General features: G+C 31.7%; 1 protein-coding gene across 2 annotated transcripts; it reads left to right on the top strand.

Annotated features, from left to right (window-relative positions):
* The first annotated feature begins 18,920 nt into the window (after positions 1-18,920).
* LOC128992514 (protein eva-1 homolog C-like) lies at positions 18,921-40,300 on the top strand. 2 transcript variants are annotated; one of them, XM_054416126.1, is made up of 9 exons: positions 18,921-19,048; positions 25,056-25,261; positions 30,945-30,983; positions 31,740-31,869; positions 32,956-33,105; positions 34,956-35,099; positions 36,142-36,363; positions 38,620-38,825; positions 39,669-40,300. In XM_054416126.1, the coding sequence occupies exons 1-9, from the start codon at positions 18,982-18,984 to the stop codon at positions 39,738-39,740; spliced, it is 1,236 nt and encodes a 411-aa protein (XP_054272101.1). In that variant the 5' UTR covers positions 18,921-18,981; the 3' UTR covers positions 39,741-40,300. The 2 variants fall into 2 exon arrangements, with proteins under 2 accessions (XP_054272101.1, XP_054272102.1); XM_054416127.1 differs by lacking the exon at positions 30,945-30,983 and having other exon boundaries at positions 18,922-19,048; positions 39,669-40,298.
* The last annotated feature ends 31,789 nt before the right edge of the window (positions 40,301-72,089 follow it).

The following is a 72,089-nucleotide window of genomic DNA, read 5'->3' as shown; positions in this document are numbered from 1 at the left end:
GGGAGAGAGAGAAGAGACACATAACTTGTCAAAGCTTGACACCGAGCCAGTCGGAACCATGGGCTTTGTAGTATTGCGTTAGTGACAGAAGGTGTATGTAAAGAAAATACACAACTAAGACAATGGGTCCGAGGTATGTCGAGTCATAAGTGAGACTCCAATGTTTTGATGTAAGGATTATGAGTTAAAATTTTTTCAATAGATTTTTGTTGAAAATAATATGTTTTCTCAAATTTAAATTAGAAGTATTAGAGGTAAACAAATTTTTTAGGACTTTTTAAAGCTTTTTTCAAAGTTACCATCGTAAGATGTTATAAAACAGCACCATTGAAACCAGGATTATCGAAAATTAATAATTTAAGTAGTCTTATAAAAAAAAAAGTTTAAACAAACGTTAAAAGTGATTTCTGCAAGTTATCTGTGTGCTTTCACAGTTATTTGTTGGGTTTAATTAGTTTGGTAAAACAGGCGTCAAAATTTCTTTTATAATTTTTTTTATTGTTTAGTTTTGTAGACCTGTTTTTTTTGTTTCTATAGATACCAAAAACAATATAAAAATAATAATCCATCTATGTTTTATAAGAGTTTTTCTGAAACTTTACAAGCTCTGTTTTGTCGATATTCATAACTCGTGTAAAATACGTGTTATTAGTTTTTTGCCATTTTCCGAAAGCTGAGATTTTTAACACTTCGGTACACTTTTTGACCATATTTATGAAACAATTCGAATTTTTTTTTACTTGTTCCTTGTAATATTTTCTATAATTATAGGAACCAGTTTTTGTGTTGTTCAAAAAGTCATTTTTATATGACCTTTTATGTGTAGTAAAAAATGTAAAAAAATCAATAAACAACAATAATCCATAAAAATGTTATTATTCAACCAAATTAACTTTTGGTTCCTATTATTGCTATTTACTATGCTGGAAAAAGCCCAGAAAAAATCAGTTACATATGTTAATAATTGTAAAAGTTATGTGTACCTAAAATATATGAATTTAACATGGGCGAGATAGGGACGCCCGTCTTACCTCAACTCAATACCAATATTCAATGTATTATTTTGCCAAATTACTGTTAAAAAATGACGGTATTCGAAATAACAAGTTTGAAATTTATTTGGGAAAGAATCTGCAGTAGAATGTGTCCTCCTTTTGTTTATAAGAGCTTGGCTAGGCGGCTTGCCAACATACTATTTCTAACCTTGTTTACCTAGACAGCTGTTTTCCAATTGCTTCCAACCACAAAAACTCACTCGAACTTCGTTTTATTTTGGAAATTCAACCCTGTAGTAGCAAAAATGGTTGCCTTGTCATACTGTATGAAATACTCTGTTTACGTAAAGTTAGATTTACCAAATGTGTAATGTTATTAAATAATGTTTTGCAGACATAAATTATGTAACAATTCATTAAACTGGTACAATTGTAAAATGCAGAATATTATACAACCATATGAATGAGGGAAATGAGTTCTAAACGGTGTTTATAAATATTATGTCAGAATCAAAAGGAATTATCAATATAAAATGATGATAACATCAAAAACAAACTAACTTGATATATATATAAAAAAACTTAATATTGTCCTTTCTATTGTAGTGATTATAATCAGGGGTTACGTTTCGAAGGTAATAACAGTCATTGTGTATTCTTTTGATTCTTGTTATGATTTCAATGTTGTATAACCGGGTTTAAATAGCATGAAGCATATTGTATTTGTTGTAAAAAAGTCACTAACTGTTCTGATGATAAAATGTCTTATTAAATACAACACCCGTGTAAATATTCTGTATATTAAAGTATTTAACATGTTTGGTATTAAATTGTTTGGATAAAATTAAAATAAAATTAATAACACAATAATTGTATACGTTAGAAAAATATAATGTCTGTACATACGGTTTTTTGGAGTTATAAACAAACGTAAAATTCCACTTGAAGAGATTGGAAAATTAAAGGAACTCTCGGGTAATTCAAAATCCGTGGTTTCCCAAGCGAGATGCTCAATCTGAGAAGTGGCTTCTTCCTGCAGCTCCCGAGAGATCAGATTCTATTTGATACATAAAGTATAAGCTCAAGTTCGTCACTGAAATATCTTATGATTCCTATACTTCTTGCTTATGTAATATTAAACATACCTTACACGTAAAAATGTTTAAAGCATTTATTTAAAAAGTTGAAATGTTTGATACCTAATCAGAAAAGTATGTTAGATAAATGTGCTTTTTATCTTGTTAAATGGTAAAAAAATATAGACAGATTTGTAACGCAGTAAGTGTAATAAAAACACAGGAAATAGGTGTGGTTTTTATAACTTAAGTTTTTAAACAAAAAAATCATCTACCATTACGTCATATAAATTCGATTACGTTAAACAGTAGAATTCAAAAAAACTGTATTAATACTACAGAATTGAATTTTAATGTCCATATCATACTAAAGAAAGAAATATATTCACATTTAAAAGATTGTATAGAGCTGTATGCATCTTCAAAAGTTTAGTGAACATAAGCATCTCGATATCACTAAAAACAACTGTTCTTTATATTACTATATTAAATACTAAACATGATTTGTTTTAGGCAGTGCGATAAATAATATAGAAATATGCTAATAATTAGTTTTTCAAATGAACAACATAAACGTTACAATAATTAGTTAAAACATGTTTTAACAGAGATATTTTCACTCTCAACGTACAGGTAACTACTAAATAACAAAGCATTTTTAGCTTTTCTATCATAAGGTATTTGCATTTTACGTGTGCATACTTGGTTTTAAGACAGTTAAAAAACTTCATCAGAAAAGCCATTATTTGTGAATTGTCTGAGCAGGAGAGTTGTATTTAACTATAATACTAATTGTTTACAATGTTATGAAGCCAAAACAATTACCAGTATGATGAAGTGTGCGGTAATAGAATTCTGACGCAACCAATTAAGACCCTCATACTCTGTGTTGAAACAATTATATCCTATGCTATAATAAAACCACAATTAAACCCATTAGGTATAATTGGCTTTGCAGATATTGAGGTCTCTTTTCTCTATTAGATATAATTCTAAAACATATTATTTTAAGTGAACTAAAATTAAAAATAAAGTAAAAATATGTACAAATTATTATAAATAAGACTTAGTGGGAAATATTTTAGTAATATGTATGTGTTCTGGATTGTCTAACTAGGTTTGTTTAACCATTATTTGTCTTGAAACGCAACACTGGGGCTATCAAAGTGAATTATAATAATTTAGTTTGAAACAGGCCAATCTCACCTAGACATTATTATTTTCTAGTATTTTTTCTTTTTTAGAAAAAATATTACATGATAAGCTGTGAATATATAATATAGTTTTATGCAGCAAATGTTTCATATAGTAAACATATAAATAGTATTAATATTTGAAGGTAGCTACCATTATATAAGAAATGTTATCATTTACGTTTATTACAAAGTATGAGTATTTCTTGGTATTTGTAATTTATTTTTTGTGAATGAGTTAATACTTACCTTAGATACTTACTTACCGTCGTTTCAGGTTAAGGAAATTGTGGTTTAATTCACTTAAGTCGCATCGAGTAGAAGATTCAAAGGTATCCCTAGTGATGTAGTCCTCCCAAAAGGTTGACTCGTCAACCTTAATATTATACAATCTGACACAGATGTTTTGCCAGAGCAGTTTTTATTTACTAATAAATAGTCCTAGTATGATGAAATACGAAGGTTTATATGCAATCAGAGAAAATATGTTTATCAGGTTGGAAATTTAAATATAGCCAATTTAAATTTTATACAATGTCATATATTTTATCATTAGGACCAAGAGCGTTTTTAGATCAAGATTACGAACAAGCTAATGCCGTGATGAGAAAATCAGCCCGTAATTAACTAGAAAATGGCAAAATCTGCACTCACTTGTTCAACAAAATGAGCAGTCGAATTTGAAATTAATAAAAATTATTAATTGTGCCTTGACGTTTTTCACAACGAATTCCCCATGCGAACTTTTTTTCCAAGATAGTCAGTGTTTTTCGCCTTTTCTTTCTTGTTGTCTGGTGAAGCAGTAACAATAAATCTAGATCAGCATCTGAATCTTACTCAGAATTCAAATTAAAACATTTTACAACATACTCTTACAAGAAACTGTACTACCCACATATGGAAACTGTATGACACTGCTTTTCCAAAATAATTTAAAAAGAAAACTGTATTTTTAGTTTGAATATGCCATAAAGGTACATGGTTTACTATTATGTCTTCACATACCTTTTGGGAGCATTATCATATTATTTGGGTATTAAAATAAAGTTAAAGCACCAACCAATACTAATGACTGCTATAAAAGTATGTTTTGCTATGTTGCCTTCGGGAGTTAAACCTAATTGGACAGTTTGGACTAAGACCAAAATTTCAGCTGCACTGTCCCTACTCGTTATACTCACTGTACGTCTGGGGCTTCTTGCTTTTTTTTAAAAGATTATAAAAAATTAAAGTTTTTTCGAAAGCAATATGCGTTCTATATTAAAGGTATTCTAATATTTTATGAAATATGTTTTATTAAGGGATTTAGAATAATATACCTCGTATGATAAAATAACAACAATGAAGGTGGGTTGTTTTGTTTAATAGCAAAGCCTTTTGTGGCTAAACTATTTTAATAATATGTGTGTGTGTTTGGCTGCTGTAAAATAAAGTTTTTGATACTATTGAATGGAAGAAAAAAAATATGTGTAACTGAAGAGTTATTTATATATTAGAACGATAAGGGGAACACCAAATTTTGTTTAACATATCTATAACACAAAGTTTCCTTCCTAAATGTCTTTTTTATACTAAATATTTATAATCGAAGCATTATGTTGGAAATTGCTATTTGGTAATTGGTAATTACAGTATTGGGCGAGTCGGTTGCTAAGGTGGTTGGGCCCAAGGCAGCGATGTCCTGTATATAAATTCTATTCCCTAAATTGGCCCAAATACTGTATGTAAGAAAAAATTTGTTATTAAAATTGCTATATTAAAGTCTGCATTGAAATTTGGTGATTTACACATGCTTCGTCACGGAATGATAACGTCATAAAGCATGACTTTTTGTGCCCTTGTAAATACAAACAAGAAAATTATAAAAAAACTATTGAATTTAAAATCAATTATTCGAAAAAATGTGAAATTAACTATAAAATATATTTATTATTTTAAACAAAACCAATTATTGAAAATTACTTTATGTAGCTTCCTTAAGAATTCAAATGTTTCAAGCTAATGCTTTTACAAGGGATGAAATGATGCTGGTTGGTTTTGTGCGGAAACATTTACCTCAATTTTACAATAACTGAGTTTCTGAGCTATTTTTACTTTACCACCTGATAGAAAATGCACTGTATCCCTTGTGTAATTTTGGAATTTCTAAGTGCATTTGTGTACGTTGGCCTTTATTTGGAAATCAGAGGCCTAATTGATTGGTTGTTACTCGAATATAGCTCCAGGCTCATTTAAATGTACATACTTTTTGACAAAAGTTTTCAGACATTTTTTTTACTAACAAATGTCAATCAATTAGTTTGACGACTGGATTAAACAAATAAATGTTGGTTTCTCTTAAAATTTGACATAGCCAACTAAAATGTTAGTATTAGTATTTCTGGACCTAGTCCAAAGAAAAATGACATATGGGTTTGGAAAAATGTTTGTATATTCAAGTCATGTATTTTGTTGCACCGATTCGTCCAGTTGTGACGTTATTTCAGACGTTACTACCCTGACGTGAATTTTGAACAGTAACTGTGAAAAGGAAGTAAACACATAATATGATTTTCTCGCCAGTTTTCGTACATTGTTATAAATATTTTATGTAAGTTAAGTTAACCAATCAGGAAATAAATCTATGTTATTACTTATTAGACATATTATATTTCAGTAAGATCAAATGCCTAAACAGTGCTTGTAAATGTATAATTTGTTATCGACCATAGTAAATAAATCAATTATTACAGATATCAACAAGTTGGGACATTTTTTTAATGTTTTAATCGTGAAAAGTCCTCTTATTTTTTGGTAAAAAAAAATCTGTACAAAGTATTTTTTACGTTGCATACACTTTAAAGATCAAAGGATAACTTTTCATCATCATAGTCTATCGTGGATTAAAATCGCATGTTTATTTATTTATTTATTTATTGACGGACAAACCATTACATACAGAATACAATTGTTGTGATACAACTATTGAGTTGATGAGTGATGACTAATAACAAAAGTGCAAACAGTAATAACAATAACAAAATGAATAACAATGAAGTAACAATAAGGACGAAGATAACAATAAAGAGCAACGAGGACAACAAAACATAAAAAGGATTTAACAAATTTGTTAAGAGATTGACTTGTCTTATACCAGATTACCAGATTTCCAGATGTTACCAGATTAGTGACCTCTGCAGTAGAAAAGGAAGAATAGACAAAATTATAAATACATACATTATTGTCATTACTTTTAGAAATATTATAGAGCCATTTATTTCACACAAAATTTTTCTATTACAATATTAAAACTGAATAATAATATAACACGTGACACTTACATGAGTGAGCCAGAAAAAGTATGTGAGGAACTCAACAAGCATTTTACTAGTATAGGGAATAATTTGCCTAGCATAGTAAATAATAATGTGATATCACATGACAAACACGAAGGTCATTCATTTTTTCTTGCCCCCGTCACAGAAAGTGAAATAAAAAGTATAATAAACTCAATGAAATGTAAAACGTCGGCAGGAGTTGATGAAATTTCTCCTAAAATGTTAAAGACTAGCTAGACCGCTATGCCACCTACTTAACCATTCCTTTGTCGAGGGGGTATTTCCATCAGCCCTGAAAGTAGCAGTGGTTATACCAGTTCATAAGAAAGGAGATGAAACACTCTGTGATAACTATCGGCCCATCAGTCTGCTTTCTACAATATCTAAAATGTTTGAAAAAGCTGTTTTGAATAGACTATATGACTTCCTTGAAATCCATAAACTACTTGTCCCTAATCAACACGGATTTTTAAAAAATAAGTCAACTACAAGTGCTATCCTTAGCTTAATAAATAGAATAGTGAAAGACTTGGACAACAGGCAGTATGTAACAGGGATATTTTTTGACCTAAGCAAGGCATTTGATATGGTAAACCATGATTTACTTTTGACAAGGATGTGCAACTTGGGAATCAGAGGAGTGGCACTTGATTGGTTTGCTTCCTATTTGACGGAAAGAAAACAGTTTGTTTCCAAACGCAACGTTGATGGGGTTGGTTATCTGAAAAGGAATGCTTCGCCTACAGCTCTGATCAAGAGAGGAGTGCCCCAAGGGTCCGTATTGGGTCCCACGTTGTTCCTTATCTTCATTAACAGCCTACCTAAAAGTGTCAGCTTATCTAAGACTTGCCTATTTGCCGATGACACGTCCCTCACTCTCTCCAGTGCATCTATGGAATCCTTGGAACTAAAGGCATTTTTAGAGTCAAATAGTCTTCTGCAATGGTGTTATGAAATTCAGCTGATTTTAAATGCAGAGAAAACTCAAATGTTGAACTTTCGCATGTCAAATAGGTCATCGTCAGCAAACAACTGTGGTCTTAACATTCTTCTGGAAGACAAAGTTGTGACCTCGTCCCAAAATGTTAAGTTTCTTGGTTTGATATTGGACGAAAATCTTAACTTTCGCCATCACATTGAAAGTGTAACCAGTAAAGTCTCCACTGGGGTTTTTGTTCTTCGAACTCTGAAACAAAAGGCTGGTATTGAGGTACTTCTGTCAGCGTACTATGGCATTGTATTTCCAGATCTATCATATGCTGTATCTGTCTGGGGAAGTGAAAACCAAAGGACTCTGCTATTGTTTCGTCTCCAAAAGAAGGCTATAAGAGTAATCTTCTCCCTCTCAAAAAAACAATCTTGCAGGGAAATCTTTAGGCAGTATAAAATTTTACCATTTCCTTCTTTGTACATTTTGGAGACGCTGTCGTTTGTAAAAAAGAATCTTGAAATGTTTGATGTTGCTTCTTGTCACCAGTATTCTCTTCGAAACACTAACAACATTCCTATCCCCAAACACTCCACTTCATTCTTCCAACATCATTTTCAGTACAACGCTACAAAGCTGTACAATAGCCTTCCTCTGGGGTTGAAGACCGAGCAGGATCACCAGACTTTCAAACGAGTGAAGAGACTGCTCTTGAATGGGGTTTACTACAGCGTCCGGGATTTTTTGGCTGGTAGTCATAACCGCTTGTAAATAGTTATAAAAATGTACTACATAAGAAGTTTTGTATTTTAGTAAGAAGTTTTGTATTTTAGTTTATTTTGAAATGGCTAACGCTGATTGTATTTGGTTAATTTGGCTAAATAAATGACTTATTGACTTATTATTGACATATAAGCTTAATATTTCCCGTTCTTATCGTGAAGAATTTTTTATTATTTTTTAAACTTAACAATCAATAACTTGGAAATTACTTTAAGAAAATTAAGACACTTTTTGGAGGGTAAAGTTGGTTACCAAATACAAACCTTATTATAATTCTACCATTATGTACCAATACAGTAAGGTACTATAAGTGCTTAACGTATTTTACTAAAAAACAAATAAACTTTTGTTTTTTATTATTTTGTTTCCAAAATAGTCTAGAGCATATACCTTGCTACAGAATATTGCTACCGACCACTAACAAGTAGTTAGGAAGTAATAACAGTCGATCATAATTACCAAGCAGACATGCATGGACCTAATGGAGTTTGTCGGTTACCAATAAGGATGTTCCTTTGTCGTATTAATGACATGTATGCAATCAACTATATATTCAATGGTTAGCTTACTCAATTATTTCCAAACAAACATGTTAGCTCATTTGAGAGCGTAATGATGTATGTTGTTTAGAGTTTGAGATGTAACTGTTTTTGAGTTTTCATTTAGGGTTTTCTTGTACACATTTAGTTATTTGTTTAAGCCTTTTAGATACATGCAGATTTTTTGTAATTGAATGTATTTCACAAAATATATAATATTTGGGTTGACATTACCTTATTTTACAAACCTACGTAAATACGTAAAAGGTAAAATACGTAAAAGGAAGAATTTAAACCAGACGTATCATGAACATAACCATTTTTTCTGTAAGTATATCGTAGTCTTTACTGTGCCATCTAAATGACCTTTGTATCTATTTGATTTTTTTGTTTATGCCTTATTTGTTATGTACTGTAATTAATCTTTTACTTGTGTTTTTGCAGCATGTATTCAACTTTATTGAAGTATCCTAATGCATGTGCATGTCTAATGGAAAAAACATATTGATTCTGATTCTTTTGCCTTTAAAAAATAGTAACATTGACCTTTTAATCGGATATTTTTTTAAAGGTATGTAAGGCAAGATAATTTCTTGAGAATCTTTAAAAGGTGAAAGATTTACTTGTTTTGAAGGGAATCCCAAGTTTACAAATAACTGTATTTTACAGAATTTTAAGGAACGAAATGTGACGAATGCTTGCAAAGAATTGTAAATTTGGTATTGTATAGTATGTATACAAGGAAAAATTAAAAAAAAATATAAATAAGCGCATTAATGAATAAGTAAATTTTGACTCCAGTTGTACTTAATAGAAACGTATTAGCCGGTTCTCCGGTAGCCAATAATAAAAGGGACACCATTGAGATCCTCGCCATTCGCCTAGTGGGTCTGATGATGATTGGAGTGTTCAATCGAAATCGATCACCACTTATCATCTCTTATAAGTATTTGCCGTCTTGAAAGCCAACAGTATAAGTGTAAACATATCAGTACACGTGTTATTAGACGTATATATATCTTTTTTGGTAACCATTCTTTGTACAACCTTATACCTTACTAAACTATTTGGCTCATTACACAATTATAATATTACTAATGTCAAATTCAATTAATGGAATACATGCCATCGAAAACTTTGCCTATTGAAATCAGTTAGGGTCAAAGATAATTTCAAAACCATTTCTATTAAACTGTATTCTATTTTTTTATTTTACATTCAACAGTAAATCAAGAACCCAACAATAAAGATTTTTTAAAGCCACTATGACTTTTGTATTAATTCTGGTACCCGAAGTTTAACTCCCTCACGTAAGTTAATTGACTTGTTCGCCTGACACCCAGCTGATGAAGCTTGAGTAATGCAATATCAATCAGAAACCAATCAGCCGAGACATAAAGTTGAGTTCACTAACTAGAAACTACATCATGTCGTGATAGTAACTGTGAAATGACAATAATTAAAGCTAAAATCATCTAAGCATTCAATTATAACTATGTAACATTAATATTAAACAAGGTAATTAACAAAGTAATACACTTTACACTTTTAATTACACTTTTAATTATTTCTACAACAGTTAATTACAAGAGATATTTTCTGTAAAATTCAAATGAACTTACCTATGAAAGTTAACACAGCTGACAATTTTCTTTGTATTCGTTAGAGAATTGTTTTGACCATCACCACGGAACCTCGCTGCCAACGTAGCCAAGTGCAACCAGATGTTCATGAGCACCAAAACTAGCGGTTATCAAGTCGCAAGTGCCATTTGAATCTGTTCCAGATAGAACTGTCCAACAAATTGAACCTGTTTGTAATTTTAAGAAATAAAAATCTTAATACAATGTTTAACTGCATCAGGCTTGGTTTACTAAATAATATAGAACGAGCGACGTTCCAATTGTTTCGTATTTGTGTTTAAATTTTGTGTTTAAAATTTTAATTAAAATTCATTAGGTATGCCTGAACTAGAAACCCGAGTGCATAGCCTACGACAAGAAATAGCTTGAAGCAGTAATATTTTCGTTAACTAAGAAACATTATTGTACTTTCGTATTATATAAAAAATACATTTCTTTCAGAAAAAAAGTTTCTTTGTTAGAGAATTGTCAATAGAACTAAAATCCACAGACAGAGTCAAATAGGACACAAAATCTCCATTATATGACCCCTATAATACAGTGATTAGGTTTATGATTTGATCGATTGACTGTTCCAATAAAACAAACAACTGTCTACCTTTAAAATATATTACAGAATACAAATCGAAATAAGGATATACTATAGAAGTCGTTAGCTAAACTATTAGCATTGAATATACATGTGTACACTCAATACTTTTAGTTTTAAATCCTCGGACACATCAAATAAAATCGCTGTCTTTAAAATCATATTTTTTACTTAAATAAAAAAAAACCTACTCAAGTAACGTTTTTTCGCGCTCGAAAAACGTACGTATAGTTTAGACACCTACTTGCAGTATCTCTCTTGACACGTTCTAGTCATCAAGAATGAATACATCTTGGAAGTTCAAAGGTCACGTGACAGAATCTGGTCTCTGACGTCACCGTTGGGGACGAGTTATACTGTGAAGACGTGTCTAGAATAAGAACAGTTTGGTTTATCTCCCTTAAGTTAAAGTACAAAGTACACCAACTACGTGTTGTACTTTGTAATGGAAACACTATACAAATTTAAAACCATAGCCATATTTTACACTATATAAAAAAGTGTATGGAATCACATACATTGTAAAACAGATATGTGAGGATATTTTAATGATGGAAATGAGCTCTAAAGATTTTAAATATTTGTTTGTACACTTAAATAAACACGACATTGGCATAGTGTTTATTGTTTTAAAACTTAATAAAATTTGAATATTTGTTTTTTCGGTTGCAAAAGAAGAACGGTAGTTGAAGTTCAAACGAGCAATATTTTGAATTAAAACTTCAATAATACGGAACCAATTTCGAGAACTGAATTAATTTCCAGATGACTATCGGCAGTCAATAGTCAATTCCGAATATTTAAATTGTCTTTTATTCCTTTCCCTCTGATAATTAACATTTTGCCATCAACAGGATTATTACGAGTTATCCGAATTTACCAGAAATTATAGAATAACAAACTTATAATGACTTATTCAGTTCTTAATGTTATATTATGTAATCTTATATTATTATGCTTTACTGTACAAATTATATCGCACACAATACAAAATATACACCAGGAATCAATACAGATATTTTTTTTGGCATTGTTTTGTTACTGTTAACATAAGTTTTAAAGACATTTATTGTGTAATTTTTATATGTATAGGATGTATACACAAACACACACGGTGAAAGAAATACCGGGATGGATAAATATTTTAAAATAAAAGTAGCCTAGTAAAGTTAGAGCTTCAAAGTCAGCTACTGGGCACTGAAATAATTTTTACATATTATTCACTAGATTTCATTAGCCAAACGTTTTTTTACAATCCGTGAAGAACTACATGAAAACTTTCCCACGCTGTCTAAACATCAGGAAAATATGTCTTATTAGATCAGAAAAATATATCGATTCCTGCAAAGTCTGTCTACCAATATCTCCAATGACACTTCTGCTTTATAGCTTTAAATTTAAGAAATAGAGAATGTTGATTGGGTTATCCCCATCAACATTCTCTATTTTTTTAACACGCCAACTTCAACTGTCTTTGCACGTGCTGGTTTTGATCTTATTTTCTTTCCAGCAATATATTTTTTTTACTACTCACAAGTAAACGTTTTTTTTCTATCCTTAAACTAAAAACTATAGCATATTTAAACGTATTAAAATAAAAATGAACTTGTGGATAGTAAGTTATTGTCAAACATACACATTACTGGTATTTTCTGACACTTTAAAACTCTATGAAAGTAAAAGAAATAAGGAAAGTAAACAAGAACATAAGGCATTGACGTAGTGTTTGGCCAAGTGCCGATGATGACGCCTACACCACAAACTTGGGTAGTTTGCTGTCTGGGTCGACATAAAACAAGTACTTATGAATGTTTTCATATTGTAATATAACTTTAGGTTTGTTTTCCCTCAGACCTTTCTTCGTTGTATGATTACTTAGTAGCGTTTTTTGGGTATACCGTTTTCCTTATATTACCTTTGTACATAGTAGCATTATATTGACTAATTATGAACTTAGTTTCCAGTCTTTCTTACGGCAATTTACATAATGTTATCTATATTTGTTTTATTTAAACGTGTAATCCATGTTAATTTCTTTACTTATTCTCATGAAACGTAACAAGTGGAACCTTTGGTAGTATAACATCATTTTAAATGGCCACACATAATCCGTCACATTACCAGATAATCTGTTGAGGATTGTCAAAAGATGTATATATTCGACTCAAAGTGTTGAACGAGGATTTACTTTCAGGTTTCAGCGGTTTTCTAAAGTAAATCTGTGTGCCTGTATATATATCAAAATCACAATAGTTTTTTGTGTAAATACTACAGTATGTGTTTTCAAACATAACAAATTATTCAATTAACTAACTTAATTATTTAATTATAAAACCCCTACTTCCCATTTTCCACACTGATGGGTGAAATAATTTACCCTAAATTGCTCTCAATTCTTACGAAAAGTAAAAGCAAGACAAATATTCTACTGAGGGAATTGGCGAATTTATCGCCAAGCTGAAAAGGTAATTCGTAACTCGTGGCTTTAGGATGGAACTCTCAATCTGGTAGTGGCTCCTTTGTTATACCACTTGGCGGATAGCGTTGAATATTTCACTTGGATTTGTTTGTACGTTTCCTCCCATGCATCTTCTGGCGTACTTTACTTTACATGAATATCAATCTAAGACGGTTATTAAAAATACAACGTAGGGCTGGAGAGGGTTTATTTTGAGTGGAAGTTGAGATCAAACATGAAAGAAAAATTATTGTTATAGAATAATTTGTATAGAACCATGGAATTCAGAAAACCTATATCTGGGCCACTTTTATTCGTAAGTGTTTATGGGCACTTTAAGTCTCTAAAATCATAGTCCCATTTATAGCATAAAAAATCATGAATACAATTTTAAGATTTAAGATGATTATAAAAAATATATATGTTTTTAATTTTCATACTAGCCAACTCCCTTTCCCTAGTTAAAATGAATTAGGCGCACTTAAAATAATCTTCCGGTTCCACTTGAATGTTGAAGGGAGAAGTAAATGATAGAACTCCTTAAAATTGTCTACTACATACATGAAATTTTAATCAAACAGTTTCATAACTTAAAATAACTTTTAACTTAACATAACTATTCACATCTCTTACCCACCTAATATTGAAATTACCTACGTAATCTATATTGTAAAGCATTTAATAAAAATGTCACTAGAAAATGTTAAATACAATTTCATTATGGATGTAAAGTGACAAAAAGTAAGTATTGCAAAGCAAGATATCTGCAACTGTCAATACAAGATAGATTGAACTGAGGACACAACAATGATTAGTATTGCCCTCACGAATTGCTCCAATTTAGCTCTGTGTCGCATTGAAGTCCGGATGTCCGCCTCTTTATAAATTAGCCATATTGATCTTGGAGTATCTTATAAAGTCTTGGTGTATCTTGAAACTCTAGGAGGAGTCTATAATAAAAATTAAAGTCTTCGGGTTTTATTTGTGTTCTAATAGAACCCTAAAGTAAGGCTTAAATAACTGTCTCCCTCGGTTCACAAACTGAGTTTTATTCCAAATAAGAAAGACGTTTCTGAGTTAAGGGATTGTACGATTTAAATTAAAAGTTTTAAGGTGTTATCGAACCATCGCATAAAGCCGTTGACATTTGCAACCACTTACCGAGTTATCTGACATTAAATATAACTTTAACAGTTGTTACGTTTCATTTTAAACTGTCAAGACAGTTTTTAATGAAACCTATGTGATCAACAAGAATATGATTTTGAATGATTCTGACACGGGTTGGAACTCATAATTATAAAAGAGAACAATAGTTTCAAGGTATCAAGTGTCATGCTTTTATTGGTGATTTTAAAGCAGGGTGATATAACTGGAGTGACACTTTATCTTAAAAGTGTCCCCCTAGTTTTGAAACGTATCTTACAAAATGTAGTAACTACTAATATAATCTGTAAGTAATTATTAACATATGGATACCGTATGTGTATAAATAAATACCTTTTCCTACAGTTACCTAACAATGTACATGTTCTCTCACTGATTTGAGAAAGCAAAATGGCCAATTCGTTCATCAGTGATACAATGTTAACATTGTCTCACTCTAATTACTTTGTCTCACTCCAGATTTGCAACGTGAAGGCACGAAATAGTAAGCGCGGAACTTGCACGCAACGTCGTATGCGCGCGAAATACGTTGGCAGCACTGGCTGTAAATCAGCTGGTCAGCTGTTCTACTGTTGTATTTGTCACTTCACATTAAATGTTATATTTAAAAGTTCACTTCTGTGTAAAAATAGGTTATGTTTCTTCACCAATTTATTTGTTTTATGGTAACTGTAGGAAAAGTATAATGTGCAACTCGAGTTCAAAGTACAATTGCCTCACTCGAGAAACCATTCCTCACTCGCCTACGGCTCGTGAGTAAGGATTTCTCTCGAGTGAGTCAATTGCTCACTTTTCTCACTAGTTGCACAAATAACTGTAGTACGAATGTTTTTGATTTCGTTACAAAAATAGTATCCAATAATTGGACTACTTAGAGTGTAAAAATGTTTGGTATAAATAGTTTTTTACTTTCAGGCTAATTTATGCTTAGTTTAGATTTGCGAGTTTCCACAAGAATATAATGTTACAATAAAGAAACGTGTTGAAGTTTCTAAAATAACTTGCGATATAGTTAACGCTGAGGTCGTCAGAAAGCAAAGAAGAGGTGTTAAAAGAGCGACTTTGTCAGAGTGGCGTGGTCAGAACGCCTACACTGGCGCCACCATCTGTCACACTGAGATACAGCATGCATATCGCAGCTTTGAACACTTTTGGCGGGAAACACCGAGATAATTGGTCTCATTTCGCACATCATATGTCAGTATTATTATTATTATTATTATTTTTTTTTTTTTCAAAAATGTTCTATAATTATGAACATAAGTAGGGCCTACCTTCTTAACAGGTATTTTATTGTAGACGCTATTTTGTGAATATAATGACAAACAACAGATTGATGTATCATTACATATACTGTAAACATTATTTTACAAGATATAGATGTCGGAGTTGGTTTCCAAAGATTTCTGTTACCAATAGCACTAAGGAAAATACGCCAATATAATATTCTATCGGTATAGTTTGTAATTAGACCTCAACATTTTCATGATGTCTGTTTTGACTAGTTGTGCCTATTCCTAGTATCGACCCTTTTGGAAATGGTTGCATTATAAGTGAGTACAAGCTAAAAACTTATTGATAAATGGAACTAAATGGAAGGTGTGTTTTATTGAATGCGTATTATTGTAATAACATAGTTGGGCCTACGTTTGCGTAGTGGTACAAAGGATGCACTATCAACAATAGACTGTTTAAAGTTGGATATATCTAAACCCAATATAATTTTTGACCCTGCCATTTAACATTCAATAACTTATGAAACGAGCATTAATGCGTTGAGTAGTTGTGATTTATTGTACTAATTTTCAAAGTAATAATAAAGCACCTTAAAGAGTTACGACTACACGAAGGAAGAAATACGTTATGAATTACATAAGTAATGTGCATTCACGATTACATTTACAGATTTGGCATATGCGGGTTTACTTTTGTTAGTGTTTCCAGAACAGTTTACACATTTTTATGCACAGCAGAACGAAAAAGAGATGGATATATTTTAGGGAATAAGCATCCAATCCAGAGTTTGGTTGAAAAATCTACCTCATTCTTTTAAGTGGTTAAACTAAAGAGCCACTTTCCCGATTGGGTATCTCTAGAGAAACAAAGTTATGAATTCGAGTAAGATGAATGTTACATTTCAGCATTCGTTTGTATACAAATCGGAATGTTAAAACATTTCTGTACAGATATTTTACTAATTTAAGTTTAATTTTTTTACATTTTTAATTTTGTTTATTTTGTTTTATAACGATAATTTGTATATATTATGCGTTTATACGCCATGGGTATATGAAACGTTTTTTGTAAAGGGACGTTTTAAGCCCTGGGCTGCTACCATCCAACGTTGACCTTCTGGTAAATGATAGGCCTAAAGGTCAGATTCAACCTGCTTGGAATCAACCTAGAAACCTTCATATCAAAGATGAAATCACTCGGTCTATCCAGACAATTTATTTCTGTCCTTCCATATTTCTGATAAATACAATTGATGAAGACTATTCTCTATATGTTTACAACAATAGTCGTTTTATAACTATTGGCCGAAGTGGCTTTTTGCTGCACACAGGAGAAATTTTTACGCATGAGCCGTATGAGTGTGGAAAGAACTACAAAATAATCATTACATTCTTTAGGTGTAAGAATTTAAGCCCATGAAAATAAACCAGTGCCAATCGTCGCTAGTGAACAATGAGATATAAATAAGAGTAAGCGACAGGGCACCAGCTGTGTTCTACGACCAGATGTTCATCCGATTTCGCTGTATCGACAGTCCATTGCAGTTACTGTCGTCGATATTTTAAGAGTAGTTTACTGACTTGGTTTATTATTTATTTTTATGTTTGTAATAATAAAAACTATTTCGTGTTTTGTGTTGATATAATATATTATTGTGTTTAAATTCATCTACTATGGTCGTGTGCTTTACAAACACGTCAAACGAGTAAAATATACTGTCAGGCAAACGGGTTTTTCATGTTTTATTTATAATTCTAGAATCGATTCTAGAATCATTCTAAATACATTGGGGTCCCATCCTGGAGAAGATGTGTATAAACGTTTCGTATTTGGTTGCAATACCAGTTTGTATGTTAAATAGTTGTAGAATGCATTGTATTTGTTAATTTTATTCATGAGATACACAATTTGTATCTAACTTAATAAAAATTCTGATTTTCTGGTACTTCTAACCTACAACTCGACTATATACGTATCATAATAACTTCTACAGTTATCTTTATGAAGACGTTTTATGAATATTAGCCTATGATTATGACGATTTTCTAAAACATTTTAGATATATTTTACCTAGTTGTGATTTAAATTTGAATTATGTTTTGAGCCTACAAAGTATCATTGTATCATTCGTGTGACATATTGTTTAGTGATTAGTTTGTTTTATTTTATGTTCATTTAGTTTAATAGCTAGAAAAAGTATTATCTCTTACTGACCACCTCTAAAAAAAAAAATAATGAAGCAATAGGTTTGCAGTTAAAATCTCCATTATCCTTAATTTCCACCTAAACCACCTTCTAACCTTAACCTTTAAAAGACAACTTCAGGAATCGTAACTGTAAAGTGTAGTCCTTACAGTAGCATTATTTAGAAAATTTACCAGCACAACCTCAAATACACCCGTGTGACAAAAACATATAATACATAATAAAACTAAATTTAACTAATTTCACTCAACGGTCCAATAACTTCTGAGAAATCCTTATCCGTCACCGCACGATTACACGCTCCCGTTGCCAACTTATCTATTTATATTCGCTGAAAACAAAACTGAACCGTCACGCATTCTCGAGATATTGTAAACGAGAAGACTACAATAGCTGTTGTAGATGATGGTGATAGTTGGCAGCAAGCATGACCCCGGAGTCAGAGGCCGCTACTACGAGTACGCACACATTCTTGGCACCAGTGAAGATGTCGGTGGTGGGGGAAGGGGTTGCCAGAAGTAGACGGTGGCTGTGAAGAGTCTGTTGTGTCGTTGGAGTCTGAGACAGCCAGTACGGTATGCTCTTCCGGTAGCCGGTCGTAGCTTCCGGTACGTCCGGTCGACGAGATCAAGCTTCCGGTAAATGTAAACTGAATTGATCGATCCTGTAAATTCGGTAGACGAGAATAATTTAAATTTGCTTGAAAAGACACTTATCTTAATTTATTACGGTATTTGAAAGCTGAATAGATGTTCTTAGTAATGGGTCGGTATATTCAGTAAGGGTAGCTAAGACTAGGACTAAGACTTAGACTAGGACTAAGGGTAGGACGTTAGTCACTGTTAAGTGGTAATGGCTCCGGTTGTGCTTGTGCTAGTTTTACAAATCACTGGAATATTTTGTGACGACAACTTTTTTGGTGAGTATGACTGATTGCATTTTTGGAGTGTCAATTATACTATTTACTATCTCAATACAAATCAATTAGGGATGTATTCTGTAAACAGTGTTTAATTAACTGAGGACTAATGTACCTGTAAAAATGTTTTTGGTTAGTTACGTAGTCAATTCTTTGGTTTTTAGTGTTCTTAAAAGTTTGTGAACTAGTGTATTATTTTCTTTTTGCGAATACAAAAATAAATTAATCCAGTGCTAAATTTAACTAATGATGTACGAAATACAAATGGCATAACTAATTCAAACTTTTGACTTTATATCCTACTTCTCGTATACGTTGTTATGCGTAATGAATAACATATTTGATTGATATTTGATAATTATAGGGCAATGTTGTTCTGCATATTTTTGCATCATAGTTTTAGTGTGCAGATAGAGTTAATAAATGTGTAGATTATTTGTATACAAGTATGCATTATCAAAAAATGAAAAAGTCGTTCCAATATAGTGTGCAAAGTTCAAGGGGTTATTTAGGTTATTTAAGGCTTTTAAATGAATCCTTCTATCACTCGCCTGGTTCAAAGCAATGTAAAATCCAATTAAAAGAGTCAATTACAAAACAAAAAGAAACACATTTCACAGTAACTCTACATCAACTCCTGTGATGGTTAATGTTCTGTTTGTAATTCGATATTTGTTTACCTTTAAAAACAAGTGTTATTATTTTGTTCTATCCAATTGAGTCATTTGTCCTTAATTAAACCGTGAAGGAATAATACATTCCATTGTTATGTTATTCCGCAGTATAAGAATGTAGGTGGAATCTCATGATATATTTTGCTTGAGAATGAGAAATGTCAATAGGCAACAATGAAAAAATTATAATTAAGATAAATATTGACCAGCCATTAACCGATTGTCTGTAGTAATGTTTAAAATACGGGTGTCACAGCAAATCTGCCTAATAAGCAGATTTTCATCCCACTCGCACCATTCCATGGTCCGATCATATTGGTTCGCAAACTCATTCAAGTTTATCCCGCCCTACATCTTCAAGCAAAATTTCATCGAAATCGGACAAGAATTATTCAAGTTTTTGCGTTCACGGACGTATAAATCCATAAATATAAATTTAATCTAATATTGTTTTTGGCCTCTAGGGCCATCGAGATGAAAAAGTATATTGGTCTCGGGTCTAAGTTTTACCATGCCAATTACAGTAAAAGCTAATTCTCTATAGAGAAATTCGCTAATACAAATGTTACGAACAAATGTGAGACTATCTTCGTTTATTTCTTGATTGTTCGAAATAATGCAATGTATATTCATGTCTATGAGCTACTTTAATTAACTACCCTAGAAGATTTGTAAAGAAGGCATTACCATTCATCCATACGATTTTACAGCCCCCTTTAAACATACAAAGAAAATAATACATTATAAAATGTCAAGCTTTAGTAGGAACAATACTTGTATGTGGCAACATTTAACATAAAAATATTTTAAGAGTCTTCAGATAAATATAAATTTTCCTATAAATTCGTACTGATCATCAAAATTCACAAACTAAATAACCTAATAAATTAACCCACCAAGATCTGATGATTTATTTACGGATGAAGGAAGCCAAATCTTCCTCATGACCAAGTCCGTCAACAGAATTATTAAATGAGATTTCTCTGACGAATAATCCCTCCGAAAGCAGTTTAGAGGATCACAGCACAAAGAAAATATTAAATGCGGGCTTTGAGCAGGTCAGGCCAGCGTTTGAGCGAAGCCTTACGCATCACCGCACAAACAGCAGGGCGTATAATCTGCTACATGTAATATGTATGTGATTACATTCGACTTGGTTAGTAGCTGATTCAGCTCAATAAATATGAGAAGAGTAAATATACGTTTTAATTTAAACGAACATATGACATGTGACTTTTCACAGGTTTTGCACGTGTGTTTACTGTAAAAAAAACTGGTGACTGAAAGAGTTTCAAATTACGTGAAAGTGAATTTTCTGACCTGCAACAGTTTTGTCAGTTAATAAAAAACTTCCATGTTTCATAAAATCCATCACAATAATTAGTTCGTTTTGACGTATTATTAATATTTGACATGTATTATTGTATTATTTGACATAACATTAAATGTACGAGTGTACATTAAATGTTTTAACAAAATATACTTCTTTGTTTTTAAATGTAGACGAAACAAATTGTTTTAATATAAAGGTTAAAAATATATATTTATGTTTTAGTATACGCATACAAATTGTCTGAGAGTTTGTTTTATGCGTAATTCAAATTACAGTATTTACAGTGCCTTCCTTTTTGGTCGGTCGTGCTTTTGCATACTATTCCCAATGAAAACCGATGTACACATTTTTCTTGTACTAACGATGTAAATACTAATTATTGCTGCCTCATTACACGTATTTTCGATACAGTATAATTAGCTTATATTGTTAATTGCTACCAATAATAATGGAAAGAAAGATACTTCTTAATAGCCTTAAATTCGTAGTATAAAGATTTTTTGTAATTGAACTCGTGGTTTTAGCCATTACACTTTTAAACAACTACCTGCTTGAAAATAATTGAAATTGCAGCTCATGAACAATTCCAAATCATCCTCTTCAAAATCATAGATTCGGCTTTGCTTTCCTCAATTGGTAAACAATTGATTTTTATTTTAAAACAAAATCAACCTTTATAGCCTAAGCTTACTTAAATTAAAAGGATTTTGAGAGTATATGATGAAGTTAGTACAACTTGTGCCCTCCTCCCGTTAGGGATCAAGCCTAAACCTGACGGAATGCTATATAGTTATCAAATCCTTATCTTGAATCCAAAATAAATTTACTCAGTTACAAATTAACATTTTAAACCGACATTATTTTAGTAACATATAACGTAATACAACAAATGCGCGGATAAACACAAACTTTAATGAGAGTGTTCAACATACACACACAAATAAAGTGATAAACTATGTGAGAGTGATTACACTAAGGGACAATGGCAAGTATTTGGACCCTTTAACATTTATCTGCACAATTTAGAAAAACAGCAAAGTCTGTTTACTTAAGCTAGCCTCCCTTGGCTCTAGTTTGTACCACATTGTCTTTGCTTGCTCATCCACAAAGCTGGTTTGGTTGCTTTATACACCAAAGTAATCTTCTCTTTCGACGGTTCTGCAATTTTCCTGACAGAGCTTTTGTTGGAACTTTATTTTCCTTTTCTCGTGACTCTGTGTTTAAACAAAAGAGCTTGGTTAATTTAAAGTGTATTAGAACAAACTTACGACCCATATTAGCAAAATGATTTTTTCTACCCAAAACGATTTTTGTTTAAAAGGTCAGACTTCACCTTACGGTTTGTGTTACATGTACTATTATTATTTTTTATTTTATTTTATTTATTTATTTGACGGTAACAACCATTTACAATAATATGCTAATATGCTAAAAATTCTAACCAAACAATACATATGAAAAATTTTATGGCTAACACATATTTTTACAATAGATAATAGTATGTATGTATGTTATAGTACATGCTTAACTACACAAAAGATTGAATTTGCTTGATGGCTACAATTAGAAAATTTAACAAAGTGATGATTGCAAAATACATATAACAAGACAGACAAAATAATCGAGAATTGACAACCTAATAACACAGCCAAAGTGATACATGCAATAATGTTGAACAAAACAAAAGAGAAAAACATTGATAAAGCGACTGACATTTACTAAATACATGTCTCCAGTGACTAGGATTTCCACAACAGCTCATTTACAGTGACTTTGAAACTTATGACTAGAATTGAAGAAGTCAACTTGTGGTGCAACTACATTCCCTAGTCTTTGGATGCGGACCATAGTGGAGTTTTGCGCATAGTTTGTACTGGACTCATGTAACTTAAAAGATGCGACTATCCTTCATAATTATTATAAAGCAAAATGCCTTATATTAACCTTCCAGATTGAAGACTCTTCCAAAACAAGACGATTAAAAGAGGAAATTTACACGTGCCAGGATTAAATTCTATACACTTTCCGATAGCTTTAGCTAATAAAAGACACAGAGAACTTATACTTATAAGTTATAACTATAAGCTTTGACTATAAGTCATAAGTTTTAACTTATACTTTTAAGCAAGCAATTTAAAAGAAACATATTCTTCATATGAGTATAGTTAGAGATATTGTACTGTGCCTTTCAATTCAAATTTAAAAAAAGGAACAAACCAGCAAAGACAATAAATTTCGATCGATGTATTTTCGTAGTTAATAAAAAAAAAATAAACACCTAGTTAAAAAAAAAAGTTCTTTAAGTATGGAGAAGTTTTATTTATGAAAAGTGATCTACTCTTGAAATGAAGTCTCCCTCTTGATACTAAATTAGTTCGTTAATTATGCTGTATAACCTAAAATACTGGATATATCATATTTTAATAATATCATCATGGTAAATCATACATCTACTAAATTAGAATAAGTAAATTCGTTACAAAGTCACTCAGTTAACTATATTTCCATCCACTCATATATAAAAAACGACTATGTTTACTTAGTAAATAAGAAGAGCCATATAGCAGACAGCTGTTATTATTTATGAGCGTTCTAACGTTACAAAGCCCGACTATATTTATATGACTTTTGTGACGCGGATGAAAATAAAGCTGGAGACAATCATGTGATAAGTTGGAAGTGGCTAAAGATAGTTCCCCATTCCCCTCCCCCGCCACCACAACAACCACCACCTGCCCACAGTGTCCCTGCTGGAGAATGTTTAGGGACACGTGCCGACTAATAATGCTAGATTGAAGGATAAAACACTTATTGGACTTTTTCACAAACCTTTCAAAAACTAAGGTCATATATTCGTAGCCTGATGTGTTAATGCGTATCTTGAGGTTACGTCTTCAGATATAATAAAAGTAAAGTGACTTTAGGAAACATCTTCAGTATTTGCGGTTGATTTGTCTTTATTTGACATTTCAGTGATTTATTTTAATTACGAGGAATTAAGGAAAAGAACATCACATAAAGTACTTATTTCATCTAGTATAAAATTTTATATCTAGAAAATTACCTAAAGGCTTACATAAGTCTATACATTAAAGATTATATTTTTAAGTCAAGATGCTATGTTGATAATCATTAATCAAAGGACATCCAAGTAACATACACACGATTTTATACACATTATGGCAAAAAAGATAAACGGGGTTAATAAGGTGTTCTTGAGAAGTAAAAGAACAAACGACAGATAACGAGTTAAATCCTCCAGAGGATACAACATTAATTGGATGTTTTCATAAAACATTGCTGGCAGTCTTAAGATAGATACGTTGCACTGAGTTTTAGGACAATTAAAATACATAAATATAGTAATGTATAGAAATCAATCTCTGATTATCACCTTAAACAAATGCGTCTTCATTTATGAGTTCCTTGACCCAATGTCGGTAAAAAATGAGATGGTAATGATTCCGAAGGATGAATGTAGTTTTATCTGCATGAAATTTATCGCAGAAGGATTATTAAAACGGAGTTCGTAGAGTAGGAGTGGGTAACAAGGGGTTGGATAGTGACGCGGTGAAAATTTGTCTGCATATTAAAGAAAGTCCCCTATAATCTTATTGATTACTTAGCACAAACCTGGATTACATGAAAATAAAAAACTAAGTACCAGTTTTGGGGGTGAGACTTAAGGTTTTCATTTTCGTGTACTAAAATCAATACAAAAACCATTCAATCAGAATCATTACGAAGGGACCGAAAAGTCAAATTAACTTAATTGGAAAACTGTGTATAATTTGATATACTATAATGGTGTACTATATAGATGAATGTGATAATACTTTTCAAGCATGTGTTTTTGTAATCAATTTTTTAAACACTATGATATTTAGTGTGTATTTTGTAAAACAGTTTTAGTCGTTAACAATGAAATATTAGTTCTACTAATACTTACTTAAATCATTGGAACTTAACTTGCTCACAACAGTGTCTACTTTTGTTGCAGCGCTTTTGTCCGGTACACTGAAGACGTTTCAGAAGGCAGCTTGTGATGATCAGCAAGTCTCCCTGCGGTGTCCGCCAGGTACTTGTATCTCAGTGCTGGTGGCGCAGTACGGCAACTCTGCCAAGGATCTGCAGGATCTGTGTCCAGACGCACTGGGAGCTCATGTCCGCAACAACCTCACTTGTCCGTTCCCTACTGAACTACAGGTAGGACTTTATAGTTATCATAAAACTAACAATTAGAACACATAGTTAATTAGTGAGAATAGTGCTCGTCTAGTAGCCGGGCGTGTACAAAATTTACTCCCTAAAATTCTCATATAGGTAGTTAATATATTTTCCCGCGAGTACTTCAAAACAATTCCCTACAGATATTTCCTACTGATAATCTTATGTGAGTAAGTAATAATAAGCTTAAAAATAGGATTGGAGTTAACTTAACTTTGGAGTTTGCATAATTGACACCAAAGTTGATGAATCCTATATGTAATACACAAATGTCCCATCCTACCGTGTTTTTATGGTCCTTTGTACAATTACAATTGTTATTTTAACATCACAATGTAAAATATTCAATGTAAAATAAATAACACCTATTCTGCCAAGATTCACGTTACCAAAAACAACCATTATTATTTCCACAATTCCTGCTGCGTGGACACCCTGGGAAAGCTAGTAGTATAACCATGAGAAAAGGTAAACGTTTTTTTTTTCAGAAACTAAATCTAGCTTTTCTTGACAATCTTGGGTTTTTATTGAACAATGCTAAGACAATTTTCATCATAGTCATTAAACCAGTAGGTGTGTAAGGCTTTCACCACATTCTCAACAAAATTTAGTGTTCCCTCATCTTTATCTTACTTTACGCACTGATGTTTCAAAAACGTCTATCAAATCGATTCTATAACCTTGTTTCAGTTTTTTATGTAAAACGTTTGAAGATGAAAAAGCAAAATAGGCACTCCATCCATTTAAACCAGCTCTTATAACTGTCTACAGTTTTTGCAAAAAAACATTATTTTTCTCAGTTATTCTTTCATAGTTCAATTACTTCTTAGCCATCACAGATGCTGATAGTTAACTGTCTGTTCTCCTATATGTGTGGATTAATTAAAAAGGCGATTTATAGGAAACAATTTTAACTAAAAACATAGCTCAACTATGGTTTTTTCATTCTCAAAAAGCGCTGGCTAGCACCTTAATGTAAGAATATGACTTATTATCTGTATTCAAAGGAAACCCGACTGATAGAAAGCAGTACTTCACTAAACTCGACTAAATGAGTTGAAACCCCCCCCCCCTTGCACCCTTTCTAGTGTAAATTTGAGGTATTTGATATGACGTAGACCGTAACATCAATTTGGGTTATACGCATCAAAACTCATGATTCGCCGTCATAATGCTTCAGTATATTTGCATGATTTTCAACTAAACTGATTTAATATTTTATCACAATGATTGTACTCTTAATTCAATAAATTTAACAATCCTTACCTTCGTTAGTTTGAGTTTACTCGATTTTATATAACCTAAACGGATCAAGAAAAATAAGTACCTTTTTTCTTTATACGTTTCAACGCTAACCGATTATATTAATTAAAGGTAGCAGTTTGCATTGTCTGTCCTCTTAAAGACTTATGTTTATTTTAGTTAAAACATTATTTTCCTGTGTGTCCATGTTGGCTCTGTTAAAAATATTGTACTTAGTTTTAATTTAGATCCAGTTTAATCTAATAATATTTTGTGCTAAAAGTATTGATCAATAATTAAAACATAACTCTTATAGATAATAAAAATACAAATTCTTAATAAGTGACAAAGCTAATAAAAAAAAGAAGATTATGAAGGAATTGGCCTTAAAACTGAAGTGTTAAAATATAGTAAATCTGCTAGGTAAGATTGGTCAGATCTAAAGGACAAAGACGTGGGTTATCTTCTGTTTGAAACGCTTTCAATCTTTCCCTCCTCCACTTCATGTGAGAGCTCTCCAAAAGTCTCAGTGAAGAATGAAGTACTGTATACAACTAACTTAAATCCAGATTTAGAAGAGACAAGATCTCTAAAACATGATATTTTTAATAGAAATAGTTGAACAAATTCAAACAAAGTTACCATCAATCATTTCTTTGCATTGATACATGCATATATCTATTTATAAGTAGGGTGTCAAATGGAATATTAATTTAAAAAAATCTAAGCCTGCCATAGTTGAAAAGAAGAACACAATTAGATTCTTTAGATTCGCCCATATTAACCCGTTTATCTTAACATAGCTTTAATAATATGGTAAACTTAACTTTTTCCTTTTCTAGTTGCAAAATATAAGAATAATCTTTAAACCTTGAATTGAGGTTTTACTTCAATTGAAGATTTATAGATGAATTAATAAATAGATTATGAGTGAATGGGGATTTATTATTGGACAAATACAGAATATTTTGTAAACTACTCCCTACTGGTTTTGAAAAAGGAATGTCTAAATATACTTCGTTTTTAAAAGCTATTTATTATTTGCAATACATTGTTTACCCACACATTTGCAACAATTGTGCCAAGACAGTCGAATGCAACAAAGATTTTTGACAACTTTCAATCGTTTTCAACAATGTATTGTTAACAGAGATATTAATGTGATGAGGGCTGGATAATCGTAATATTAGGTAAACTAATTAACAAATAATTATATCGTATTATTTAAAATAATACGAATTTCACGAGTAACTAATGAGCAATAGAAATAAAACACCCGTTCCAACATTTGATACATTGACAAAAACTTTCCTAGTGCTTTAAAATCTATAAGCGTTTGAAACAAACCTCAAAACGCATTCCAACGTTCCGAGTAATCCGGATTTTCAAACGAGAAATCTCTCAGTGTCTTCAAACCCCGGCGGACAAAAAGTAATTTGTGAAACGGTCTGAAACCGACATAGACGCGTTTCCCCAAATACCTGCGTCGCGTCGCGGCGTCTGTCCCGTGATCAAACGAGACTCTAGTTGTGGTTAAATTAGGGAAATTAGCTGTCGGAATCTCTGTCTGAAGGGAGAAATTAGTTTGAGATTTACTTTACGGTAAAGTCCTAGTTCTGGATCATTTATATACGATGTTTCTTCACCTTACTGATGTTTGCTGGATATCTTTTGAAGAGCTCGTCTAGACGAATTTAAACAAAGAAGCTGCAAACGTATCACTCTTAAAACTAAATAAGGAGTTTACAAATTCCCTCTTTTCAGTAACTGTGTCTTTCTAATATAATTCGTATAATATGTATTGTAAATTTTTATGTACGTTGGTATTTTGAACGTTTTGCATCGTATAATTCATTTGTATTTTTATTTTTATGTTCTTTCAATTTTGTCAAAATCTTGTGGGAAATAGTTTATAATAAGAATTTTTTATAAACTTATATTGAAAAATCTGCAAAATTGTATATTAAATTTGGTTTTAAACATTCGAAAATACAACCGGAAACTGTTAAAACCCAAGAAGGAATAATAATAAAAATATATATCAGTAAAAATCATAAGTTAGACATTTCGAATTTCGAAAAATGTGTAAAATAAATCAGTTAAAAGTCTACTTGGTTCTGATTGACCAACTATAACATAACTACCCTTTTTAAACATTTTTCTCGTAAAATCCCTTTTGTTTTTCACATTTAGATGAAATGTCAGCACAGTCAAACAAAAACCAGTTCTGAAGTAATAATTAATTTATCAGACTTTGAGTGGCCCACAATAATGGAGATGAAGTTCCGGAATCCCACATCATTAATCTCTGAGCCAACGACAACCGTTGTATTATTGGTAATTGTGGAACTCTGCGAAGTCTCATTTATTTCTCAGATTCTAGAGGATCTGTTTTTGATTAACTATACTTTAATTGTTTGATGGAATATTATTTAGCCATATTTACTTTTCAGAAAAAAATAAAAAATATGATTTAACTTCAAACTACACTCATTAGAGATCATTATCAATGCCTTAAGTTTTACATTGTTTGTACTATTAAAATAGACTTAACGTCATGCGTAAGAATATTTTTTGAAGACAACAGAGCTTAAGTAGTTTAAATTACAATTTAACACCTAAATTTTTTTAAATGCATACTTTTGTATTTATCATATTTATTTTAGTTATGTGAAATTTGAATGATAAAGCCCCGTACACTCCGTATGTTGTTTTTTTTAATAGTTAATCGTAAAAATAATTACGAATAAATACTCGTACATGGATAAAATATTTATCATATATTCTTTTACAGTGTTTACCTTGATGTCACAAAAATACATTGTTATTCTGCTACACGAAGAAATCATAGTTTTTTGTTATCGCTGAATGAGGTAGGCACACATCAGAACCTTTTGAAACTATAATATAATGCACAATTAGTGTAGAGTTTATAAAGAGGCATTTTGTACCTTTATTGATGACTAAGCAAAAAAAATAAAAAAATGTAAAGATCATTACATTATTAATAGTTTACACTTTCTTTGACTACGTAATAATGATTATGTAACAAGACGAAACTACATTCCAACTTTTATAACAAAAATGAAACATGCTTTTTCATATACAGGGTGAGTTTTAATTGTCCCCCCCCCCCAACTTTTTTCTACATTTTTTCAAATATCAATCCCAGACCACTTCCAAACATTGTTGGGTAGTAAGTACTTCATTTTGACAAGGTGGTCATTTCCGGCCGCCATCTTGGATCCGCCATATTGGATGCAAAATTTTTTTTTCAAATGTAAAGGTGGGATTGTGACCCATTATTTCGAACTACATTTTTACCCTGATTATAATGCCGCAAACCGTTTAAGTAAATCTTGATTCATTCTAAAGTTACGAGGGCTTTTTAAAACTTTATTTTTAGCCCATTTTAACATTGTGCATTTACAAACTAAGACCATAATCCCAAAATAGTGCTAGATAATGATAAGTATACACTACCAGTAATTGTCCACCTATTTTCACTTGGTTATGACTGATGTATTTTTTTTCGGCCGCCATCTTGGATCCGCCATTTTGAAATGTGATAAATTATTTTAAATATGAAGGGGGTGTTGTGACCCATCATTTTGAACTACTTTTTTAAGCTAAACTCAATGCCGCAATCCATTTTTTGTTATCAAGTTTTATTTATGAAATATTGAAATTTTTTTGATAAAAATGTCAATATTTCAAAATCAAAAAATGAAAATGAAAAACGGATTATGGAATTAAGTTTAGCTTAAAAAAGTAGTTCAAAATATTGGGTCACAACACCCCCTTCATATTTAAAATAATTTATCACATTTCAAAATGGCGGATCCAAGATGGCGGCCGAAAAAAATACATCAGTCATAACCAAGTGAAAATAGGTGGACAATTACTGGTAGTGTATACTTATCATTATCTAGCACTATTTTGGGATTATGGTCTTAGTTTGTAAATGCACAATGTTAAAATGGGCTAAAAATAAAGTTTTAAAAAGCCCTCGTAACTTTAGAATGAATCAAGATTTTTTTAAACGGTTTGCGACATTGTAATCAGGGTAAAAATGTAGTTCGAAATAATGGGTCACAACCCCACCTTTACATTTGAAAAAAAAATTTTGCATCCAATATGGCGGATCCAAGATGGCGGCCGGAAATGACCACCTTGTCAAAATGAAGTACTTACTACCCAACAATGTTTGGAAGTCGTCTGGGATTGATATTTGAAAAAATGTAGAAAAAAGTTGGGGGGGGGGACAATTAAAACTCACCCTGTAGATACACAGTAGTAGATGTATTAAAATAAATCTTTTCCGTATAAAATAAACATTCGATAACAGCTCTCGATGTAAACCTATCGAAAGGAAATTGACAAATGGATGTAAGTTGTTGATTTTGACATGTTTTCGCAGACGAAGTGGGAAGCTACGCCGGAGGGAACTTGGGGCAAAGTGAGTCAATCGCTCCCCTTATATCCACCACTTGCCTGCCTTACTGCAGCCCTCTCTATTATTTACCTTTACCTCATGTTTACGATCATGTATTATTTATTTCATTTTGACAGTTTGTATTTTATACTTTTACCATTAGAACCACTTGTAGTACATTTTTAGGCTTAGTCGTTGGCACGATACTTCATGTTTTATTTATGTATGTGTGTAATATTGTAAACATATTTTGCATGGGTAATTGCACATATAATTGTATTTATATCTTATTTACAGATTTATTTTAGAATGCACATTATAGTATTACTGTAACAATGTGAATATGTAATCCACAAGCAAGTGTGAGGATAAAAGATTTTCAAGAATATGTATTTTATATTATAAAACACTCTCTAATAAAAACATGAACATGACAAAATTTAAATGAAAATATAAAAATAAGTACAATTTATGGATCGGATGGTAAAACAAACATTAAAACTAGTCTTCCAAAACCTATGCATTGTAGTAATTTTATTATAAATGCTTATAAATGTATAAACAAAAATGATGTATTTAATAAAACCCATAACCTTTTGTTATTTAATGTTTTTTTCTCAATGCCTTTTATTTACAAGGCTTTTAAATAATGCCATCAACCTTGGGAATTCCTTATGTCAACTCAACCACAATGTTATACTGATTTCGTCAGTTTTTATGAACATATTATGTAGTTTCCTAGTTCTACACATTGAGTAGCTGCTAACTGAGGGAAGGTAGTATTCACTGTTGCAGACGGTGATGGAGGCTTGTCATAAGAAACGACAGTGCAAGTTTCTCGCCACTCCTCGCTTAGACCCGTGCCCGGGCTTCCGAAAATACATCGAAGTCGCCTACAAGTGCCGTCCATGTAAGTGTGTTATAAGAATGTTATTTTTTTTACCACTATCAACCAGGGTACCAAAATAAGTCATGGGGAACTTTACAAAATGTATATTACTAAGTATAGTAATTCTAACATAACGTTATAGTTTATTATAACATAAAGTACCACTTCTAATAAACTAAGTAGCAAGTCAATAAACTTTGCTCTTCTGATGCCAAACTCTAGAATTACTGTGAAGTTACATCTTTGTGATACTGATTGCATAATAGCTTGAGTTACTTCAAGTTTCATATTTGTGGTTCTGTGAACAAGACTTAAAAAAAAAACTCTCAGCACTGTAAGATAACCTCTTTGTTTTCCTTCTTATCTTAATATATGGATAACCCCTATTATATGTTCCGTAGTCAGGTTTTGCTTTCAAGAAGACTACCAAAGCACCACTATGTTTTTCCTCTATCATGATCCATAAATAAGTTTATGGGACAGTTTCGAAACACATTAATATATGTGTTAAAACCTTAATCGGTTCAAATTACCTTTTTGATTTATTCCCTCTCTTACTCTATGGAAACCACAGTCGAGTTCCGCAATTCAGTTTCCCACCAGAAATCATCCATACCTACTCTCCAGAAACTTCAAAACTCTGTGATGTTACCACTTCATTTTATGTCACTTGTTCTTATACTCTGTGGAGATGTCTACTAATGAGTTTCACAAAAACCGTAGGTTGCCTGTGAAAATCTAAATTTACCTCTCTCTTTCCTTTCCTCTCATACTCTTTGGAGATCCACTACATGTATACGAGTTCTGCAGCAATCTAGCCCGTGAAGAAGAGACACTTTTGTTCTAAGCCCCTAAAATAACCGTCTTTTTTCTTCATAACTAGGCCTGTGGAGTTTTGACATGATGAATCACAAGAAGTATTGAAAGAGGGAACGGCCCGAACCAATATGTGTTGTTGATGTTCAGGGAATCGAAACCGTCCATCCCATACCCAAGTCCGTAGCTTTAACCACTAAGCAAGCAACACAACCCATATATTGTTACCCCTTTGTGATCCAGATTTATACTCTGTGGATTTCCTACCTTATTCTATGAATACTGTTACAGATGAGTTCCGCAGCAAGGTAGCATGCCAGGATGATACGCTCCAGCTTTCCTGCAACCCTCACTCTCGAGTCGCTGTCTACTCCGCCAGTTTCGGGCGAACAGAGTACGAGAGTGTAAGATGCCCTCAGCCACAGGGCGTCAGGGAAGAGAGTAAGTATACTAGTAGGGAATTAAACGTAAGGTTTGGCACTGAATCAAAAGGGTATAGGTATTTTTTGTTTCTGCTCCTCTTAGGCATATCGATGTTTTTTCTAAGAAACGGCCATTGACCTAAGTATTACCTTGGACTGCAAGTGTAGCAGTTAAAGATAATCAACGATACACTCTTAGGGTGATAATATAGATACTATATATGAAACCTTTTACACTATACTTATCAACTTACGTTATAATCACGTGTGTTTAGTGGTCTTATATTGATAAAACTTAAGCTTTGTATTATAATTTGAAAATGTTTAACTATTATTGTAACTGTTTACAAAACAATAGGCTAATATAATAGGCGATCTTATATTTCATGTCTATCTCAAACAGTCTTATCCGTCGTCATGAGATTTAATATAAATCCGACATAAGAAAAAGTGTTTAGTCGTTTTTATAATTTTTTTTAATACACTATTTACCTGACAATCGTAGGAGTAACAAGAAAACGGTAAAGTAATAGCCTTACTAAATAATGTAAGTAATGCTAGTATTATGATAAATACAATCACATAATCGATGAAAAACACATTTGCATTAAATTGAATGAGACGAGAAATATCAGAAGTGCTTGGCTAAGAGGTGATCTTTACCTTTAGTACCCTAGTTCCTACTTGGCAGCAAATTGGCTAAAGTAGTTGTCGGCTGAGTTGATTTCCCCCACGTATTTGCTCCTTCAATGTGATGCTGAGTACGGAACGGTGCTTGTTCAATCGATGTTGCTGTCTGAGGAAATTTGCTCTCATGCATTCAATCTTCTAATAGAACCAATGTGACCTAAATGTATCTCATTTAAAGTAATGATGGAATACTATTGAAAACTTAGATGTTTATTAGTATGGGGAAACTTGGATATTTAGTTAATTCAGTGCATCGGTACTTAAGTATGCTTTTTGAAAAAAAAGTTGTTTGGATGGTACGCTGTGACATTTAATGTGCACTTAACTGGTTTTGTACTATGAGAATTTGAAAGTTTCTAAATTTTTCATGAAGTAAAGATTGTTTTACTATAAACTAAAAGTTTTTATTTGCATTTTAACTTAAACTATACAGACTGTTTTTCGAAGAGGTTTAGATGTCATATTAGGAGTGTTTAAATTACAATGCAGTAAGTATACTGCATCAGGTAACAACTCAAGCATATAGTTTGTATAAGAATCAAATCGGTAAAATGTTTCAATATACAATTTGTTTGTAAAAAAAGTTATGAGGCTGAACAATATGGTATTTAAATTACCTATTTGATAAATTATGCAAGGTTTCAAAACTTTCGGTTCATAAATGGTCAAGTGATATTAAACTAAACGTCTTAACCTCTTCTTGAGGAACCTAATATCATTGCGCGTTATTGTAGAAATAAATAATTGGACACTATTAGCATGTGATCCTAAAATTGTGAAAACAAAACAAAAACATCCCAGATATATTAATTATGCACTAACCATTCAATTACAATTAAAGTTATCTTCTTTTTTTCTTCAGCATTAAGAAAAAGTAACAGCTGGTGGTTAATCACTTTCAATACCTTCGGTAAAAGCCTCCTAAATGGTAAAAACCATTGATTGTAATAAACTATAAATTAGAGTTGTGCAATACATCTTTGACAAAGATTTTCCACCAATCATTGGATGTTTTTAAAATCAAAAAAATATATTGAAACTAAACTTGGTATTCATTAATTGCTTAAAGGCCACTGATAAAAATATATACAATATATTACTTCCTATGAATAATGTACTCCTAATTTGTACATGTTATTCCAATAGAACAATTTACACATTAATTTCAACATGTTGCAGCATGTTTGGCGACATATGCCACAGAGACAGTGATGCAAATCTGCCACGGTAAGAGGCAATGCAGTATCAAGGCAGATGCTTTGACATTCGGCAGTCCATGTCATCACCAGTCTAAAACCTACCTCAAAATAGTGTACACTTGTGGTCAGTATAATAGACATTAAATAGTATAATTTTATTGGCTGTTTCTTAAAATTTAATTTTTGTTCCCTGGGAACGATGTATTATGAAACAATGTCATAGCACCAATGTGATTTTGTTGTATTATTGCAGATCTAAATTGATTAAATAATCAGTTTGCCCGTAAATTCTTGGAATACAACCACTGGATTTTAAAACTTTTATAATACCTTCTAAGGTTAATTTGAAATAATGTTTTCGCCACAATACTGCGAAATAACCTGTTTTCGTTACATCTTCATCACCTGCGAATATTCATCATTACATTGTTTACTACGGCAAAAGAATGTTTACTATGCGAAAGTAATGTTTACTATCTTTTTTTGGATTTTGCCGACGTAAACAAACAAAGATTTGTCATTGTTTTGTCAACTGTTCCAATTTCCAATTACCAAAACTGTACAACCGAAGTAAGTATTAACTTAGAATTTAAGAAATAATAAAAAAATGTTGCGAGTTTTGGCATGTTCCTAATCGTAATGAAGAAATATCCAATGCATGTTTTTATGAAGAAAATATTCATCTTTGTAGTGTAGCGAAAAGTAACGTTCAAAACACGAGTGAAAGTGGGTCTATAAATATTCTTGACCATTTAAAGTGCTCGATAAACCTCGCACTTCAAACATGGTCTCAAATATGTAATGACTCTTTTCTACTCTTGCTGTAAAATATACTAACATAATAATGTAAGTTTTTATATTAGACCCTTACTTGATTGAGCAATTATGTTACTACTGAACAATTAATTTAAAAACGTAATACTGCTTAATTAGACCATAAAACCGATTTTCTAGTTTTTATGGTAAAAACATTCCACATTGCTTATAACACTGACAATGTGTTATAAGCACATTGTTTTTTTCTTTTGTTTCTTGTATAGAATGACTTTTAATGCCCTCTTACTAAGAAAAAATAATATGCATAAGTGAGAGAAAGTATTTTAAGCACTAAATCCCTAAAATAATGGTTACAAATGTTATATACTAATCAATATTTCTGGTCCTAGTGCCCAAAACGGTGCTAAGGGAACAGTTCGAAGACACCGTGGTGGAAGAGGACGAGGGAGTAGAGCCTGACTACGATGTCGACTACGATTCTGTAGACAACGCCTTGAGGGAGAACCACGTGTACTCCGAGTCGCCAAGACTGGCGGTGGCTGGAGGACATACTAACGGCTCCGCCCCAGTGGCTACCCAGGAGTCTACCGCCAAAGAAGAGGATTTCAAAGGTAGTTTGCGTCCTGCGTCCCGGTGTAGAGCATATATACGATGATTGGGGTACGTTCCAACAGGTTATACGTACCAGAAAGAACCAGGATTGCTCCTTGTTACTGAAGCACCTGGTTTATACGGCCAAGAACGACAGATAATATACAAATTAAAATCTCACTGTACGGAACTTAATACTAACGGTAAGTAGCACTATCCTTTAGTATATCTTCAAAGAGATAAATGGTTACAAGATATTGTAAATTTCATCACATGTACCAAAAAATACGCATACACACAACACAGTATTTCACGTGCACATACAAGAGTGAGTTTCATGTTCAAGGTGAAGCCGAGGACGAAAATAATTTAAAGAAAATATATTTTGGTACAAGTTATGATCAGTAATTTTCATTACGACGAAAGCGCCTATTTCTATTTATATTTAAATTATCAAACAATAATAACAGCTTGAAAAAAATTATAATAATAATGGGAAAGTGTACTTGTGCAAGTGTATAAGTGCAAGTGGACGTATATGAAACATATTAGAGCATGAAAACTAAATTTAGAAAAAAGGAAATTTAGCTAATTGTTTTTCTTTTGCTGTAAATTTGTAGTTTTTTAAATAAATTTTTAGTTTTATGTAAACTTTCGGGGATGATAAATGATTTATGTAAGTATTGCCACAAAAACATTTTTCCTCAGTTGATTTGGTTGTAGCTGTAAGACGTTTTCAAAACTTTTTGGCTTATTTCACTTCACGACGGAGGTTAGAAAATTAAGGAGTATTTCAGCTTTTGATTGCAATATGGTTTGTAAATTATATAATAAAGTATAGTCGTTGGCAAAACATGTCAGAGGTTGTTAGAATATTCAAAATATAAAGTCGTTTAAAAAAAAGGTAACCGGAATGCATCGTCCTGTTTATGGATATTGAATTCTATTAAAGGTAATCGATATATTTATTTTATGGAAAAAAATATTTAAAAAAATAAATCAAAAAACAAACAACTTTACCAAAATAACCAATTGCATCGTATGGTAATAAATACACGGTTACAATCAATATCAATTACAATCCATTTTGTGGTTTATACAGTTAAGGTACATATCCATGCAATTTATTACAAATGAATGAGAACAGTAAAAACCGACAGTATGGTACATTATGAGCACCTGCACACGATGATTTTGTACCGGAGTCATTACCTAGTGTGTAAACTACAGTTCAAGTGAGACACATCGCCCTCATGTATGTTTCATGTAGCTCTCTCCCTCAAATATACCACGTTATGTTCGCCCCAGCTGGTACATGGCACTATGTGTCATGTCTCGTATGTGGGATGTGGTAGATATGCGGGTTATGTCGTAATGTAGCGAGTATTCAAACACCCTGCCCACATGTGTTTACCAGGTTTAAATGTAATTTATGACTGAATTTTATTTGTATCATGACTGAAATGATAACGATTTAATAAGTTTAAGGTTCCGACATTTAATTAGTCAATTTTATCACGTGTTTGGGGTTTTTACTTATTAATTAATAAAAAATGTAATAGTAAGCGAAAAATATACGATAACATTACGACAAAAACGTTAGAGTTTTTGGTGATGTTTTCTTAATATATAAGGACAATATAAAGGCTATATATGAGCTAAACTAAATTCCTATAATTAATATTAAGTAAATGTTACCATAAATAGTACGATTGTAGCCTATGCTTTTTTATGAAAAAGGGAGAACTTAGGACGGATTTAGATTTTCTAAAAAGAATACAGTATAAGTATGATTGAGCCCCATTTACGCGTAATACTATAATTTTATAGAGGTTTAATAGTTATTATAATCTCATTTAAATCCTCTTGTGGCAGTGCGATCCTAATACGACTCGATTCGTGTGTACTCAAACAAGTACTTAATTACACTCAATATCATCCAGAATAAGTCCTTTACAGATATACAGCAACAACAAAATCTTGATATTTGATAAATTTTCCAAATTGCTAATCTTTATGAAGTTTTGATGAACAACTAAACTCATACCTGCTATTTATGACTGTTAATATTGTACTGTAACTCAATACCTTGTATTCATAACATATACCAAAAGGTGATTCAGGCGTATGGAAAATGTTAAATATGTTAAAATAAATGATAGATACATGTATTGTACATCCAACTAAACTTGCAACCCGCCAAAGTATAAACCATCCAACCATCATAAACCTACACAATAATGTACGTACTCTTAAAATAGTTTTTCAACCATCAGAGACCCGAGATCGTATCGTGCTGAGCCTGGTGTTCGCCATCGTCAGCGGCATGGTCCTGATGGCGGCGCTGGTCGCTGCAAGGTGTCTCTGGATGAGGCGAAGACCCGGAGACAAGCAGCTGACCAAGGTATACTCCGAGGAGGCTGATCAGGAGATCGACCTCACAGCGACTTCGGCTGTCACTGTGCTGCCCAGCCCTCAAGAGGTATGCATCTCATAACTTATACACGATAGGTACGATTACATCTGAAACATTGCAAGTATGAAAATAGCTCATGTTTAGCACATGCCACAGTGATATCAACTCTTTTATATAAAGTAGGTAATAGGAAATATATAGTTGTATAACTATTAGAAAAAGAGGACCAATACTTGCAGGAATGTTGTACCAGATGTATTACTACATTTGTGGTATTCTGTGCAAGGGCAGCCGACTGAGATTTAGTCTTGAGACTGACACAAACTCTGTGTCCTTGTAAATATATTCAAGGATTTTTTGGACACGATACAACATTTTATGTTGAATTGCCTCAAGAAATATCCGTTACAATTTAATCAAAATGGTGAAGGAGCATAATCAAATTAGGGTAGAGTAGCGAAAAGGCAGTTTATATTATCTGATAGCTTGTTACAATAAATTTATTGTCGTTCACTAAATTATCCCCTCTTACATTTTATATTTTGTATACTTGCAATTATAATAATTTTAGATATTTTGCAAACTATTTTTAACAGATTGTGATGCAACTAAATCAACTAAATGCTAGTTTTGTTCAAAACTTTATAGTAAATTGGCATTTTGTAAGACAATTATTTAAATCAGATCTCGTTACTGTGATATGTCATCATCTTGTCACATAAAATAATTCGTTTGAAAATCATAAAAAATAGCATCTAAGTCCAAAATCAATCCCAATCCCGATTAAGACTTTAAATTAATTTAACAATTAGCACGATAACTTGTACACTCTTCTTGGTAAAGTATGACCGCGTTTATTCCCTGTGCTACTAATATTACCTTATTCATAACCTATTCGATTGTTTACAGGTGATAAGATACAAGGAGGAAACGCCACTTAGCATGGGGACGAACTCCGCCACCGACTACTACTATGGATGACCCGCAAGTGTGCCAGCTCCCCCCACCACAACTAGCACCCTGGCGGGGGTGGGGGTAGTCAGTACCTTCTGCTTCTAGCACAGGCCGACGGTCGGGGACTCTGAGGAACTCTTCGAGTTATAGTCTCCGGCCATGCTCATCAAGTGTTGGGACATTAGTGGCAAGGATACATTTGTAGGCTTTTACTAAAACGTCCAAAACTTTGGAATCTGTCCAAGAACATTGTTAGGGCTGACAGTTTCTTAAAGAAACTTCTTGTGAAAAGACTGAGTTTATTACTTGACGTCCTTTGTGGAAATTGTACATATTTTTTGACAACTTGGTAATTTCTTAACTCGGTTAGAGGGCATTTAGTCTTGTATATTTAACATGTTTAAGATCAATATTAATATATTTAGTACCAAATATTACCGGGACACCAGCGAACTGTTTATTTTTGGAAACAAAAACTCCTAAGCAGTTTCGGTAAAATGTGTTAATAAACTTATAACTATTTGTTTTCAAGTTAATATGTAGTAAATATGCATGTATTTTTTATTCTTTTATTTAACTTTATTTGTAAACTTTACCTTATACATAATCCATGGTGAAATAAAATTTAACTATCAAATTGGTTAAACAACAATTCGGTTAGCTTTACAGTTTTCTTAACCAATTTCCTATCTTTTCTCTATTCAGAATTTTGAAAATATAAAAATCCTTGTTAAAAAACAAAGTTTATAACAATACTATAAGTCATAGCATTGTAATCTTGATATATATAACTTTATATTGTTCAAAACTACAGAGGAATAATAAATTTGTATTTTATTTAAAAAAAGTTCATCTTACTGTGTCCCTCATAACTTTTGTAGATTAAGGTGACGTATTTATAATTTATAGTTCCTATAGTTTTGTTTTGTTTGTGAATGCTTTAACTAAAATAAAATTAGTTATCTTTATCAATTTTACTTACATTTCATAATTACATCACTTGCGCATATTCTAGTTTGCGCTGTAAGCCCACATGATACAATGTATGTATTTTCTCACCTTATATACTTACACTTTTTAGTCTGTGCAGTGCTTAACTGATAAGGTATCAATGACAATATAAAGCGAGCCTTAAATAACAACAACGATTCTATTTGTGCAAGTCTTAAATATAAAAAATCGTCATACCATTTTATATATGTATCACTATTTTATCGGAAACATGATCTCATTAGGGCTTCTAAAGTACTTGATTTTTTCCCAAATCTGCAATAGTTAACTATTACTTTTTGCTCTAAGCCCCTAAAGAGTAATTCATAAATCTTGTTAATGTCTTCTTAAGCTGAGGCTAAACTTTCCTCATTCATCATTTAAATTTCCCTGCAATATCCCCCAAAGAAACCACTTGGCATACACTTAATTTGGAGCCGTGGTTAAAACTAATCTAACTTTTTGAAACCCTTATTACCATTACTTCAATGTTATAAAAGACATATAACATACTTATAAAGCTCACACAGTATACAGATTTGCTTGCTGTTTAAAAGTACCTGTTTTGAAAAACTTGAAAATAAAATGAAAATCCTTCATTTATTTCAACAGGAAAAAGTTAAGGCCCCGTGGCTTATTCTTACACTTAACCTGCAAAAACTCCAGTAGCAAACATACATAATGTATTTTTGAAATCTCTGAGAAGAATCAATTTATACATAACACAAGTTTATTAATTGTAAACTTCATGTCGTTATTACAACCAGTATATATTTAAGCATAAATTGACCTTTGCTTTTCAAACCGGACGGTATTTTTATAAAAAGAATAGAATCACAAAGACGTCAGGAAAATGTAGACTGCAATAACACTTCTGACAGTTGGCAGGCTCTAAAGTGCTGCAAATATTGCCAAGTAGGGTGGTTTAGGAGGAAATGGCTTATGCATAGTATAGTGTTCCAAATTTGTAGCCCATGTGTGAGACAATTTTAAAAGTGGCCGTAATCCAACGCTTAAAGGAATGGATACAGTCATTTACTTGGCTTTTATGAGTTCATAAGTTTATGAAAATATCAAGATAGCAGATAAAAAGCAGGTAGGTTTTTGTAAATATTTGAATCAAATGTAATTGGATTTTAAAATTCATTGTTGTAGCCCTGGAACTGTACTGTATAAAATATCTGGTTTTACATTACCTTTATCAGTTTCAAAAGTAACCATCGTCAACGTGTTACATGTTTCGGCAAACTGCTATTGTCAAACACTTTATCATAGTAATATGTAGATCCGCTTGAATAGCTTCGTTCTCATAACACACTACACAACAAGCAAAATTTACACACGACACGTACGACATAAAAATAAATACTTTTATTTTAATAGGCCTATCACGAATGTACAACATTGCCGGTACACGAGCAGGAACAGACTGTCGGTGGAGGGTTCAAGTCAGGGCTATCAAAATTAATTATCTTCGTTATCTGTTGTGGTCAGCTGATCCAATTTGTTTCCTTGTTGCAGTAGCGTGTTAAAATTATATTTGACTTAAACTGGAGTTTGTCATTCAGGATATGGTTGTTGGAATCCAGATTTTGTTATTGATTGATACATATTTCAAACTCAAAACCCAAATCTCGGCCTAACAGCATAATATTCATAAGTATCAACTATCTTTGAAAAGTTACGAAAATGTTCATTACTTATTGTTAAAGTTCAATGTACGTTTTCAAACCTGCGCAGAATTTACACTGGAGCTCAAACTGACTTTGCCAGGCCTTTTTCTATTAACAACGAAAAACTAATTTCTGGTGTATAAAGATTACAGAAAAGCTGTTTGATTGTGGAAAAATCATTTACTTAGATTAGTTACAATTGCTTTTTGGTGAGTCGATGGCTCAGTCGGTAGCCGCACGGACTATATATGGCCCAAGGCAGCAATGTCGTGGGCTCGGATCATGGTCAATGCCGCAAACATTTTATCAGTACAGTTTGTGTAACTTATGTACTGTACCGGCTCACCCCTTGATTTGCTGAATACGATCCACACACGGGCAGTTAGTCTATGTGGACGGCCAAACGCAAGGCTAAAAGAGGCCGCCAACCTCTTAAAGAAATAAATAAAATATTCTATTGTTTAATGAGCTGAGACAATCTATTAGTACATAATGGTCAATTTATAAGTGTTCATACAACGTTGAATAAACACTATGTGGTATTACTTTACACACCGTGTCCGCATACTAACACAAGAACAATGTCGTACATTGTTGTAATTGAGTAGATTAATGAAGACGTCACATCCAAGGGTAACACCTGAGGACGACATGTCCCTGTAGCAAATGTCCTGCTTATTAGGTTTTGCTTGTTTTGTGTTTAAGGACAAAGAGTAAAAAGTTTACTGTTTTGCTTGGCTAAGCAAAAGAGTAAAAAAATAACTACTGAGGATGGAAAATTTATAAATAGTTATAAAACGCTAATTTTGAAGCCACGCCTAAGTCTTGATTGTAGCTTAAAGAGTTCTATTGATTAGATTTTTTAATGCTTAGTATGATTGATGTTATATATTAGTCTTAAAGGAGTTTTGAAAGTTGATAAAACTTTCAAATACTGATTATAAAGACATTTACCATATTATCATCAGGTTTTACAATTTCATTTAAAATGTTACAAAAAATGTCAATGTATTTTAGATTTATTTTTGAAACTGTGTACACTAATATTTTACTTAAATTATAAAATATATGAGACTACATTTTCTTTAAAAAAATGCTCTGAAGCAAAAATGTATTATTTTTTACCAGACTTACTACTTGCGACAGTATAAATGTGCTCCAAGCTACAAAGAGTTTGAATAGTTCACTAACATTAAACAACAGCCTGCTGGAGACGGAAACTTCATTCGTTACAAACTCGATTAGACTTACAATGCTCCAAGAAACCGTAGCGTAAGCTTAAACTAAACAGTTTAAGGTCTAGACGACTTCATTTTCACACTGCATTAGTGTCGCCGTTAGCTCTCCATTTCTAACACATATATTATTGAAAAATGTATGTAATGTTTGATGTCATTTTAGTTAAAATAATTTTTAGCCTAAGAGATTTTTTTTTATTTTAGTTTTCAAAGCAATTTTTTTTAAGACCTACTAAGTTTCATAATACATATTAATTTGTATTCTGTTTGTAATATTTTTATTACTCTTACTTATTACAAGAAAACTATCCTCCATAATTGTTGTTATCTTGCACAACCAAGTCACAATAAAATTAAGACCCAAGCCATACATGCTGAAATGTTTTGTCGAGCATAGAGTCTTTTATACATTCTAACATAGATAAAAAAAATTAGCTTGAGCTAGCTAAAACATATAAAATTTTTCTTTTAATAAATTATACCTCTTTATTAACTGCCATGACTTGAAAAATGATGTTTATCTTGGTTTAAAAACTAAAACACTTTAAACGTATTCTAAATGCAGCTAACATTTTTATTTTAAGGTTTCCTAAAATAACTCCTGTTCTGCTAGCTAACATAATTTATCTACTCATTAAATATAATATTCTAATTACTGCAATAGTTTTTTATTCAAACTGTTACACATTGTATAAACATACATCTATGTAACCTCATGTTTTAGTTTTATAATGAACTACAAGGTACAGTATAGTAAATCAAAATATAGTCAATTACTTTAATACGGTAATGTAAATCACTCAATAAGCGTATTTTAACATTATCAAGGCACTTACTCCCGCAATGAAAGTACAATGCAGAGGTGACATGGTGATAGGAGATTAGTAAACAAAGGATATCCTGTGATTAGAGGTGGAAATTGAGTTTACAACTACACACGACTTATGAAGAGTTTATGGCTGATTTGGTAATAAGGGGATTATAAAGGCTATAGGTAGAAGGGAATAGTTAAAACACAGTTGTTGCTTGCAAGGAAAATTATGGAAAATAATAAAGAACTGTTCTCTAACCTTAGATTGAGTTTTACACTACTCCAGTCTAGGCCTAAACTAATGCTTCCGGCTTTACCATTTGTACGAAGATGATTCCTTGAAACATCAAGTAGGTTTTTGGTAAGTGTTTGGTAAATATCCATGAACCTATACATGGGAAAGGCAAAATCTTTTACAGTAATTATATTCCTATGTAACTTAGTAAAAGTATTTGCAATGTTATAAATATTTATATTAACCTAAGACCTATAAATATAACTATTCTTTTCTTTAACTATTATGTATACCAAAGTAGCATTATAAAGTGTTTGGTCTAAAGAATTCGTTTTCAAATAATTGAAGTAAACATTCTGTAGATTTTTTTGTAAATTGAAATGTATGCATAATCTTAAATTTAAATTTATAAGGCATTTGGAGATGAGTAATATTGTTAATCCCCTACAGTTAAATGCTTTATTTTACGAATCAAACCGAGGTTAAATGACAAAAATGAAAATGGGGTAAATATTTTTCTTAAGCCTCTCCTACATAAAAAGATAATAAATAACTGCATTGCGGCACATTTCCCCTTATATTTTTCCATAGTAAAGACCCAAAACCCTCTAAAATATGCGGTGCAAAGGAATTTGTTCATCAGAATAGGCATTTATCGACTTTCTCCGAGGTCGCTTTCGATCTTCTATCTACCACATTCGAATACATTTAGAGCCATTATGTTTAATCATCCTTCTGGAAAATAAAGAACACTATACATTAATGCTATTCAAACTTATTGGACAATATTTTTTTAACCTATACCTACATTAATTTGTTGCATTTTAAACTTTTTTCGATTTTAACAAAGACAGAATCTACGAATGAGAAACCAAGAAAATTAACCTTAAGTTTTCTTTACACGTTTTTAGCATTAAAAAAACCTTATAACCCAAATGGGTTCCTAAACAAGTTTCGGAAAAGTGATTTTCTTTTAACCGTTGTACATAATATAACAAAGCTTTGCCTTTAATAGTTGTAACTAAGAACGTAATTTTGAAGGAAATCTAATTTCTGAGATATTTATGGAAGTCCGAAAGACATTTTAAATAAAAGCACAAGTCGAGAATACATAAAAATAATATTATAAATAATAACATTTATCTAAATGCTGCCAACCCGACCTTAAAAGGCTTATCCTTTAAAAAACAATTACAGTTAAACTGTAATAAATAAAACCTGCCCATTTTGTAAAACAAGTTTAGTTATTTAGCTATTTTAATCAGGCACCAAATTGATGGTTTGCAGTATCGTTTATTCTCAATAGAGATCTATTATTTTTCATGCATTGCTTTACTTGTGCTTTTGAGAATATTATAGATGGATATAAAGAGATCGCAACAAAATATAATAAATTACAAGCCATAACTTCAATACGTTTATCCATAAATTAATATCAGTGGCGAGCTAATGCCTCAGCCATAATCGCTTTTTCAAATTTGACACTAACACAGTAAAATGTCCTACTACATTGAAAATTATTTATTCAGTTCCTTTTTTTACTCCTAGACCACGATTGGTCAAAAATTATATGAGAAAACGAAACTCTTGTCATAAGAGGAATATGAACTGTCTTACTTTATTATGGAAACAATTTTATAATGTAAGAATCAATTGTTAATGAATCTTTCACAGACATTGAGATATTTTTAAAACTAATTTAAAATTACCTATTACGTTTATGTATGTATCGGCTAATCACGTAAGAGTAAAAAGATACCCCCACCGCAGCAAACCTGCAGACTAAGCGAATTTCCATTTGCCCTATTGGATTTACACTAAAATGTCTCCTTAAAAATATCACATTCCTTATTTAAATAGAATCAGTTTAACACATACTTAGGTTTACTGAACAGGGAGGGTAAAAGTGTTTTTTTTTAATGTAAAATGTTAATAGTTAGTAAGAAATAAAAACATTTTCCAAATTTGGGCAAAATATGTTAATAAACAAGCAAACTACAACAGTTTACTTATTCTCCATAAGAATAACATGGGAATTTTAAATTTAAATTTTTTTGGAATTTTCTCCGTAACCTTTAGGTGCATTATAACGCTTCAATATACTAAATTATTTGTTTTTTAAGCTCTACAAATTAGTTTGGAAAGAAATTGCAAAATTTTTTGTATTTTTAGAGTCAAAAATGGGAAAACCCAATTTTTACCCCATAAATCCCCGTTCCCATGATCCGATCATGCTGGTTCGCGAACTGGTTCGAATAAACATAGGTTTACACGTTTGTACCAAACTTCATCAAAATTGGATCATTTTTGCTCAAGTTATCGCGCTAACGGACACATATATGAATACCTATATATATATATATATATATTTATATATTTATATATGAATTTTATCGGATAGTGTTTTTGGCCTCTAGGGACCTCAAAACGAAAAAAAAATCGGTCCCAGGTCCAGGTCTTACAATGAGTACTACGGTAATAGCTTATTCCCTATATGGGAAATTCGCTAAAACATCATTGAAGACGGTAATAGTATCATATAATTTTGACGATGTTTATGTCAATTAAATCTTAATAAACGTTTAGTCCTACACCTAAGTAATCCCGAAACACTAATCAGTCTCGTAATAAGATTGTAATCCATGTAAATGAAAGCTCAAAGAATAAGCTTTGAACCTGCTTAAAACCGTTTATAAATCCGACTTAATTATTGTCCAAGGAAAAGGTTAATACCTACACATGTTTGTATGTTAGCTTAACACTTTTAAAGAAGTTCGAAATTCGTATAAAACGTTTCTGCATCAGTGTAAAATTTAATGTTGCAAATTATATAATGTAATTAAGGTAAAGTTTTGTATTTTCGAAATATTATTGGTTGCATTGATCGTTAGCAGTCAAGATTCATTATTAGGCGTCCACCGAAATTTCAAAAAGCTGAATAGGCCTATTAAATAAAAAAATATATTGTATTAGATAAGTCAATTCACGCATTACTTTAAGTAATTCATACTAGTAATAACATATTTTGATATACTTGTGTATAAAACCTTACGTTTAGGTTTACAGACGAGTTGTATTTTTCTAGAGTATCCCAAACTTAATTCGTAAAAGTTCAATATGACTGACTGATGTGTATGTAGCTGCAAACGAGCATATATCGCAATCCAAGTGTAACAAACAACCCGTATGTAGCTGGTCATTTGTGTTTTAAAATTTTATTCACGCCACTTCGGCCAAAGTGTGTTACTCAAATAATTACATCAATACAAACTTGAAATTTTACTAATTCAAACTGTTTAATGTCAAAAACTATGTATAAATGAAATGGTGGCTCTATCATTACACTTTCACCTTCTTCGTTTCAAATTCAAGGAATCGTGGTTCGGCAAACAAATAAACATTTCAAAAATTAGGTTGAATTTATAAAATTTAACCGTTAAAAATACATATATGATCACAATATGAATATGTTTACAATCTCGAAAAATAAACCTTTTAAAACTAGTTGTATGTTGTATATTTGTGTATGTGCCCGTTCAAAGTGTTAAAAATAATTTCGTTTATTTCAATGTGTATTATGTCGGAGAACATAAGGCTGTGAACGCAAAAATAGGTATAATGAAATGTCGACAAAACTTTACCTGTGGCAGAACTTTACTTGGTGAAGAAAAGTTTAGTAAGACTCCAAGATTGTCTTTAAAACTACTTTCTTTATATAGCAGCACATACAAACGTGATATATCCTCGGACTAGTTTTAATTATATTGTTTTATGCAATGCTAACTTTTTACACCTGAAAGAATAATAATAATGTTATACATTTTTAAATGCACTATTGATCTAGACGACTGAAGACTTTTACTGACATGTACGGATGCACTTTCAGTGTATTTACCATGAAATCATCATGAACGATTATTATTTAAACATTCAGACAAAGTTGTTTTATTCAGGCTTGGAGGGATGCACAATGATTTGAATACCTTTGTACATGATTGGTTCTAATCCTATCATACAGGACTTGCTCACTGATTGAATCATTGTATAAACTCAATACAAACGAGTCTGATATCAGTATCTCCATAAAAATCTGAATTTGATAACGATTTTTGTAAGTTTAAAGCGTATGTCTCTAAAATAATATTTTTCTCTTTCCACTTTTGAATTAGCTAAGAAAGGCGTGTTTTCTAACTGTTGCCATGCAGTCAGTTTATTAAAGCCTTGTCCAATGTGGAAAATCCAAATAAAATCGTATTATTTTATATTTTTTTATCTAAAAATATTAATCTTTTCATTTCTGGAAAGCCTAATTAAGTACACAGCCTTGTATGCAGTTCAATATTTCAGTCGCTTTCCATTTACAATTCTCAAATATACACGGACAAGCTTCACTATTATTGTACGGTATATAAAAAATAAATTGGACAGGCAAGTAAAAAAATAAAAATTAAAATAATAGCAGGTATTTGCATTTTCCACAACTTAAGGAATGGACGAAGACTGCTTGAAATAGAAGGCCTATTTCCATTTTGAAAAGAAATAAGAAATCGATACTAGCTGTAGTAACGTTCACTTTTTTCAACAGTTACCGACAAATTTGTAAAAATGTTCTAATACTGACAGAAACTAAACCTTATCCTAATAGGAATTTTCTAATTAAAAATTATTTAATATTCCAAAAAAACATCAGCAAAAAAAGTATTGTTTTGTGCAGTTTCTTAAATCAATAGTCTAAAACAAAACAAAACATAATCTGGGAATAAGCTTAAAATTGCATTGAACAAAATTATCCCGTGACGTAGGACATTTAACTTAATGCCAAGTTTTGCAGCGTAGATGTTACTAGCATTAGGTTACATGCCATCAAGTTTCTTCCAGACAGTGTTTAACGTCCCTAGGGAATAATCAGCTGTTTTGTGTCTTAACAGCAAACTTTGCAAAATCAAACCTGACGTAGTGCTACTGGTTTTAACAGATTCAAATACTGATTTAGAAATGAATTTATATGAATTTATATTTGTTTTTTAAAATGTGTAAAATTATATTTGATATAAACCGTTCGAATTGAATTCGCAATTAAACATAAATTTCGTTCATTAAACTGTTTAACTCAATTGTCGTTATATGTTAAAAGTTTTTTAAACAATCATTTATGATATTTAAAAATGTTTTTAAAAAAGGTGTTATTGGATTAATTTTTAATTCAAAGAAAAATACCCCCGCCGCAGCAAACCTGCCGTCTAAGCGAATTTCCATTTGGCCGAATTGATTTTCAATTGATCTATTTAAATAAAATTAGGTTTAACGAGTACCTAGGTTTGCTGCTACAAGGAAACTAATAAAGTAGTGTATTTTTAGTAAAATATTGATAGCTTACTATAAAATAAATAAATTTGCCAAGTTTGATCAAAATATATCCATAAACAAGAAAACTACAACATTTTACAATATTCTCCATAAGAATAACATGGGAATTTTAAATTTACCATTTTTTTAGTTTTCTCCGTAACCAATAACTGTACAAAAACACTTTGATATACTGAATTGTTTGTTTTTTCAAGCTCTTTAAGAAGGTTTAGAGAAAAATTGGGAAATTTTGTGTTTTGAGGGTAAAAAGTGAGAAAAACCAATTTTTACCCCATAAAACCCCCCATAAAACCCTGTTCCCATGGTCCGATCATGCTGGATCGCGAACTCATTCAAGTTTATCCCGCCTTACACCTTCAAACCAAATTTCATCAAAATCGGATAAAAATTACTCAAGTTATCGTGTTCACGGACACATATATATATATATAAATCTATATATATATATATATACCTATATATATATATATACATATATAAAAATTTGAACGAATGGTGTTTTTGGCCTCTGGGGACATTAAAATGAAAAAGTAAATCGGTCCCGGGCCTAAGTCTTACCATGAGACCTACGGTAATAGCTACTTCCCTATAGGGAAATTCGCTAAAAGTGAATCACGCGTTTTTAATCGTTCAAATGCAATTAAGTAAAGGTTTGAAATGCTAAATTATCGCTTGGGTGCAATTTACAGATTTTTCGCTTTGTTTGGACAAAAATCTTGTATATTAGAAGGATGATTTCAACCCACGTAACTCATAATTATACCTACTTTACAGAAATGTATTTTTCAAACAGCTGCTAATTCTCAACCTCTACTATGCAGAATTTTATACGTTGAATAGTGTATTTGCCATAAACCGTACACGTTTAAACATATTTTTTTAATGTTTAATAATTAAATACTACAAATGAAACCTACTAAAACTAACACAACTAATCGGTTAAAAGAATGTAATTGTATTTTGGAAGTATTTAGCTTTTAAAACACATATTACATTTATAGTAGCAAATTTTATGTATTTTTTATGAGTGGTATTATCAATGGTGGCTGTAAGTGGCAAAGCTATGCATACGGTTGATGTGACATGTTTAATAAAAACAGAATTCCCGCTGAAGCGTTGGCATGAAAAATGTATGAGATTGTGCTTCATGTGCCGTTAGCTGTATTGGGATTGGTTTCTTCGCTCATTTAGACAAAATCATTGGTCAGATACAAGACTTTTTTTCTCTTAGGCAGGTATTTTTAATATGGATGAAAATGAAATGCGACTTTTAAATTTAAAACATTACATTTTATCATCAAGGCCTGTAAAGCCTTCTTTGTACACACGCAATAGGTTGGTTAAAGAGGGAAATCCTTTTCGACCCCTGCGATGTTTTGAAAAACAATAGTCATACAGTAACAACATTATAATCGTCCATCTAATTATTTTAGTATTGCCAATTCCTTTGAGAAACCATCGACTGTTAGAAAATAAAAATTAAACATTGAAAATGTAACTTATTAAAAAATTGTTCACCTAATTTATCAGTGACTTTACTTATTTTGTAAACTATTTATATAATAATACAATTTAAATTTATTTAAAAACCTAAAAAAATATTTCAATGCAATACAGGTTTTCCTGGAATGAGAGGGATATTCTGATTAATTTAAAACCATGTTATTTAGTAATCATGTTAGGAATAAATTAAGTAAGTTAAATATAATAATGCTGCTAATCAAGAACTTTCAGATATGACTTCAAAGTCTTGGCCTATCTTCTATTTTAAACGTTTTTACTCTTGCCCTCCCCTCCACTTCCTGAGAGCTCCCCAAATGTCTGAAGAAAAGTTAAGTATCGTGTACTACTTTATAGCTAAGAAATGTCAAAGGATTTTATTTTATTTACAAATAAAACTATCCAAAATATAAAGTTATAAAATAAAAATAAAACTATCTCGATAAAGGTTAAAATAAACATTATTTGCTCCGAATCAACTTTTTAAACATCTACCCTGCATCATAACCAAATGGAGAAAATGGTTCTGAAATAATAATTGATAAATAAGACTTTGGGCGATCTCCTATAATGGAAATGAAGTTCCGGAATCCCACATCATTAATCTCCTAACCAACGACAGCCATTGTATTGTCGATAATTGTGGAGTCTTATGAAGTCCCATTTATTTCTCAGCTTCTAGATTATCGTTTTATATTAAATACATATCTATGATGACTTATTACTTTCCCAGATCTATAATAGTCGAAATTAGTAACGTAAGTATTAACTCTTTAAAATTTCTTTTTCACTGCAGCTTCTGTAAAATATTTCGAGACTCGTATATACTAAAAAGACTTTATAACTTAGCCGTCTTTCATTTACCATGAGTTAAATTTCAATATTTACTTTGTAACAAATGCTTAGGGGAAACTAAACAGTCGATTCATAAACGAAATATACTTGTATAGGAGTTCTATCAACAGAATGACAAAGAAAAAGTATTGCTTCCAACATAGAACCTGATTTATATTTTTATTCTTTTTTTTAGAAGTAATGCCTTTTTATAACTTAAAAAAAATTCTATATACTTTTTATGTTTACTTTTGGTTAAATATAGGAGCTGCTGGTAATACCACTCATGATATTGAATCTTTATTATACACATTTACCTGATTATACTATTTAAGCTTTGCCACGGAAACATAACAATAAAGTTAGTCAGATCCCACACAACAATAATACCATTAAAACATGTTCTTTATCTAATATTTCAAATCGTAACCAGGTAAACTGTCAGGGGATAAGTAAATTATATACGTATTTGTTGTTTCCAATGATGCAACATTTTGAAGATTCTTGAAATATTCGGGGCTGAGTAGACGAAGCCTGATTTGAATACCTTTATGCATGACTTGTGCTAATTCAATCGAACATAACGGACTTGACGCTTTAACTCAATCGTTGAAACAATTAAAATTTCACCAGTCGTTCTATTTACATAAAAATCTGCACGTTTGCACATCTTGGTTTCTAAGGAAAGATTTTTATGTTCATATTAATTCTTTCCGCATCGAATAACTTAATTGAAAACCAATGAGTAACTTTTAGTTACACTGAAGAATTATAATCGGTTTAGTTACTTATTAGAAGCCAATTTACAAAAAGATAAGGGGATTATTAAGTTTGATTATGCAATGTGTGTAATGGTAGTTAATTGAGTTAAGAACCAGTAACGTCGTTAATCATCATTGTGTCGTCTACCATTTCAAATGTACGTAAGGATCTTTACGTACTAAATGTATGAAATAATTCTGTAAGTAGTGACCGTCTATGAAATGGGCTTTTGCAACACAATAGTTAATAGTTGTACTTCTGTTAATACACTCTTTTGTTTAATAATTTCATTATAAATGCTCTTGGGGGAGGTTTTATCTGGTTTTATTGTTCCTGTTTGTAGAGAATGAAGTACATTTAGAATTATAATAATAAACAATAATCCATTATCTTAGATCTGATAAATGAGCACAGTAAAATACCGTCAACAACACATTAGTTAGAGGTTAGCGACTTCTCTGTACTGTAAAATGTATCGTAGAAGAAGGTTGTAAGATACGTTCAGTAACAAGCGACGCAACAATGGGTTTGTAAAATTTATTACGATTGTTTCAAGAACGTCTCTTTGCTCCTAGTTCCTTATAACAAGCCTCTTTTATAGATCTAAAGGTCCCGTAAGTGCTGTAAGATAAATTACTCTTGCAACTTGCTAATATCCTTTGTTTATTTAGCTGAAGTAATTACACCTTGTGACAATAGAAACAATGCTATCAATATGTACACTGTTGCTTGTAGTATATGTTGGAATTTAACAATGTTTTGTTCACTAATCGAAAAAATCTTTAGTCATTGATACTGGTTTTTATTTTACTTAGGTTCGAAACAGGTAACAGTAAATATAGGTCAATCATTTGACTTGTCTATTACAGATTTTGAATACGCTTTGAATTTGTTTTAATTACTAAAATGTAAACTTTTAACACGAGCAGAAAAAAAAACACATCACAGTAATACAATAATAAGTAGACAGAAAATACACTAATTCAATCACATATAAAATAAAACTCGTTAGTCAAGAAATGATAAAGAATATACAATGTATGATCATATAGTCGAAAACTATAGACTATATAGTGTGCAAATGCATAGTAACAACATTGACGTAGAACATTTAACTTCATGTTAAGTCTTGCAGAGTAGATATTACTAGCATGTTAACCTCCATAAAGTCTCTCGCACATCAGACAGTGTTAATGTTCCTACATAACTTGGCCCGTTGCTTTATGCCTTACTATTATACATCAGCCTGCCTTAAGTACGGATATATTTGTTTTTAATGCGTATTTTCTTTTATAGAAAACGAAGATCATAAATGTTACTTTTAAACAAAAGATTAATTTTTGGAAGACTTTTATTTGGAATAATTTTATTGTTTCCTGAAATTTAAATTATATTAATATAATACTATCAAGTGGTAATTTATACACTTTATGAGTTTATATTCCAGAAAATACTGTTATTTTGCGCATTGCAACGAAAATTTAAAATAATTTGAGTTTCGTGTATTCAATAAACAGCCATGTATCATACTTGTAATTTTTTTTGCATTTTACACAAGCTGTAAGCAATATATAAGCACAGAACGCTAACCGTTATAGGGTATATACCGGTGACCTGCGTCTGTACGTTATACAATCTTGGGGGAAATGGAGTACAAGAGAACATCAGCAAACTATTCCCTAATTATAATTAAATTCAAACTAGTCTTATTTTACCAAAAATCTTATGAATGTTTGAAGAAAATCATGGAATAAGAGGCTAGTGGTAATAATGTCAGGAATATTGTCATATATTAACAGAATATATTATTAAAAAAAAATAAATACAATAAAATTAAACCCTACCTAATCTTACGTGGATTATTTAGTGGTTGAATGTATAAATTACGTCAAACTAAAATATACATGCCCATTATGAATTTAGCTCACAGGGAAAACTACATCTCCATTAATCACTGAACTTACATGTGTAAGATCTTTATACTACTAACGAAAAACTCGAAACAAAAATTGACCTAAGCTGCTTTGTTCGTAAAAAATGCTAAAAGTTGTTACGCCAATTGTGATACACATTTTCCAAAACTATTTAAAACAAAGAAAGCAATACAGAGGCCAATAAGAATTCAAAGTTCAGAGCGAAGTTTACTTAAGGTTGACTTTTGTTGGAGAAACAGTTCCAAGCGATTGAATTGGAACTTTTTTATTAGTCAGTATGAAAGAACGTTGGTGAATCAAGACCAATGAATAAATTATTGGCAAATGCAACGTCACTTGTGTTTGTAATTAACATTATAATGTAGTTTCTCGGCCGATTGGTATTAGTGATCAAATTACACCAAAAAAATACCCATTTAATTACTACATTTTCACAACACATGATTGTTACATAATTGTTGCAAACAGTATCCCAAATATTTTTTAAACACGTAAATAAAATTTCAAAGTTTCTTATCTAGCCTTACAATTAACCTTGTCGATAGCAAAACGAAAATAGATATCTTGGTTATCTTTTATGTAACGTTTAGATGCCCCAAAACTATGCACATGCTTAATGCGACATGTTTAATAAAATCTGAGTCCCTGTGAATCAACGCCATGAAAAATGTATGAGGGAGCGTGAATGTGCGGCTTCATACGGGTCGTTTGTCATACTGGGATTGCCATATACACTCGTTTACGGTAATATGAACCACTGACATTTAAACATTTAAAAACCAATAACAAAAAAATCATAATATTAAAATCTTTTATTCATAAATTGGAACCAAAATTAGTCCGTGTTTAAAGGAAAAACAAAAATAATCTACTCTTCCGATACGACAAAACTAATAAACAAATAACCGACATTAAATTTTGAAGGATGTAAGGAAAAGTAACGTTTGTAACACTCTGGTTTATCTATGAATCCAAGTTTGTACGCTGTAACCCACCAAGAGGCTAGCTGCAACATCTGTGTGTACAAGAACTAATTAGTATGGAGATCAAACTTGGGCTATTCAACAGCACTACTTGCTAAACTGCAGCTTAAAATAGGTTAAAATAGCTCAAGTCTCTAACCGGTTTTTATATTACTGTCTTTTTTTTTTAATAGGCTTCGCGGGTCGGTTAGTTAAATGTTGATTAGGATTTAAAAAAATTATACAAAAAGATATAGGCAAAAACTCTAGCAAAACCAAACAAAACTGTACTTTAAAGCACAAATATAACTTGTATATATATATATAACAAGTACCAAGCAATTTTTTAATTACGCAAAATGTCTGATGTGCTTGTATTGTAATGTTACAGAAAGAAATCGGTTCAACTTATATATTAAGAAACATGCAACTCGCAATAACAGCAAAACCTAGACTGCAATTTTTATAAAAGCTCAAAACAGTTGCATAATAAAAAAAGTTATATAGTAATTAACAAAGCCTATTAACTATTTTACTTTTATCTAGGAATGTTTACAGTGAAAGATTGATGAAAATCTGCTAAAACTTCTTATTTAAACAGAAAAGTTTTGCCTTGAATGTTTTTGTAGATGCGATGAAATAAGGTTAGCTGAAACGTTTCAGAAGCTCAATTATTCATGGATTTCAGCTCAAACATCAGCGAACAATATATTCGGATTTCCCTTGTATTCGACTGCAGAGCCTGGTCGTGACTTTCAGCACCACATTTATTTTAAACTAACCTCTTCCTATAACTTTCTGCAAATATTCGCCACAAAATAGAAAGATTACGATCAAAATAAATTGAAAAGCCAATTAAATAAAGTTAGATTAACAACTAGAATTAGATTTTAGTTAGAATTTAACAACTGGTAATCTCCAGGTTTAATGCATACTATTAAACTAAGAAAATAAGAAATTATGAAAATAAAAACTTGTCTATGTTTTCATGTTAACAATATACAATTTATATGTTTGAATGAAATAATACAATTGATTTGAATACTTTCACATAGTCAATCTTTTAATTGATATTTGCATGAAATTTGGTAAACACACTTTACTGTCATTCTTAAACTTTATAAACCATCTTTATAGAGCTGCATGGACGTAACCATTTCACTTGTATCGTGGCAAATGTATTGTAAATACTCATTTACATTAAATCAACACAGCCAGTTATAGAATTGTTTTACAATGGATAGCCATTAAACTTCCCCTAAACGAATCCTTAAGCAGGGAATAAGACCGAGGGATATATTAGGATTAAATCACCATTTTCACTTTAAAAACCGTTACAAACTCTTAAAATAAGAAAAATAGAAGATTTGCCATCTCAAAGAAAGACAATGCCTTAGATTTAAGAAGTAAGGTAAAATAAAACATTAACAAAGGTAGAAAGTTCGTCAATTGTAACTTTTAGTGACCTTATTGGCGTGCTAAATTCTTTAGACAGGTATCGGAGTTTTATTTAATGTTTGGTTCTCAAAACTGTGTTCTAAATGCTTTTCAATAGATTTTACAGTCACATCAATAGTTATTATAAAATGTAATTTCCAAGTGGTTATTTATAAGCTTAGTTTAAGATGTCCACACCATGTTCTAAAACTAATATCAGACACCGGACAAAGGATTATTTTATACACAATGTTTAAAAACAGCAGACACAGTTAAGTACCAATATGCTTTACATAAATTTACCAACTTATGAGTAATATTCACAACGAACGAATGAAAAAATCTAAGTTAGAGTAGCCATCTTATAATACTTTTGTAAGTTCTATGTTTAGAACCTGCATTTAAACTCTCACAGGACAAATTGTAGCTTTCTAGGCAAACCTATATATTTTAAACAATTTTGTTTGGCAAATTGTAGGTAGCCTATTATTGTTTGTATTTTCAGTCATTGCGAAAAAATAACGAATTTGAGCAGACAGATCTCCATAAAACTTTCACAAGTACATACAATGATAAATTTATGATTTTATTATAGTTTAAATTTACCCAATTTTAACTAGCCCTCATAATTTAATTAGCAGTTCCAATGGGAGTAATACATCTTATAACTACTAAAGAAAATGTTTAAAATACGTAGATCAACTAACTCCTATTTTTACCCCTATCAAAATGTCTCACCTGCTTTTTTACAACAATGTTTGTGCGTTTATATTATTTTTAAAGCATGTCTTTTTAAAACTTATAGTTCTGTGTATCTGGAGTATAACAGATTTACAGTGGCAAATAAATAAAAAAGTTACATAGAAAGTAGCCTTTAAATAACTTCAAAGGCTCAATGATATATGGGACTTTTCCCGAGGACTCCTATTTAGGACCAATATAGTATACGTTTACACGACGGTTTACTTAATAACATAAAGATTGCTAAATATATTTTTTAAACTTTCTTCTCAAAATTATGAATGAACTAATGTCCTATAACTTCATTTTTTAAACTTATAATATTTCGTTAAATGTTATGCATAAATTCAAAGACTTTCCCAATACAAAACATTATGACCAGCCCCTAATTTAACTATGGCCAAGCCTCTAAAGTTTTCCCCATTGTTCATTGTTCGTCTTACAATAAAGCCTCATTGTACCTTCATCAAGTCCTCTTTAGTTGTATAGCAATTTACTATCATAAAATCTAGCAGAGCTGCGAAGAAACCTTCTTGATATCATAATGTCATAGAATATTTTTTACACTAGGTTCATTACATGTTCACTGCCTACAACAACTTTAAAGTTTTTTGAAGATTATTATATTGTAACATAAAATACTATGTACTCCTACTAATATATTTTTGAAACTTTAGCACAAAGAAAATATTGAAAAGGGTTATAGTTTGAACCAATAAACAATATTAAAAGTAATGGTTTGTACTTTTTCATTTTCAAAACGTGCAATGAATACGTATAATATAAACGTATAATAGAATAAAAACTCATCCTCCCCTAATCACACTAATATACAAATTATTACAAAACACAACAATGGATATTACTGTTAGTCATTTTACTATTTCCTTAGATATTTCATATATACAGGATGGCTGAAAAGTAACTTGCGCCCCTACTTAACTTTTCAACCATTTGAGATATTTGAAATCGGTTTGCAGCAACCTTCTTAGATATGAGGGGCTACAATAATTCTGGTCAAGTTTGAAAATTTTGCCCTTAGGGGTAGCGGGGGTAGGGGGTAGCTCAAAATTTTCAAACGACAAGTATAGTCGAGTTTGGTATCATTTTACAGGTCTTGACGAAACATAAACATTGACATAAAGAAAACCAAAATCGGCTCACTAATAACAAAATGGCGCCCTAAAACGTTTCAAATCCAAATAACCATGAGGGTGACAAAAAAATTAACTTGCACCCACTTAAACTTTTCAACCATTTGAGATATTTAAAATCTGTTTGCGGCAACCTTCTTAGATATAAGAAGCTACAATAATTATGGTCAATTTTGAAAATTTTGCCCTTAGGGGTAGCGGGGGTAGGGGGTAGCTCAAAATATTCAAATAGCAAGTATAGTCGAGTTTGGTATCATTATACAGGTCTTGACGAAACATAACAAATAACATAAAGAAAATAGAAATCGGACCATTAATAACAAAATGGCAGCTAAAAATGATTGAGACAATGGTTATTTAAAGTAATTTTGAACTGCCATTTTGTTATTAATGGTCCGATTTCTATTTCCTTTATGTTAATTGTTGTGTTTCGTCAAGATCTACAAAATGATACCAAACTCGACAAAACTTGCTATTTGAAAATTTTGAGCTACCCCCTACCCCCGCTACCCCTAAGGGCAAAATTTTCAAAACTGACCATAATTATTGTAGCCATTCATATCCAAACAAGTTGCCGCAAACCGATTTCAAATATCTCAAATAGTTAAAGAGGGTGCAAGTTAATTTTTTTGTCACCCTCATGGTTATTTGGTTTTGAAACGTTTTAGGGCGCCATTTCGTTATTAGTGAGCCGATTTTAGTTTTCTTTATGTCAATGTTTATGTTTCGTCAAGACCTGTAAAATGATACCAAACTCGACTATACTTGTTATTTGAAAATTTTGAGCTACCCCCTACCCCCGCTACCCCTAAGGGCAAAATTTTCAAAATTGACCAGAATTATTGTAGCCCCTCATATCTAAGAAGGTTGCCGCAAACCGATTTCAAATATCTCAAATGGTTGAAAAGTTAAGTAGGGGTGCAAGTTACTTTTCAGCCACCCTGTGTAATATTGGCTTAATTGGTGTAGGCTACATTCAGCGTGACAAAGGCTAGGAAAATAGAAAAGTATAACTAATTTTGTAACTCACTTTATAAAATATAGCTTACGTACTTACATGAAATATTTATACTTTTATAATTGTAAAAATAAAGAAAAACAATCAATATAGCCTAAACTCTTCCATAGTTTTTTTTCTTTCTTTTTTTCCATAATCTGATAGCTGGAATCATGAGTATGTTAAAATTATCTTCCATTATGATTTAGGTTTAACAGAAGCAAATATTTAATGCTATATCTGCCACATTGATATAAACTATCAAGGAGAAATATGCATCGTCATCACAGTAACTACTTTTCGGTATCTCTTCAGGGAGAGACGCCCCCCTCCCCCACCATTTCAATCATCCCTTGTTTCCGTGATGATTCAAATGCATCGAGTGAACGTAAATACTTTTGTGTATAAAGATTTTTTTGTAAACATCATATTCTGAATATCCTTGAAACGTTGTTGATTTATACAAAATGAAAGAGTTTAAAATATTGCACATTGAGCAGTCACTTAGTCAAGGGTTCCTTAGTTACGTAATATTTAAAATCTTAAAGTTTTGATCAAAGGGTAGGAAAGTGAGAAAACACTGGCTAGACATCAAATCTGATAGTGGATTGTTATTGGGTGTCAATAAAAACTTTCTAAAAATCACAGCAACGTGCAACGGATAACCTATATTTAATTAAATACCATATTATGCATTACGCTATTCAATAAAAATTCATTGTTTGATTTTATTTGTTCAAATCCATAGCAAAGAATTACTTAAAGTTAAATTTTTGAAGGGAACGTTTGCATTTTCAAAGCTAAAATAGAACATTATTTAATTGTAAATAAACAAGCAGTTTAGAAGATTTTCATACAAGAAAATTGGACAAGTGAAGAGAGAGAAAAAATCCCATAAATAGAAGAATACAAGAGAAAAAAAAAACTCACGGGGGATTAGTTTATATTGGGTTGTAATATTAATTCTAGAATAATAATCTCTTTCAGTGATCATCTCTTCATCACGGGGGCAGCTGCGATGAGCGCTTCAACTGCCGTGTGGTACATCATCTGGGGAAGACGCCCCCCTCCCCAACCAGTTCAACCGTTCCCTGATGTTCGACAGCAAAGTAGCGATAGTGCACTAAGTACTTTTGTGTAAAAAATATGTTTTGTAAATCTTTTATTCTGAATATCCTTAACCCGTTTTTGATTTATAGAAAGTACGATTTTGAAATATTGCACATTGAAGTAGTCAAGAGCTCGTTAGCTACGCAATCTACATTTCAAATATCAAGGTTTTTATTAAAGTATAAGCAAGTGAGAAAGTTTAGCAAGTCACCAAAGCTGATTGGGAATTGTTATTGGTGGTCAATAACAACTTTCTAAAACATTAACTGTCTTGAAATCGCATCATCGGGTGACGGGTAAGCTAGTTTAAAAAAATATTTACCATTTAAAGCATTAAAATATTCTATAAAAAAACATTGTTTTTTTTTCAAATCCATAGCAACGAATTCGCTTTACTTTAATATTTGAAGGGGACGTTAGAGTTTTTTTTTTGCTCCATTAGAACATCATTTAACTGCAAATAAACAAGCAGTTTAGGAGATTTTTATGCAAGAACATGACAAGTGAAGATAAGAGAAGAAACCCCAAAAAGAGAAGGATACAACGGTGAAAGCATCTCACCGAGGTTTAAGTTTGGTGTCGGAAAATAGAGAGGATTAATAAATCTATTTTGTGAAAGAAAAAAAAATAACCAAAGACGGATACTTTAGATGTTATGGAGACATTAGACGAAGTGAGGGCCTATATAAAATATTGGATAGAAGACCACCTAGAAGACCCAGGTGTGACTGAAACTATGATACAACTCTGCCAGATTCACTATGATATTACTTTATTGAGGACTCTAAAGGCAAACTATGGCCATCTGGTGACACCGACAATGGTTGAGGTTGGGAACATGGAGCCACTAGACACCCCATCTACAACCTACTCCAGCACAGTCTACTTCAGCATTAGGGTGTGATAGTAACAATAGAATAATAATCTCTTTTCCAGCTATCATCCCATCATCGTCACGGGGGATGGTGCCACAAGTGCTGCAACTGCCTTATGGTACCTCGTCTGGGGGAGACGCCCTCTTCCCTCACCTGTTCAACCCCCTGTTGTCTGGAGGATTCAAATGCATTGAGTGAACATAAGTACTTTAACGTAAAAATATGTTTTGTAAACCTTATATTCTGAATATCCTTGAAAGTTAAAAATTGTCATAAGTGAAAGAGTTTGATGTATTTCTCACGAGTAATAAAGGGTTTTCCTTAGCTACGTAATCTAAATTTCAATTCTCAAATTATTGATTACCTACATGATAAGAATGAAAACAATCAATAACTTTAGTGAATTTGCAAAAAATTGTTAATATGTTACCTGCGCACATTTAATGTCTTGAAATAAAAAAAATAAAATTTACAACTAATTTGTGTAATTAACAATAAGGTGACTTTAACAATTTTAATCTGAATTTTATTAAAAATATAAGACGGAATAGTTGTCCATGTTATAAATGCAACAAAACACTAATTAACCTTGATATGAAAGAGCCTAATATCATGCTAATATCTAACATATTGAGGGTTAGTAAAGAATAGCAATTATATAAATTTACTTACATAAATACCGACAAGATACAAAAATTAAACGCCAAAACATTTTAAATTTTGAAATTATCATATAAATGTTGAATGACATTTATTAAATATTTACGATGTTTTATTTTTTCAGTGGAAGACTTGCACCTCCTCAAGCGAATTGGAAACTATTTATGATTAATACAGGAAAGCGTGAAAGTCATTTTCTTTATGTAAACAAAATTATATTTATATAACTCGTACAATAATTTATGTTTAATTATAAGTTAAAAATCTCTACATGCAAGTTTCCCCAGTTATAATCTTAATTCTCTTCGCTTTGCTCATGCAAGGTTTCCTCTGTTAAGGTTGTTCCTCAAGTTTTCAGAGGAAATATAAATGCAAAACATTAATAGCTAAAGAGAAAAGATCGTCTTTAGGTATCTTTAAAGATGACAGAGGGTTTAAATAATACAAGTCCATTGTCCAACCTTGTTATTGTTTATAAATGTATTTTTAGTTACTTAGTTGTGTATCTGTTGCATATTTCCGTAGGCTATATGTCGATATTTATCCAAAAATATAAAATGCAAAGCCCGACTCACTGACTGACTCACTCACTCCCCACTAATTCTCCTACTTCCCATTTACGTAGGAGACTGACATTTTGTAGACTGATTCTTTAGGCATTAAACAGGAAAACTAAGTAGTTTTTATTCCGATCAGACTTTCGGGCTCCGCCCCAGATGCTGTGGAATTTAGGATGGTTACTTTATGAGTATTCATTTTTAAAATGAATCAATTAATTTTAATAGCTGTTTCAACTAAGCAAGTTGGTGCTATGATGCTCAATAGCTTTATAAAGTTACAAGATTTACCAATAGGGTGCAGGACTATTATTTGTTTGAATTTATTACAATAGCTAATATGGTGTGCTAAGTTTTATTTTGCCGCTAAGGAAGTGGGAAAAGCAGCGACAAAAGTGGAATTGCCCCGGGCTTCAGCGTTTATGTTAGCTGCAAAGTGTATAACATTGGTAAGTACTAAAGGTGTATTCAACTTTCTGATGTTCACTTTAGAGTTTTCCTTATACTTTTTACCATCACATCTATTGTTTAGTTGTGGGCATCTGTTCTTTCAGTGTTTTACAGTGTTTTCTTAGCTATAAAGATAAATAAAATATGAAATAATTCTATCACACATGGTTCAATCACCCGTAAAATTACAACAAGAATAACTCATTAAACGTGTTAAGAAATGTAATTTACTTTAGTAATAGTATTCAACCTATTTTTTGACTAAAGAACCAATCTTTCTACTACAATGTCGATAATATTACACAGCATAAAGTGTAGTAGAATTTTGAACATTATAAAAATCTTCTTAAAGTTATATAGTGCATTCTGTGACTGGCTCACACAACTATATTCTTAAAATAAATTTGGCTACAGCTGTTCCATATAGATAGGAAGTCTACATCAATATCCAATAGTCAATGGTAATAGCCTATCTAAAATTTTAAATAAAAAAAATAGGTAGAGTTTTTCAATTCAACCGGGAAAGTTACATGTAAGTGACGGATGAGTGAAAAGATGACATTACAGTGAAAAGTGTCATGCACCTTTACCACATTAAAATGTAGAAAAGCATAGCTTGTTTACACATAATACCTAAAGGGGTTATTTGTGTGATAAGGAACAAAGAACATAATGCTTGAGGACATTTTAAAAGAATGTTGGATAATCCAATACAATACTCTGAAAGGAAAGTTATATGACTTTTTGTCGAGTTATGTTACCTTTTATAAATTAATTCTTACAAAGCCTTCAAAGAAACTTTCCCCTTTTGCCTCAGGCTTCGTCTTAGCTTTGATGGAGGTTTTCTCTCTTAAACCCTTTGGTGATAGGTATAAAAGTAATTTTACGGTTTTATGTTCTGAGAATAAATTATAGTTTAGTCATTTGCATTGTAAAAATATAAAAATTACAAAACATTAAAGATTTAGCCAAATTCTTTTTTGCATAGCTATTCATTAAATTGTAAATCAGCACGCAAGTTTGAAGACAAAACATTCCTATAATCTAAAGTGGGTTTGATTAAAACTGAATATTTCCTAAATATTATAAAGATGATTAATACACATAATTATAAAGTATCCGTTCAATATATAGTTACGTACATTGTGCATTTAACTATATACTGTATTTTACAGATTTTTTACTGTAGCTGATTGCTTTTCTCCTCGGACTACCCTGTGAAGCATGTAGCCTATTAACAGTTCTTTTGCTGCAGTGTGGCAGAAAAAAAAACAGTTTTAGAATCCTAAATAACAAGTGGAATCAATATCCGCAACAAAATGAGAAACGTGCTGCAGTTAAATCTTTTGGCTTTTGGTGTTTTTATTCTGAGATATTTAATTTTTCGTTAGTTTAATGTTTTGAATTTAAGTTATATTAGCCAGTCAAATAAAAACAATTCTACTAAAACCTACCCAATAACTAATTACCTGGTGTAAGAGCGTAAACATATAATTTGCGTCAAACACATACGAGTATGTATGTACCTAACATGAGAAAGAGTGGTTTATAGTGTAAAATTTTCCTCATAAACATAATATTAACAATTACATGCAACAACATTCGATTTCGTTAGAAATGCATCTTAGCAATATAATATGACAAGTTTTTCAGCTGTATTAGAGTCGACCACGAGAAACAAGTGCACATGAAAATGACAATTACCAAAACTGTGTTGAGTTTATTTAATATCCCATTGTAATGTACTATGATAGTAACTCACCGTGACAGCAAACAATAAGAAAGATTTTTTGCGAATTTCACTATTGGAAGAATGTAACCAATGGATAAAGGACCTTTCCTGGGACAAAAAAAAAACCTAGACACGGAACCGATTAATATTTTTTCATTAGGAAGTCCCCAGAGACAACAAACTGTATTTAAGCCACGTATATTTATTTATTTAAGATGCTGAGGCCATCAACGTGATGTGCTGAATCTATTTATTGTGTTCACACCTGGTGATATTATTCAAAAGTTACACCAGCAGTAGTTACAGTTTAGACAACTAATGACATCTAAGTTGATATCATACGCAATGTTGCTGAGGCAATCAACGTGATGTGCTAAATCCATTACTGTGTTCACACCTGGTGATATTAATTAAAAGTTACACCAGCAGTAGTTACAGTTTTGACGACTAATGACATCCAAGTTGATATCAGACACAAGGATGCTGAGGCAATCAACGTGATGTGCTGAATCCATTACTGTGTTCACACCTGGTGATATTAATTAAAAGTTACACCAGCAGTAGCTACAGTTTTGACGACTAATGACATCCAAGTTGATATCAGACACAATTTTGCTGAGGCCATCAACGTGATGTGCTGAATCCATTACTGTGTTCACACATGGTGATATTATTCAAAAGTTACATAAGCAGTAGTTACAGTTTTGACGACTAATGACATCTAAGTTGATATCAGACACAATGTTGCTGAGGCAATCAACGTGATGTGCTGAATCCATTACTGTGTTCACACATGGTGATATTAATTAAAAGTTACACGAGCAGTATAGTTACAGTTTTGACAACTAATGATATCCAAGTTAATATCAGACATGGGGATGCTGAGACAATCAACGTGATGTGCTGAATCCATTACTGTGTTCACACCTGGTGATATTAATTAAAAGTTACATCAGCAGTAGTTACAGTTTTGATGACTAATGACATCCAAGTTGATATCAGACACAATGATGCCAAGACAATCAACGTGATGTGCTGAATCCATTACTGTGTCCACATTTGGTGATATCATTCAAAAGTTACACTAGCGGTAGTTACAGTTTTGACGACTAATGACATCTAAGTTGATATCAGACATAAGGATGCAGAGGCAATCAACCTGATGTGCTGAATCCATTACTGTGTTCACAACTGGTGATATTATTCAAAAGTTACACCAGCAGTAGTTACAGTTTTGATGACTAATGACATCTAAGTTGATATCAGACACAATGATGCCAAGACAATCAACGTGATGTGCTGAATCCATTACTGTGTCCACATTTGGTGATATTATTCAAAGGTTACACTAGCAGTAGTTACAGTCTAGACAACTAATGACATCTAAGTTGATATCAGACATAAGGATGCAGAGGCAATCAACCTGATGTGCTGAATCCATTACTGTGTTCACAACTGGTGATATTATTCAAAAGTTACACCAGCAGTAGTTACAGTTTTGCCGACTAATGACATCTAAGTTGATATCAGACATAAGGATGCAGAGGCAATCAACGTGAGGTGCTGAATCCATTACTGTGTCTACAACTGGTGATATTATTCAAAGGTTACACCAGCGGTAGTTACAGTTTTGACGACTAATGACATCTAAGTTGATATCAGACATAAGGATGCAGAGGCATTCAACGTGAGGTGCTGAATCCATTACTGTGTCCACATTTGGTGATATTATTCAAAAGTTACACTAGCGGTAGTTACAGTTTTGACGACTAATGACATCTAAGTTGATATCAGACATAAGGATGCAGAGGCAATCAACGTGAGGTGCTGAATCCATTACTGTGTCTAGAACTGGTGATATTATTTAAAAGTTACACCAGCAGTAGTTACAGTTTTGCCGACTAATGACATCTAAGTTGATATCAGACATAAGGATGCAGAGGCATTCAAAGTGAGGTGCTGAATCCATTACTGTGTCCACATTTGGTGATATTATTCAAAAGTTACACTAGCGGTAGTTACAGTTTTGACGACTAATGACATCTAAGTTGATATCAGACATAAGGATGCAGAGGCAATCAACGTGAGGTGCTGAATCCATTACTGTGTCTACAACTGGTGATATTATTTAAAGGTTACACCAGCGGTAGTTACAGTTTTGACGACTAATGACATCTAAGTTGATATCAGACATAAGGATGCAGAGGCAATCAACGTGAGGTGCTGAATCCATTACTGTGTCTACAACTGGTGATATTATTCAAAGGTTACACCAGCGGTAGTTACAGTTTTGACGACTAATGACATCTAAGTTGATATCAGACATAAGGATGCAGAGGGATTCAACGTGAGGTGCTGAATCCATTACTGTGTCCACATTTGGTGATATTATTCAAAAGTTACACTAGCGGTAGTTACAGTTTTGACGACTAATGACATCTAAGTTGATATCAGACATAAGGATGCAGAGGCAATCAACGTGAGGTGCTGAATCCATTACTGTGTCTACAACTGGTGATATTATTCAAAGGTTACACCAGCGGTAGTTACAGTTTTGCCGACTAATGACATCTAAGTTGATATCAGACATAAGGATGCAGAGGCAATCAACGTGAGGTGCTGAATCCATTACTGTGTCTACAACTGGTGATATTATTCAAAGGTTACACCAGCGGTAGTTACAGTTTTGACGACTAATGACATCTAAGTTGATATCAGACATAAGGATGCAGAGGCATTCAACGTGAGGTGCTGAATCCATTACTGTGTCCACATTTGGTGATATTATTCAAAAGTTACACTAGCGGTAGTTACAGTTTTGACGACTAATGACATCTAAGTTGATATCAGACATAAGGATGCAGAGGCAATCAACGTGAGGTGCTGAATCCATTACTGTGTCTACAACTGGTGATATTATTCAAAAGTTACACCAGCAGTAGTTACAGTTTTGCCGACTAATGACATCTAAGTTGATATCAGACATAAGGATGCAGAGGCAATCAACGTGAGGTGCTGAATCCATTACTGTGTCTACAACTGGTGATATTATTCAAAGGTTACACCAGCGGTAGTTACAGTTTTGCCGACTAATGACATCTAAGTTGATATCAGACATAAGGATGCAGAGGCAATCAACGTGAGGTGCTGAATCCATTACTGTGTCTACAACTGGTGATATTATTCAAAGGTTACACCAGCGGTAGTTACAGTTTTGACGACTAATGACATCTAAGTTGATATCAGACATAAGGATGCAGAGGCAATCAACGTGAGGTGCTGAATCCATTACTGTGTCCACATTTGGTGATATTATTCAAAAGTTACACCAGCAGTAGTTACAGTTTTGCCGAATTATGTCATTCAAGTTGATGTCAGACATAAAGATGATGTGGTAATTTTCATGGTTTGCCTAATGAAAACAGCATAGACGACTAATAGCATCCAATTTGATAATGGTGAACCTTTGATTAATTTCACCAGGCGTGAAGATAGTAATGGATTCAGCACATCACGTTGATTGCCTCAGCAACATTGTGTCTGATATGAACTTAGATGTCATTTGTCGTCAAAACTGTAACTACTGCTTGTGTAACTTTGTATTAATATAACCAGGTGTGAACACAGTAATGGATTCAGCACCTCACGTTGATTGCCTCTGCATCCTTATGTCTGATATGAACTTAGATTTCATTAGTCGTCAAAACTGTAACTACTGCTGGTGTAACTTTTGAATAATATCACCATGTGTGAACACAGTAATGGATTCAGCACATCACGTTGATTGCCTCAGCACCCTTATGTCTGAAATTATGCACATTCATTTGCATTACCAATGTATGTTTAAGTAGGCTAAAGTCGTAAGAATGCTCAAATGTTTTTACAATACTGATTAAAATGTTAATAACACAAATAGAATCAACCAAAATCATAAACTTCCTAAAAATAAAAAAAATCTTCAATAAAGTAATTAAATTTTCATATTAATTACTCTCTGTTACTATGTAAGTATTTTTTTGTCATTTTACTTCGACATAGCCTACCTATTAATTTATGAGCATTGAAGGATTGACGCCAATCAATAATTACAAATCATAAAACATATGATCGGGCAACAAGTTTAGCAAATTCACACAAACACTTCTTATATTTCCTTTTATGGTTTTTTTTATTTTACCTTTACAATAAAAATTATGTTATTATTTTAAATTTTAATTCATACTACACAGTATGATTTTTAAATTATTTGTGTTTATTGTTATAACAAGTATGTATTTTTTAAACTTAAAACTAGCTTTGTAGATTTTTTTTAGACTGTACCTGTATGCAATTATATTTCTATAAGTCAAATATTTATATTTAGACACAATAAATTGTTGCAAAACATATGTTATTATTATATATATACATTTTCTTAAATCATTTAAATACTTAACCTTTTGAATGTGCTATTATTCATTAAATTTAATATAAGTAAATGAAATCATTGCCAAAGGAAGTATTATTTAAGGGTAAAATTCAGTTTCCATTTTCAGGTGTACCTAAAGGATCTAGCAAAGCTTAATGACAAAAACATCCCTACTAAAGTCATATTTATCGGACTTCAGTAAAACTAACATAATACCAACAGCTCTTAACAGTTGACTGCAAGCAATGTAGCCTTCTCAACATACCTTGCAAGACACTCTCTGGTACACTACATCCTGTTATACTGTCCTAAGTGAACATTCTACAGTAGTAACATTAAACGTAACTAATATCCCCTTTGGTCATTAAATATTTAAAAGGGCTTTTAGCAGAATCCCTTTATAGAGATGCTGCTTGAAGAACAGATTGGCCACTCTAAATTTATGGTAGAAATATTATGTATATGTTCAAACATTAAATATAAGACTGTAGTATACAATTTCTGAAATATTTTAAAACTTGATTGCAAATTTAAGATGGTTTTAAATATATTAAGGATGTTTTAAGGATTTCTTTTAATATTTTAATATTTGTGGTTATCTATTTTGTACATGAAATATATCTAACAGTATTAGAAATATTGTCAGGAAAATAGTTTGGGCTCATCACAATATGGTTGGTTTATAACACGATATTCTGTCTAAATCATTCTTGGCCAAATGTATTTGGCATTTAAAACAGCAAAGTTTTTAAAACATTGTTCAACTCTGCTAAGTAATTCACTTTAATTTAGTTATGTATGGCATTTATAGTCAAAATGAAAGTTCATGTATACAATTCATCAGAAAATATTATTAATTATAAAAAAGATTAAACCAAATTGTTTTAACTACATTTAATAAAAGCTTAAATTACCCAAGCCTATGAATACGTTTGGTAAAACAAATCTGTAAATGAAGGCTAGTAGTTTCCTAGGACATTACACACGGCTAAGCTAGTTCATAAACAGACTTGTCGTCTAAACATTTTCGCTCTCTGCTTCTAAACATAAATTTACGTAGCTAAGAGAACTGTTCTGTAAATAAGGTTATATTATTTTTATGGAGATGTATTTCTTAAAATGTAAACTACTAGGTCATTTAGCCAGTGAATTTTATGGACATTCATTTCCTACGAATTAAGATCACCCAAAAAGATGTATTCATATTACATACTTAAGTTTGATTAATTAACTATAGGAAAAGCTAACGTAATTGTTTTAAATTTTACTTTGTGTCTATATATAAAAAAAATACGTACGAATGTTTTTGCTTTTGTCTTAGTATAATGTTAGCTGTAGTCGTATGAATCCCCTTTTGAAACATTATTAGATTATCGTAGACACTAAACAATTTAATTTAGGGTCATCAAGAGAGGTGAGAGCCAAAGCTCATTAAGTTCTTTGTTTGGTAAACTCTTGGCAAATTCCACTGTTCCGCAATTATTTGCTATTCTAATGTCTTGTTGTGTTCCCTTCAGAAGTGTTTTGTCGTGATAAATTATGGTGCGATTAACTATATTTATTTTCCCCTTTTTTTATGTTATTTGAACCAATATTATATGGACTTATATATAATGTATAAAAGTGCTTATTTAAATGTTTGCTATGGGGCTGTAACATTTGAAATTCAAAAATATTCTACGTTTCGTAAAAGAACAAAGCATATTATTTTATAGTAACAATTAAACGGATATAATATTTTACGTTTAGTTAACAAATAATATACATACATTGAATGTCAATCATAAAAAAAGTAGATACTTTACTTAAAACTACAAATATCTATGTAGTCATTTCAATTTTTAGTTGTGGTACAAATAAAGTATGTTTACAATGTTTTAAAATTGATCTGCTAACAATTTAGACCATCTCAATTATGTATGTACTGCATGTCAATACTGTAACTCTTA

The sequence above is a fragment of the Macrosteles quadrilineatus genome, unplaced genomic scaffold, assembly GCF_028750875.1.
Source record: "Macrosteles quadrilineatus isolate MER2022 unplaced genomic scaffold, UCM_ALF_1.0 Scaffold_4__1_contigs__length_99947679, whole genome shotgun sequence".
NCBI classification, from domain to species: domain Eukaryota; kingdom Metazoa; phylum Arthropoda; class Insecta; order Hemiptera; family Cicadellidae; genus Macrosteles; species Macrosteles quadrilineatus.
This window is presented reverse-complemented; position numbering and strand designations above follow the sequence as displayed.

Coding starts and splice junctions, on each gene's coding strand:
- LOC128992514 (XM_054416126.1), top strand. CDS start 18,982: ATGGCTCCGGTTGTGCTTGTGCTAGTTTTACAAATCACTGGAATATTT. Junction 31,870..32,955: donor CGCCTACAAGTGCCGTCCAT/GTAAGTGTGTTA, acceptor ATACTGTTACAG/ATGAGTTCCGCAGCAAGGTA. Junction 35,100..36,141: donor CAAAATAGTGTACACTTGTG/GTCAGTATAATA, acceptor TTCTGGTCCTAG/TGCCCAAAACGGTGCTAAGG.